General features: G+C 33.8%; 1 protein-coding gene across 1 annotated transcript; it reads left to right on the top strand.

The window, feature by feature from the left end:
• Nucleotides 1-23,770: 23,770 nt before the first annotated feature.
• Nucleotides 23,771-40,978, top strand: LOC127868695 (uncharacterized). Its single transcript, XM_052410661.1, has 6 exons — nucleotides 23,771-24,686; nucleotides 32,874-33,039; nucleotides 35,516-35,661; nucleotides 37,501-37,621; nucleotides 38,302-38,440; nucleotides 39,190-40,978. Exons 1-6 carry the CDS (start codon nucleotides 24,581-24,583, stop codon nucleotides 39,364-39,366), a joined length of 855 nt encoding a protein of 284 aa, XP_052266621.1. The 5' UTR covers nucleotides 23,771-24,580; the 3' UTR covers nucleotides 39,367-40,978.
• The last annotated feature ends 31,111 nt before the right edge of the window (nucleotides 40,979-72,089 follow it).

The raw sequence follows: 72,089 nt of genomic DNA, 5'->3' as shown, positions 1-72,089 counted from the left end.
ATATCATTTTGCGGACACGAAACATTCTGTTTCTCTAACGCCTATAAAAATAAATGATCAAACTGTATTTTAAACAACCATCTTTTGTTTCTTGGAAAGTTTATGTTCTTTTGCCAGTGATGACCTAGTTATTTTTTATTATGGATTGCATATCAGCATCTAAGCACTGTGTTCTGAATAATGAAAATTCGAACTTTTCATCAAAATCATATAATCATTCAAGGTAACTTTTTAAAGAACGCAGTAACATGAAATCTATCACATAAGCTGCTGTTTTACCGTTTTTTTTTCATGCACCTTTTGAAACCCAAGTAACGTCGACAGGAGTGAATCACGTAAGGCAAAAATTGACAAATGAGGGGGTTGTCTTAACCCATTTATGCCTAGTGGACTCTCCCATCATTCTAAGTTGGATCAATTTATTTCCAAAATTAGGGATTTCTAGTATATTTATTTCTTTATTTAGAACAATTCTTACAGAAATTCATTTAAGCAAACAACGTTGACCCAGATGAGACGCCGCATCATGCGGCGTCTCATCTGGGTTTACGCTGTTTGCAATGTCCTCTTTTCAGGACGCTAGACATGAATGGGTTAAACAGTTCTAATCAAATTTTGAATATATGATTATAAAATATTATAAAGGTATTTTGATTTACTAAGCATATTATCTGAAACATTATATGAACAAATTAATGTAAACAAAATTTATGTTTCATCATTTAATTTTCGTGTAATGGATCCAAAAAGGCAAGATCTTTCCAAACCTACCCAAAGAAAGGCAAAATCTAAAGCAAAGAAATTGTAACGTAACAGCATATAATAGATGTATCTTATATAATTATAATGAGGGTTCTATAAAGAAAATATTTGAATGTTAGGATGAAGTTTGGAAATTTAATAATACATTTTTGTGATATATTGGTCATTTACAAATAATCTAAGAGTATACATAAACTAGAACTTGAATTAAGATCTCTTGCAAGTAAGAACATGAAATACATTTACATTCATGGTGGAGTAGACTTAGTCAACAAATTGAAAAGTCGAAGACAATATATTTAGAAAGGAAAATCGAGAGACCATATATGTATCAAAGCATTCAATTAACGAAATGGTCAACATATTGACATATGATTGTTATTACCCCATATGGTCATTGAAATAGGCCAGATGAAAGGGTCATCGAAAAGCATTATTTGTATAGGTCATACAAAGTATTGCACCGGGAAACGTAACATTTAAACTTTATATCATCATCAAGTAATGAAATTTTGGAGTATTCGACAAGCGTGTAAATACATGAATAAATTGGTTTCTCTAGTACATTAAGCAATTCAACCAATCAACAATAAGCACGTGAAGAAACGGACACTAATGACCAATCAAAGTTATAAGGGAATTTTATGCAAATTAACCTGTAGACAAAATGTAGATGTTTGGCCAAAATTGGGTATCTTGCGGGCAGATTTGAAGGCGCATTGTTGCTTGCTTTCGTGGGCTGGGACCGTTGTGGGCGCCGCGCTGTAAAATTGTATTTCACGAACATTAACAAGCGTTCTATTAGAAAATATTCATCAGAAATAAATTGCAAGAAAATCAGAAATGGACTTTGTTTGTTACTGTGTGTTTTCAACGAACAATACGTAATTACGTTATAAAATATGTGAAAAGAATAAAACACAATGCAACATATTGTCAAGTTATTTAATTAATGTTCAACTTTTATTTCATTTACATAATGCAATAAAAGCACAAACATTAACTTGGAGAATAGAATACGATAAAACAATCAAAAATGGAACATGTTATTATAAAATGTTTTAATAAAGCAATTTAAGTTCTATTTGGATTTCACCCAAGGGTGGTACTTTGAACGATGCGGCTACGATCAGTAGTTTTTCTTATGAGAAGACAACTCCTTCATCTTAACTTCTGCTGAAAACTCTGTAATCCAATGCAATCATGTTTTCCAATTTTAACCGCTAAACATTCCCTCCTACGCAGATTGACGATTGATCGTGAATTCACGAATAAGCATGATGCGGATCTTGTCACATGTGGATCCCATTATTAGAATCACTTGATAGGGATCTTTATAATCTGTTTACTGATAAAAATAACGCAACTTAAGCTATAGTGATGTAGCAGGTGTACCTGCTTACCATGTACCAACATGTATAAGTGACATCGTTTTGTAGTGCAATGAGATATTTGTAGTCGTAACTGGAGACCAAGTTACCACTTTTACCCATGGGCAGCTGAAGATCAGGAAGGTGGCTGTATTGTCTTGTCATATGATAATGTTTTCACAGATAATGTGTTCTTTTGTTAACTACATACAATTTTGAGTGTTATCGTAGCTGGAAAATACATTTAAGTTAAGATGATCCTTTAAAACATGGCACTAGTCTATTATACATTACGACTCATTTATCTGTGCAATTTAATGTATGTTTTCACAAAAACAGCGTGTAATTTTTTTTATATTTATATTTATATAGCTTTCTTAGATAACTAAACTCCTATACTTTTATAAAGGCTGTGTTTAATTTACAAATTCCTGTAAATTGTCAATTGCTGAAACACATTAGCTTGTCATTGTTTAAATGGTAATTTTATTTTTTTTCGACCTGCAAACATGTGATACTTTTGCCGTAGAAAAGCATGCTTAGTTTTGTCATTCCCATGCCTATGTTAATATATCAGCTGGTCCCTGTCATATCTATTTGTTTTGACATGCTCCCCGCATTCCAATGAAAACGTGATTCTAGGTCACATGACCCCAAACCGGAACTCCTGTTTGCAGGGTTACATGACAGCCAACTTTATACTTAGCACACATTGTTCAGCGCATGCTCCTTAGGATTTGTAAAATACATTGCAAATGGTATGTTATCAAATTGAAGGTATATTTGTAAGCAATACGAAAAAAAGCCATGTTTATGCTCTACTTTTTCTGTTGATGGTTCCCGGCTTTGAAAGTAGGTCATACTATTTGAGCCCAAAATGGCCGCCTGCACAGCTGTCAAAACCGGTGTTCCTATTCTAAGGTGAATATTTTGAGTAATAAAGTATATAATTAAATTATATGCATTTTGCTCAAAAGATTATGCATTTATCTTCCCAATGATGTATGATGATATAGTGGCTATTCCCTTGATCATGATAAAAATTGATATCGAACTTTAATTATTTTATATGTAATATAGAAGTATATTAATTGCGCATGCGTAACCTCTATACTGGAGAAAATTGCCTGCTAATTGGGAAATCCTCGCCGATGTTCATCATGTTGAAACTTAACTTAACGTATTTTGTAATTTACATCGTGAATAATATGTCCATTTGGAATAGCATTATTTTGTTAATAACTATCTGTAAATTAATTTTTAGTCATTGTAATTTTTTTCTTCGTACCGGAATTGATCCGTTATTAGACTGTACTTAAAAATGCATGTTGTGGTTATTCACGGGAAATGATTTTAGAATATTTAACCTAGGAACGCGTGTTTTTTTTTACTTCAGTCAGTAAATAGATAACTTTGTAATATGTTAATCTTACACAAATCTGTTCACTACTATCCCATTGTCTGCCAACATCACTAGTAATAGGTATAACTGCACAGACTGCAGTATGCTGCCTACTTATGAATCCATAACACAACACTTTTGTTTTTTAAATAACTGTTAATAAACAGGTCTTGATAGTTGATTCCTATTTATGTATATGATTGTTTAAGTTATTAAATTCAACTCAGAGTGTTTAATATAAAAAGAAAAGCTGAATGTGTAATATCATTCAGCTGACAGTGTATACTAGACTGTGTAGAGCACACAGCATAATCCTTGTTTCGATACTTGACTGCTTTCATGTTTTATGCACGTTGTACCGCTGTTACATTTTATTTAGTTTAGACTCGAATGAAAAAGGATTTGGGACAGTATCAGATAGATTAATTTTAAAAGGACGTTAACAACGATACATATATATTTTTTTAGACGTACGCACATTTTGACACACATGCTCCTTGTCAAATTGTGTTGCTTCACATATACGACTTATAAGTTAAGAATATGTTGATGCCGTTATTATATCGGGAGTGATGCGCAGTATGAGATGTGAATAAGATATTGGACATGATTTGAAATGGCTGGCAAATAAACCACCTTCAAAGACAGTAATGTGATACAAAACTGAATATTTATACATTTTTCCACACAAAATTCCAAGCATCATATAGAAAACCTTAGAATGTTTGAATTTTTAATAATTGTTTTGATGTTTTCATTTCTGATTGCATCACAACATTGTGTTAATGTTTTAATATTATATATATTTTTAATATAACGTGTTGAACACTTTCTCTATCAAATCTGTATTTTGTGAAATCTGCATTATCAGAGAACTATACATAATGCTATTCAGCAGTCTAGTTATCTTTCATATATATGTGCAATATTATATGGAAAGAATATTCACGTACTTTCATGTAAAATTATAATTAGTAAGTATGTAAAAATAGCTTCTGTTAAGTGTTTTATTTTTCAATATGTGTTGTATATGAAGGTTTTGCATACATCTATGTTTATATACTCTGTTCATGGACATGTACATGAACTGCTAAATATAAACATGTATGTATGAACTACTATATATTGAAAAAAAAATTTACAGATGGTAAAAAAAAATTAATAATTTATACTTGTGCACACCCAACACATATAACCCGAAAATGTGTTATGGGCTTATAATCAGATGCAAGCAAGTGCGTCCTGCGGGACATTAATATAGTAAGTGATTCTAAGTGGCTGGTGCAGTTAACGTAAACATTTTTTGTCTTCATAATAGTCTCAGTATGTGTCCTTAGCAAAAAAACGTCAATTAACCTCAGAAATATTGCTAATGATAGATGGTAAACAGCAAAAATGAGATTGTAATAATTGGCCAATAGTAGCATTTTACTTACTTTTGATCATGAATATATCAAAATACCGTTACGACGAATATATTTGATTCCTTACTGGAAGCCAAATATTTCCAATTAAGCGTTCCTCACAAAGAATAATCTTAAGGACTGCGAGCTTTCACAAACTTATGCAACATTATACGATCAAATACAACTATCTCGTTGTAATTGATGACATGCATACGCCCATGTCTACTCGCGATAAAAATTCAAAGAATTTCCAGCTTCCCTCTCGTTCATAGTTCAGAAGTTTATTAAAGCACAATGAATATCTTTGAATTGGTACATGAAAGTAATTGCACATGACATCTTGAAACAACACACATAAGTTGTATTTTGCGACGAACACCACATCAACGAATCCGGTTGTATAAAAATGTGGGCATTTCTTGTTCAATTTAAATCGAAATCCTGCACAAACCAAAATACGAACCAACGGAGTGACGCTCATGTTCGCAAAACGAGACTTGATACCGATATAGACTAAGTGCCAAGTATACCTTCTTCATTTCAAAGCCTATAAATAATCAAATCAACGAATAATTCGTACAATATTTCGATAACATAAAGTTAACACATACAAAAATATATTTTCCTTACAGCAATAGCCACAATTTCAACGCTAGATGTGGTCTGGTAACATAGATTTAACAAGATACAAAATGTTATAAGTTAGCAATACCGCACATAATTTTCAGCAAAAAGTATACGACCATTATTAACAGATAATTGAAATATTATCTGACAAACTATTAATAAATGTTTTTCATTTTAATTCATGAAATGCACATGCTTGCGCATACGCACAATACCCATGCAAAATAGTATTGGCTTACAAACCATTCATATGTGAGAGGGATAATAAAACGACATGGTATTTTGAAATGGGAACTTGAAAGTGATTGAACAAGACATGTCGTAAAGATGCATTCAAATTATGAAGCTCACTTACGCAGGTTATTGCTTCCAGACACACCATCATCCTTGTTAAATGGGCAGACGAAAATAAGATGTTAACTAAAATTAGTTGTTGATTTAAGGTTATTATCGAGTCTTGCATTCGATTATTATGTCTGACATTTGTTTGTAGATAATAAGTATGGCAAGAGGAAGTGCTTGCATTCCAGAAATTCTGATATTATGATGATATTAAAAGCCCAGAAACCCTCAAAATCAGCGAATATTTCGTGTAATATTTCGGAAAATTAAAATAGCACATAAAAAATTAATGTTCCTGATAGCAATAGCCAAAATTTTAACGCTAGATGTGGTCTGCTAGCATAGATTAAACATGATACGAAATGAATGTTAATTTAAAGGGAGGATTGTGTTTTAATAATGTTCGTAGTTTATAATATCCATTTGAAATGTTCTTTAATTTAGAAGGGCTGACACTACGGGGTTTGCGAGTTCAAGTTTAAGTATGGCTGTCGAACATGCCAACTCAATTCGTAGAATAAAACTCGTTTCTCGAGATCAAACCATTATTGGCAGATTCAGATCGAAATCTTATAAGGTACCGCGCGAAAGAGATATACAAAGTGCATCAAAGTGCAATACCAAACTAAAAAGTCATTAAAGTTGATCGACCTACTGGCGTGCGTCCTGCCATTTAAAGTTGCAGCGTGTACAACTTTTTTTTTATCGCGGACACGTGCATTGCCTTCGATAATTAAATATGTGTAATAAAAGGCGAATTATCCTTTGCCTTTGTAGGCAATTTGAACGGTACGCCTTGCAAACATGCGCTTACATATCCTTCAAGTATTTATCATGATGCATCAACTTGAAGGGTCATTAATTTATAAGATCTCAAGATGAAATGACCGGACGAACCAAAGAACAAACTTACGTCAAGTATTTTGGATAACATCTTCATGGAAATCCGTTTCAAACCCGAAACAAGTATTTGCGGAATAATGAGAATTCAGACGAGTTGGCAAAGCGGCTATTATACCTCTTCTCCTTAATTTGAGCATTCTATTGCCGAAAATCCACAAATAGTGCATTCATCCCAAATATTCTTCCATTCATTACCAAATGTAATAGTTAGAAGCAAAACGTATTAATAATGTCGTTGGTTTGTTCTCAAATGTGTTCATGTTATATTTACAATAAATATATTTAATCATGTTAACGAATATTTTTAAATAGTGTGATACTGGTTGTTGAATGTCTATATATATGTTGTTACTACTTAAGTTACCTTGTGTTGGAAGAATATGTTGGCATTGAGTTATACGAATATAAACAAAGTAAAAGTTAAGCTGCATCAGCCGTCTCAGAGGTCTTTTATTTCTGGGAACAGTCTGACACAGAAAAACACTCAAAAACAAACAAACCTCACATATGTATAGACATATAACTGGGGTCACCACTGTGAGAACGCTAAGCATATGTGGGTTAAACTGGTTGAATGAGGCTTCAACCCCACTACTTACACATTGTAACTAGACCACAATTAAGTGTTAATAAAATGAATCTCAGACAATCATATTATAAGGCAATGATAATGAATGTTACTACATTTTATTTTATTGCCTTCGAAATACTCAAGTTATTCGAAAATGACTGAGTCAAGTGGAAATAAAACCAAATTCCACGCTTTATCTGCATCTCGTCTTTAATTAACATGGTTTAGAAATATACACACATGGATACACAATTCACGGAGGTATTAAGGGAGTCACAACAGGCTCAACTAGAACATGGAAATAATAACACCTAACAATGCTTGGCGCTAACTTGGGAACGTGTATGATTACAATATTTTTGTAATGTTTGATGATTTAAATAGGTAAACAAATGTAAACATATTAGCAGAAATAAGCTGAAATATGAATGCATCTCTTTCGTTATATATGAATGACTTTAAAACACCATATTAATGCGTTATTTAATACAACATTTAAGCGATAACTATTTGGTCACCGTATCATTTGGCAAATTAGTTTTCTCATTGTTGAAGTTGAATACCAAGCTGGGTGGTTTGTGTTCAAAAGATCTATATTCCCAAAAAAATAAAATGCTCAGGTGCGTTCATGGTATATTAAGTTTGTCAAATCTCGAGCCAGGTACAAACACCAAGCTTGATATTGGGTATTATAGAACACCCATGTAGGAATAACGTTTTCAAAGTAAAGTGAAAATCGAACCAACATTGAATACCTTGTTTGAAAAAAGTTTTTTAAAGTAAGAATACTGTATTATCGAGTCGAGTAAGTATGCCCTTCCCGGGACAGTGTATTCGAATTATTTCGAATATTTAACAACTGCCGGTAGTGTGGCATATACTAGTCGGACTGTCCGTCTGCCTGTCCGTCCAGCATTTCATTTTCGGGACTTTTTCAAAATGCCTCATGGTATTGACCTGATATTTGGTGTGTGAGTCAATCTTCATGCCTAACAGATGAAGTATGTTTTTCGTTCCGGTCCGTTGATTGTTGGCGAAGTTATGGGCCTTGAACTAGTACAAAAAAGTTACCGGTTCAAATTAATGACGCTCATCCCTATCACCTTTCTACTTGCTTTTATAATTATTTGTTTTTTGAAAATTATTAACGTCAACAATATTCAGGCCTACGACATCCTGTATCACTTGCTTTCAATTGATGCTTCTATTAATTCGCCAATTAAAAGAAGTGTTGCGTCAACCATTGATATGATAAGCATTTAGGAATTAACTAACCGGAGATGTGTGTAAAAGACGATAAGAAAACATTACCTTGGGTCTTATGTCCACTGACGAGTACATTAACGAAAATCCCATTGTTTATCAGGGATAATAAAACACATCTGCTTTTTTGTATTGATAGGAAATTGTACTGTGGACCATTTCATATTTCATGAGAGGAAACTTTACAGTAGGCCAATAATTTAAAAATATAAGTAATATAATGCAAGTGAACAAACAGTGCTATTAGTGTACACTTTCTTAAAAAATGATGTCGGCTATGATAACATTATGTATAATACATTTTAGTAACCAGTTGCATTAGTCATAAATATCCTCTCGTGCCTTGCATCCCACTTTTATAATTGGAAAATAAACATCGTTACAAAATCAAACTAACTTACTTTGCGTATGTTTGTAACCAATTTGTAAATACACATCTTAATTTATTCTTTTCACTCTAAAAGTAATAACTCTTTGACTACTTACTAAATAATAATGACAATTTGCTGGGTTAACAATTCCGTCGAAACGAGGAACACTTCATTGTCGTACTTATAACTTTCATTTTACTTTTGAACGCGCTTTGGTTTAAGAATTGTCAATGATATCAGCGAAGATGATGTTAAAGATATTTTGATTACGTTCTGCAAGATACGTTCTGATTCATGTTCTAATCAAGTCTTCAGCGACCTGCATAAATATGTCAGATGTAAGTACCATCAAGAACATTGCATCATAACATTAAATCAGCAACAAATTATCTCCTGCCTTGATAAACAGTTCACATATTTACACATGTACATAAAAAGACTGCATGAGCCGCCTGGAAGCAATCAGGTTGTTTACTCGTGTGCTTTGTGCTATTTGCAAGCGGCATTTAAACTGCCATGCTCTAAGTTACCAATTAGGCTAATAAACGGCACTTTTTTGTTTGGTGTTCTCTACAATTGCTTACATTATTCAATCAAAGCACTAAAGGCACTGAAGTTGTTCGCTATTGCATAATCTTAGACGCACTTCAGTTTTCAAAATTATGTTATAGCTTTTTATATCGCAAGTTTGAAATGAACACAACCCATTCAAAGTTATAAAGAGTAATGTCTTAAAGCACAGGTCGAGATATGTGTGCACTATTTATCCTCATATTTATTTCATAGTGATAATTTAGACAAAATAACAACAATATGTCTCTTTTTTCAAAATTGGATGCTGCACTGGCAACCATCTTTAGAATTTTGTGTCCTTGCTAAAAAATAACAAGCCTTTAATTTAAAAAAATTAAACGAGACTTACCTTGGTTAAGTCGCTGTTTGATTTAAATTCTATGAGAAATAAAAGTTGAGGAGGCATTAAATGAGATCTGTGCTCGCGCATGCGCAATCAGTCTTTAAAGATACACAATTTGTTTGGATGCTACATAAATGTAACATAAATTAAGTTTTATAATCATCTCATCATTACTATTCATTAAAGATATTATATTGTAACTGAAGTTGGGAGGGAGGGCGGCATTTAATGCCTCCTCAACTTTTATTTCTCATAGAATTTAAATCAAACAGCGACTTAACCAAGGTTAGTCCTCGTTTAATTTTAAATTCTATATCGAAACATGTTTCGTCTTCCTTAAATGAGATTGTGAAGCCTGCAGCCAAACAATTTTGAGAAATATTACAGGAAACAGCACAATGCAAATACCTTTATGTTAGATTTGTTGTCACGTCTTTAACACTGTTTCAGCAAAGGTGTTCTGTCCATGGATAGCTTTGTTGTAATATTGTGTGAATGTACTTTCCTGAGACCAGCCCGCTGTCATCAGAATTTCAGTTATTGGAACCCCCATAGTTTTGGCCTTAGATGACGCTGCTGCTCGAACACTGTGAGCAGTAAATTTCTTGGTGTCGATTACTGATCTTGCCATCACAATGGTTTAATATAACTTATAAGTAGACTATCACCAGATGAGTATTATTTGTACATGGTTTAGTTCTAACTAAATACTTCTTCAACACAGTTATAACACACAATCTCCTATTTGGAGGATAAGCTTTTAAAACTAAAGAAGAACAATCAAAGCTTTGCCGACTCTGTTTTAACAAACTATTAAACTGAATTATGTAACCTGAACTGAACTTTTTAACAGTTTATAACTCAAAACATGTTAAGTTTGTGCCCTAGCTGCGTTCGTAAGTCCCACTAGCATGGTTAATTTCAATGTTAATCCTTAAGCTTGAGAGTCCTCACAGGCGAAAGTTTTTGCAAATTATTCAGTACCAAGTTTACATCCCATGTTTCAGTAAGTTTCGGTGTAGGAGTTCTAATATTATTCACCCTTCATAAATCTCACAACAGTAGGGTGAGAACCTGCAGCAAAAGTATCCAATCGAATTCCCATTGATGAAAGAGCACCAGTATTCAAGGCACTATCACCTAGCCCTTTGTTATATTTTTCAGTTAAAAATTCAACTACATCTGTTATTGAAATTGAAACTTTAGAAATTTGTTTTCTATTGCAATATTGAATCATCTCGAAATATAACATTGATATTGGCATTTTGTTGAGTTTCGCTAAGAGGACATAATAAATCTGGTAGCCGTTCTAGAAAAAAACCTGTTTTCTGTAAGAATTCCTGACACTTTGCATGCGATTAAAACAAGTTTTTCATCGAGAGGATGTGGTATCTCTTGATGTGGAAGGTAAAGCTTCTTTCCTTTCGGTACAATCAACGGGTTCTGCACCAGAGGGTTCATTAATAGTGGAAACCATGTCTGTGTCGGCCACAAAGGAGATATAACTAAGGCTTTTACTTGGCCTTGTTATATATTTCGAACGAACCTGGACAACAAATTGAAAGGTGGGAAATATAGCAAAATTCAAAATCTACCCAGTTGAGTGTAAAAGCATCAATAAATTTAGCCCCAGGATCTGGCTTCCATGCACAGTACAATTGAAGCTTCATATTAAGTCGGGATGCAAATAGATCAATATCTGGGGTTTCAAATTTATCACACATAATTTTGAATATATCATTACACAATGACCATTATGTACGTTCATTGAACACTCTTGATCGCTTATCAACCTCATTTTCTTTATTGCAATGTGTGTACATGGAATCCAGATATCATGTGCAATGCAAAGATACCAAATTTCCTGACTAACTTTGTCACAAACCAATGATTGGGTTCCCCCCATGTTGGTGATGTAGCACACTGCAGTAGTGCTGTCTGTTAAAATGCTTACATGTTTCGTTTGCAGATCTGCAATGAATGATTTCAATGAAAACAATATGGAAAGAAGTTCTAGTTCGTTAATGTGTTTTTGTTTTTCTTGATCGGTCCAACGACCACCAATTTTCAAATTTTCACAGACAGCCCCCCCCCCCCAGCCTAACATACTGGCATCAGTTGTAATGCAAATTTCAGGATTTCCTTTATATATATGTCTAATCTGCGAGTGAACATTTTCACACCACCATTGTAACTCATATTTTCATGCTATCCGAAATCAACATTTGACCATCATAATTCCCATGGTGTTTTCTCAGAGCTACAGATTTTGCTTTTTCAAGAACCCTATAATGGAGTTTTGACATGAGAAACCTGTCTGATTGTTGCAATATTTTAACAGGATAGATTGTTACATTCTCCATCTATTCTGACTTTTTTGTCATCTGGCAAAACTACTATCATTTTCTCAGAGTCTATTATGTTGCCAAGATAGCACAGTTGGCGATTTTGAATAAGCTCCAATTTCTCATAATTTATTATAAACCTAAATTTTGGAATAAAGCACATGCTTTCTTGAAAGATTTTGAGCATTCTAGCTTTGAGTTTGCACCAATCAGACTATCATCTATGAAACCAGTTCATATTTCACCTTCAGTTCTTAGTTTTGCATATACTGGTTTAAAAAGTTTTGTAAATGTCAATGGCAAACATGATAAGCCATTTGGGCAACATGCAAATTCAAATATTTGGCTACTCCAAACAAATCTTAGATATTTTCTGTACTCCTTAGAAACTGGCACTGAATAGTAAGCATGACGAAGATCAATGCTGGGCATATACATATCTTTTGTGATCATTGTCAATGCTATCTCAAAGGTATCCATTTTAAAGTTCCTATATTGTATATGTGTGCTTAGATCATTTGAATTTAGAATCAATCTAAATTTTCCATTTTTTCTTTTCTCTAAGAAAAATTGGTGATACGAATTGATCTTCATCAAACTTGGCTTTGCCAATAACATTTTGAGACAACAGCTCATCGACAATTGTATCTATAATATGTGTTTCCTTTGTATGGAAAAATGGCTTATCAAGTTTGGCTGTCTTGGTGGTGAGTTGTCAATAAACTCTATATTTAAACCTTCTACCATCTGCAAAATTGAAGGATCAGATGTTTATTTTTGCCATTCTACAACACAAAATCTTAATCTACCAGCAGAAAACCCACATATACCTGAGTTTTTTCTAGTTCCTGGAGGGGTTTTTCAGGCCTCCCTTCATCGCAGAGTTTTTTGGATCAACTCCAGCATGACCAGCTGATCCTGGGTAGAAACCTCGGCCTCGACCGACACCTCGTGCTCGGATTCTGAAACGACCCCTGAAACCAGCTCGGCTTCCTCTGAAGTTACCACCATGACCTCTATAACGTCCATACTGTTGCATATTGTTTCCAATTTTGGCTGCATCCTCTACTTTCTTTGGCAGCCTTAGAGACATCATCTCCAAACAGTTGGTTTGTGTATGGCAACTGCTGATTGCACAAATGCGCATACTCGTACTTTAAGTTCAGGTTGTAACAAGTCATTTCTTGTTAAATTATTTTGTCTATTGTCATGTTCAAGAAAAGCCAACGAGTCATTCACATTGTCAGCTATGAACGAAATGTCTTCGCCCTTCTCACACAATTTCTTTTCAAGTTTCGCGACTTGATCAACCATCTTAGTCAAAACAACTGCTGCATTCACAACTGAAGTGTCTATGTTCTGTAACTTTGTGTCTGTTAAACGAGCGTTTGGCGATAGCAAATCCTAAACAAGCTGATTGCATTCGACAACTGATAGTCCATCACAATTAGCTTGCCTCGCCAGCTTTTCAGTCTTTAAGAAGTAATGCATACTGGTCTTCTTCCATCCCTTTCCTAAATAAATCAGTTAAATTTATGGCCAATACAGAGCCTATGTCTTTATCTGTAACTTCTTGTCCCCTTAAACTTCTTTGCCAATGAAGAGAACCTGCTGTCAGCGACAGTCTCATTATTGTTCGAATCTTGGCAAGATTCGTCATGGGATCTCTTACTTGAACATGGATCCGGTTTGTGATCCACATATTCTTCATCATAACCCTGCAAATCGTAACAGTGTTCACTGTTTTCTAGGTCCACGACCCGTTTGCAAACATCGGATAGGGTTTGCTCCGATTGATCAATTTTTTGTTTCATTTCCATTAATAATTCGAGAATGTTCAAGTAATCTTTGTCCCTTCCTCGAAGGAACATTATTTATTGGATCTCTAGCTTCCTTAGCTTTGTCTTTTTCTTTGCTTTCGGCCTTCGATTTATCCAAATTCTCAGCCATGCTTCAACGACGTAGTTGACACGAACACTGCGTTCAGAAAAAATCTCGATTTTCGGCCGAAATAAACACTAGTATTGATAAATAATAATAAATACAAATGACGTTAAAAGTATCCGATTCTAACACAAAACAATAATCGTCACAGGCTTAAAACGTATTTATTTGTGAAAAACGACTGATAAAATTAGCTGCGAAAAGCGTCCGCAATATTGCGTAAGCACACTGATTGCGCATGCGCGAGCACAGATCTCATTTAAGGACGACGAAACATGTTTCGATATAGAATCATGTACATGTTATGTTATGTGTACCTAATACTGTACCTATTTTCTTTAAATTATTGAGCAACAATTATGCCAACATGACAGACTTTTAATGCAGCATTAAGGCCCGTTTTCCCTGAAAGCAGCCAATATGTACAGATTTCAATGATAAACTGGGAAATGTCGCACAAGCTGTTATAAACACTAGACTGGCAAATATCGTTGATCAAGCTATTAAACCTTATACATGCTGTCTGCTACAGTGTACCAGTGGTTAAGTGTAAACAGGCAGTGAATATCGTTACTAGCTGCAGTTGTCGTCCCTAGCGTAGTAAAAGCATACTGATTTGCACAACTTCCTCTCTACTGTACTGTGAGCTAACGCTACACTAAAATCGGGATGAACTTTCGCAAAACCGCTATCAATTGTCATGAAAAAAATATCACCGTAAACTTTGATCAGCATAACGAATATGGCCTCCTAAGATTGAAATATGACAACCGTAAATAGAATTGACCAGTCGCCAAATACGCGACCGCTCCGCCCTCTCAGTTGTGTTTTCATAAAACGCTTATTCAATTACTCCGACAGTCCTTGTTTGTCGGACCATGTGGCCGTAATAAACGAAATCCGATTGATTATTACGTGGGTTTGATTGACAGCTGGCGAGTGGTCAATTTAATTGAATGATGCCTTTTCTAAAGCACTCAACTTTTTTAACTAAGTGCACCAATATCATTGCCAGAAAACATGTATGTTTGTTATGTCTTTTAAATATGAATAAAATATATAGTATATCCGCTTTTTGTAGCTGAAATCAATATAAGATAGATTTAAATTGAAATGTACTTTGAATACAGACTATTTCACCATTATCATTTCTATCAAATCAATTAACATAGTTTACATTAAAAATATAATCAATTTGTCGCATTTTGTGTAAGTATATCGAATATGACCATTGTATCGAATCAAACATTTTCAATGAACATTTATAAGCGATTTTGATTTTGTTGCGCATGTGTTTGTGTGTTTGACGAAATGAATAAACCGGATAAGAAGTGTGCGTGCATCATAACTTTATTTATCACATGCCATACCCTGTTTCCCATGTTATATAACCATTACGAATATGTTTTTATCCCATCTTCACCGCGACATTGATTGTATAACACCCAATGGAATAAACTAGCCTGTATCCCACCTTGTTGAATATACCCGTCGCGTGCACGGACTACTTTTTATGCTTCCACTGAATGATTTTTCATAAGAAATCTCTAGAGTCGAGAAAACTTTAGCTTTAAATTATACGACCTTCAACCTTTAGATCTAGTCAAGGGACATAACTTTTCGCCATCCGTATAATGAATAGGCATATTGACTGCGTCATTAAATGACATACTGATTGCGTCATTTTGCAATAATATGTGATGTCATATTTTGGTGTACACGAAACTAGTATGCGATGTCTGGGAATAAAACATTGAAGACGCGCATTGTTTTCGTGTTAATGTTTCCTGGATGTTATTATAAAAAAGTGCATATTCTTTGGACTACTTACCTCGGATGGAACCGGTGAGACGAAGGATTGAGATCTACATGTAGATCTAGCTTACTTGTGTTATTGATTTTCAGAATGTGCGCGCCTATTTGGATGTGAAATTGTGTGTGTAGAACATTCTGATGGGTGTCCATTTAAAATCAGTAGTCTATTCGATTTGTTTTGCTTTTGGATGTAAGTAAACGTAAGGGTATTTCCTTTGATGAATAAACTTTGTCTCTGTTATTTTATTAAAGAAAGTATATTCAGTAAGAATAACCCGTTTGCAACAAGTGTTTCAAAGCTTAATAGAATCATTACGGATTATATTGTGTTTGGGTAACTAACTACATGATGTGAAGGCTAGATTTAGACGCCATCAAAATCTGCAGCGTCCATGAAAAAAGTAGGCGAGCATAATGTGTTTGATAATTTATGTTTAGAACGAATCTGTGTGTAAATGTACATGTATGTTGACATCGACATTATTTTGTCAGGAGCAATCGCCGCCATATTGGATTTTGATCATTTTCTTTCGACAATCAAATGAATTATATTAAAGTAAAATCTTCTTTTCGCGGTCGTAATGTGTTACAATTTTCATGCTGCGTGAAATTAAATCGAGGCAAATGGTGATATTTTTTCTCGTTTTACAGTTTTTGTGTGAAATTTTTAAGACTATTTTGCGTACCAGAACAAATACATTCTATTTCACTACGCATGGTTACATTCGTTAGATATAGATTTGACGCGCTTTTAAGAATGAATTAAAATTATTGTCAATGTTATAAGATCTATTTATGTTAATGTCACGTTGAAAAAAATGAAATGGGATAAATAGAATACTAGGATTAGTGTTGAATAGAGAGATATTTATGTTGCTCGGCTCAAACACCGAAAGCGCTCGCCAAGTCTCGCGCTCCCGGTGTTCTAAGCCTCGCAATATAAACTTCTCTCTATTCAACGCTAACCTAGTATTCTCTATATCTTACACATGTGTAATATACTTTTTAAGCGTTTTCATTGGCTTAGTTTTCATTCGATTGACCAATCGCATTTTGTTATTTTGCTGAAATGACGCTTGGAACGTCAAATGACGTCACGAAATGTAAACAACATTCGGGATTTATCATTATATTTGCGTAAATATGTATTCAATTTTCTCATTTAAAAGCATGTGATAAAAAGGAATCTGACACTCGTTGTCATTTCATGCCATATTTTATTAAACTCGTACAGGAAATGCGTTAGTAAGCTTGCCAAAGGCTCGCTTACTAACAAAATTCATGAACTCGTTTAACAAAATATGGTATAATATATCAACTCGTGCCAGATCCTATATATAATATTGGCAGCCCAACGTGCAAATATGAAAACAAATATGATAAAGGTTACAAGCAAATATCTTGCAAGCATGGTGATTACATATGATAATCATGTTCGTTATTAAATCATATCGAAGTAAGAAAATAATATTGAAACCTATTAGACATAACATCGGGGACAACTCTCGTTACCATTAAACAGTCCATCAATAAAGAAAAATGTCTCACATATGAACACTGCTGCGTACAGACTCTGAAGAGAGAAAGATTACATAATAGAAGTTAAACAGATTGAATAATTGCGTTCATAAGTAATTATTAAATATATATTTTCCGAGAAATTAACAATATTAACATTTTGTCAATAAGTATCGCTGCAAAAAATGATGTATTTATGTTAATTATGAATCCATTACTTGTATACAGAGGCAAGGTAAATGAAGCCACAGTAAAATGTGCGTTGTGTGTAAAACATAAAAAAACAGTCTTTAGTACTAAGTTTGTCATGCACTTAATTATAGAGTTTTCGCGACAATCGTCCTAATGACATACGTTTTCTGCTTAACAGCCTCTCTACCAGCATTTTCAAAATGTATCGTGATACCAACAATGTTCTCAAACACCGTAGCTCTTGCCTTAATTTGAAAGATTGCCTACGCAACTAGTTAAGTGTCGCATAAATAGAATCGAGAATGTCATGTGTAAGAAGCAGAGACCATGTTCTGTACTGAACAAAAACATGTTTTGTTCATTTTTGTGATAGAAACATATTACTCAGAAAACGATGCAATTCTTCTTTGTTTAAAATTAAGAATGTAATGATATAAAAACCAAATAATACATACCTTACTATATATAGTAACACATTTGTACAGTTTTTCATGCCATTATCACCGTTGCGGGGCCATTATAAAATAATCGGCCCTCAGAATGTGTGCGCGTGACGTTCAACTGGAAATTGTTCTACTCACCGAAGTTGTGTAATAACCATGTTTATTTTCGTAAAGTTTAATTTGCTTCCATGACGAGTTAAAATTCTGGACACATTTCTTCATTGCCATCCATATTTTCCATTTTAAAGCACTGGATGTAAGCAGGCAATTCTTTGTGTTTAGACATTCTTTGATCGACTGACAAAGGAACGACTTATTCATCAAGGAAATTACACTTTTAATTCAACATCGATTTACTTCGAACAGTTAAAGAACACTTCACTGACACTTTTCTTACATGTAATTCATCAATTGTTCAACACAACATCGCGTTGTTCGAGTACATTCGACATTTTAACGAAATCGAAAATGCAGTCTCAACAGTTTCATTCCAGTTTTATATCCCAACACTGTTATTAACATTCATAATATTATAATAATCCATCGTTAACACACAAACTTATCGTTCGATGCTTAAAAAAATATTAAAATGTTAAATAAAAACACTCCAAGTCCAAATTGTTGTTGTCCTTAAATCCAAAGCGTCTAGCTAGTTTCGTCATTTAAATTACGTCACATGAGATACGTCATAAATTGCGTAATCATTTCAATGAAATATATAAGTACGGAAAGCTGGTTCTTCATAAAATTTAGTGAAGGACCAAAATAGTATGAATTTATGACTCAAAACCCGTGCCCATCTATAATTTAGTATAAAAGTAATATATATATTGTAGCGTTAATACACGGCTGAGCCGGGTCGGGCAGTAATACTCGGCCCAGGTCGCAAACGGCCCTCGGGCCAGTTATGCTCCCTGCGGGCCGATTATCACAGCCCTGCCCAGCTCAGCCGTGTATTATCCTCTAATTATTAAGCAGTTATACAGTTTGCGTTATGCCGAGACGTGAGAGCAACAATAACCAGAGACTGTATGACAGCGTTTTATGTTTAAGTCAGCTCTTGTATGTCAGGACAGATTTATATCTGCCAACGTTGAACGTCGTAAAGGACATTTAGTGACAATATATGCCGATGTTTTATCAGTGCACAATGTTTAACTTGACAGTTCGCGTGGATCTGACATAAATTGAAATCACAACTATATATAATGATCAACATTTGTCATACATGAAAACAAATAATCTGTATACCGCAGTCATTACTGTTACTACATAATTAATGATGGTTATTTCTTTTATACCTAATGATAAAATATGACATTTCTACAACGAAATAACAGCACCGGTGAAAATAACAAATTTTCGGAACTACTTTTTCTATTTTTTGATTATCATATCAAGATATTCCATCGAATCCAACAAATGTTCTTTTTATGTTATGCTTTTGTCACCGTATATTTACACCGTAAAAGAGTTAAACTGGATAATTTCGCTGGATTTTTGACGCCATTTTGTGTATTGAAATGTACGTCAGGGGAGAAAGGGTAACTTTTCAGCGAAAAGGAAACAGCTGTTAATTATTAACTTGAAAAAGGGGCATACAAGAAACAGAAAATCTGTTCATGTCAGTGTAAGATCGTTTGTTATTTCACTCGTGATCATAGAAAATATATTTTCAAACGATCTTGCACTGACATGAACAAATATCCTCTTTATAATTATATATATAATTAATAAATTATCTATATTCAAAACATAAAATACTATGAAAATCTGTTCATTTATAAATTCCGAAAACGATCTTGACACGGTAATGCTGACATTGTATATACAAATTTGTTCGGACGAATGTAAGTTATTAGATGCTTAATATGCTTAAATAACGCAATGTCAAATTCATTGATAAAGATGTATTTTCTTCACTCATTTCTTTTACTTTTCATTAGGGGTCAATCAAGAGGAACTTTTTTTCCTCTCGGCTATTCATTCTGTTTATAAACCATACAAACAGATTAGTGTTTGTCAACACATGGCAATCAGGACTGTTCTTACATATTTTGTGCTGATGATATAGCGCTATTTACAAGCGTATAGCATATTATGGCAGTTGAATTGTATAAATTCTTATTTTGTATATGTGTGTATTCATGATGCTGTTAAAATAGCACGAGCATGCATTAAAGAAATATAATCACCCTCCGTCTAGATTAACTAGAGTAAAGCTCAATGTGAAAACACAATTATAAACATATGACACTTAAGTTGCACCTATCATACCATGTGAATGCAGAGTGTTAGAGATTTATAAGAGCAAGACAGGCTGACAAGATACATCACAAATTGTATAAATATACATACACTGTGTCCGTCTAAAGAATCAAATGAAACCGATTAAAGCGAACAATAACAGTTTTCCATTTTTTGTTATCTGCTTAAGGCAAACAACGACTTCGTGGTAAAGACACCCACGTATTGTTGGTAATTCAAAATTCGCAGTGTTAATTAGATATTTACTTTAATTTAAAAAACAAAACAAAATAAACATTTGAAAAATAGTTTGAATGTATTGATAATGATTTCCATAGAAAAGCTCTGAGAAGATTTAAGATGAGAGCTCATTCATAAGAAATGTAAACCTGATATAATAACATTTCCAGAGAAAAATGACTTTTGAATTGTGTAGCATTAACATGGTTGAATAAGAGTATCACTTTTCATCTATAATTATGTTCGCGATCGCGAGATTTAAGAGTTAAGTATAACCTTAACAAATCTTGTAACACTATCATGTTTACATGATGAGCCCCTTGCACTAAGACTTAACAGCTGCGGAATGTTTGTAAAATAAAGTACAAGTATATTTTAAACGATTCGATGAATCTTTCTAGTTACGTTTCTGTTTTTCTTCGTGATAAAATTATCAATTAAAACCGTTTATATATTGAAGTATGTACTCGTTTATATGTGTATGTGAATGCTTTTGTTAAGTATTTCATTTAATCCGTTTGCTTATGTTTTGAATATTTCATCGCATGAATACATTTGTTGCCACTGTAAATAAATTGAAATTGAAACCGACGACTTTAAGTCAAGCGAATATGACAATATTGTTTGGTCAAATTTATGATGTCTACCCGTGGCTAATACTTTACGTAAATTATGAAGTCAGTCTGTTATCATGAATGACGTATGCAGTTAAGTTTAAATATAGTAAAATAAATTATCTGATCGTATTCAACTACTTATTTTAATAATTTAATTTCCACCATTGAATTTGAAACTGTGTAAGATAATTTAGCACAATTTAATCTGCTAGTCGCCAGGGTAAGTTTTGTAACTTTGAAATCTGAAACTTAAGCTGACATTAGAAACTATTGTAATGGAGGTAATAAATGTGTTATATATAGTCTACCGTCTCAGATTAAGGCATTTTAACAAAATCGACAATGACCCATGCTGGGCGGAATATATTTGTCATTGCAGTAGAGCCGAAATTCATTGGGTCGTAGATATTTAAGAACTGCTTCGCGTGCACATTGTATAGCGAACCCCAAATGTTAATCTTGGTATTGGCATTGATTCATTACTATATTCAACCGTTTACCGAGAGACATTATACGTGCGGTATTATTGGTTGTGAAGCTTACAACAAACTGATTTGACATTTGTTTTTCACCTATAGTTGATGATAAACAGTACGCTCCGCTGACATATTAACAAATATGTCAACATCAATTAGAAATCATTACACATATATAATAATTATGTCGTCACATTTTTCTCACGTTAATTTAAGAAATTATTGTATTTGTTTCTTATATATGCAGCGTAAAGCACTTTGTAAATAAACCCATCGCCCAAAGTCTCTAAATGTTTACAGACCACTCAAAAGTCATTGCTCTATCTCAAGCATGGATATTTTCTTTCATTTCCGATTATGTAGTTGGTATTTTGAACAACACTTGGATAACTAACTTTACGTTTTGAAATGTAGATACACTTAAGGAAGTATGTCTTTAAATTTCAGTTATTGACAATTTAAGCAATTAAACTATTTAGATAATTAATATGCTTTATTATACAATAAATGAAAATGCCGATACAAAGCATACGGTTTAGTCTTTATCATCAAAATTGAGTGTGGTGTTCTCTGGATTATTATCACCGAATATTAAATGACTGATTTATTTAAACTTAAAAAACATCAACACCTAAACCAATTTCAACGGATTCTGTATCGATCCAAAATGCACAGTTCTTTAACGGAAATATATGAAACATCATCATATTGTAATTTATTTATAAAATACACCAAATAATGATAACATTTTTACATCAGTTTAAAGGTAACCAATTTGGAACATTAGATTGAAATGTACCTGTAACTATGCTACTTTTACCCCAGACAAACAATCCCAGGTATGCCAGTCTTAACCTGTCCACTTGTAATCCATTAAAAAGCACATTTACAAAAAAACACACAAGACATGCCATTATTTATCAGCTCAACACAACGTATAAACACGCCCATTAGAGAATATCATGCGATGTGAATTCGGACTCTTAAATGTAAACACATGAGAAGGCACACATTTCTTGGTAATTAACGAATGTAAAACACAGTAAACTAAAAACTACAGCTGAGCATATTCAGGTCTTCTTTTCTCCAAACTCATTTATCCCTTTTGAAGTAAAGAATCTTTCGAAATGTTACATTCGTCTTGTTAAATATGCTATTATACTTCAATTTATCAATCCAATTTATCATTTCCCCGAATTCGAAAATCGTGTTTTCGTACTAAATGTAATTGTGCAAATCATAAGTATGATTTATATATCCCTCTCGCAAAAAGACATGCCTGGCATTCTAGCAAGAACAGCACTGATAATGACGATGTGGTTGATTACAATAAGAGATGGTAGTATCCAGGTTGCTGTTGTTGTTGAAGATGATATTGCTGCAGATGGGAATGGTGGTAATGTGTGTTGTTCTGACGATGTATGATGATGATGAGTGGTAGCATGATGATGATGATAATGAAAGTCATGAAAATTTTAATGACTGTGATCATTACAGTCATGAAGATCATGATAATTATGATGTTAATAATGATGCATATTATTATGAATCATCGTTGATGATTGTGATTTTGATTTGGTAGAAATGATACTTATTTATGAAGCAGAAAGTATGAATTTTAAATTAAATAATATAGGACAGATATTAATTGGTAATTGTTGGATATTTTAATCGTTTCAAATAATATAAGAATAGTTCATTCACGACCAATAATACGACTTAACCGTGTTGTGTTAACCGGCGTTGCAGAATCAAATTGCAAAGGCGTCCTTCACGGTCCAAATTCATTTGATGAATCAGTGTACACAATGATAAAGACATGGTCGACCAATGTATTTGCTTTAAAGTTTAGGGAACGAGGTCCCTGTTTGCGTTAGACTTGATTTTTCTTAATCCCTCAGTTTAGACGCAAACATGAAGATTATGTGTCTTTACCCACGACGAGACACTTGTCTATTATTTAACTATCTATGAGAACATCGGTGAATTCTTCTCCGCTAGGCCCGCCCACCATATCGGCGATAGCATCGAATTATATCTCACAGTTGAATGTTTATATATCATACCAAACAGCGCCGATGACAGATTGTGGTATGCAGTGCAGTTCATGTCGTGTGCGAATATCGCTAGATTGGTTTAAATGGTATTGAAACAAATTAATCCTACGAAATTATATTTTAAATGAAACTCTTTGATTTGAAAACTTGGGATAATTATAAAGTCGTTCAAGTGCTAAATGCAGTTGTTTTATCAGCGGAATCAGTCATGAATGTTAATTAATAAATGTCGAGCCCTAGGGCGGTTTTACGTATGGATTGTTTCAACGCGTGTCAGATGTTGTTAAACAAGGCGGAGCGTGCTTGCGAACATTTATGCGCTTTCAAAAGCACAACGGTATCGCGGGCGACTAGGGCGAATACAGAATAGATCTAAACAAAGTTGAGAAAGACTTAGTGTACAACAACACAATACTACCGGACTACCTGGATTGCTGCATTTAATGCACTCTGTATACGTTTTCATTCTCAAAACGGGTTTGCGATTGGATATGACGAGTCGGATACAGCTCATTTGTGAAAGAAATCATCACTTCTTCTGTTAACCGATGTTGGCCTCACTTGTTGAGAAAACACACAATCAAAGTATCCGATGAACCTTTGTTCACGGGTCAATATCAATCAATACGGAGAATAAAATAAACAAACATGCTGTGTATATATAAATAACACAATTAGGTGACAGATTATTGCAGTGTAATATTCTAAAAATGTGAAGATGGAAACAAAATGGATAAATAAAATATATTAAATATGTGTGATAAAAGACAAAGTGTAAATTCTCTTTTAAACGGTGGAAATAAAGTTTCATTTAAATCGTTATTAACGTTTTGTCGACTAAATGTGATTTTAAGCGCCGGTAAGTACGTGCTAGTTACGTAATGAAATCGCTTATTATCTCTGATAACATTATTTTCGCATTTAAGTCATGCGTTTTAAACGGAATAACTAAATTGCTTAGATGCACCAAAGATCTTATCACCCGCAATCGTACCTGGGAAGACGCGAAATGAACTACTTTCTTAGTTAACAGCTTTCATTTTGTATTATAGGTTATTCTTTGCTAGGGCATGCTCCAAATATCTATGTATAAGTGACCCAATACATTCTAATTCAAAACATTTTATTTTTGAAAAAAGCGAACGAAACAGCAAAATAAACAATTTCGTTTCGGAATGCATCTCAGCGTTATTGCGATGGGCGACAATTTAATGAAATTGAACGTAAGCGATTGTATCACTAATGTCCTAACTTAGCTAACTGCGTTATTTTGACTAATTTTACTCCATTCATAAACACATAAACCATTGAGGCGGTATACGCTGAGTGTAACTGTCAACGAATCGGAAAATATCTTTAGAAACATTGTATCATACTCCAACGTTAATGCGTCACATCACGACGTTCATCAATCATGCATTCAAATGTACAAAAAATGTCGATCATTTAAAGGGATCTTTTCACGATTTGGTAAATTGACAAAATTGAAAAAAGATGTTTCAGATTCGCAAATTTTCGTTTTATTTATGATATTTGTGAGGAAACAGTATTACTGAACATTTACCATAGTCTAATATAGCAATTATATGTATCTTTTGACGATTTGAAAACCTAAAAATTATAAAGCGTTGCAACGCGAAACGATTGAATAATTTGAAGAGTTCTGTTGTTGTCGTTTAAATTTACGAAACTACGAAGATTGCGTATATAAGGTATAAAATACTTACACCTGTGTATACCCGGCGGAACAGCCGAGAAGGCTAATGCGTTTTTACTTCAGACTAATTCCAGGACTCCGGGGGTCACTGGTTCGAGTCATGGTACCGGCTACTTTTTTTTCCTTTTTTAAATTTTATTGTTGAGTTTTTACTGGACCTTTTAAGATCCAATGTTTACATTTATCAATATAAAGCATTTAATGACAAACTTCAAAATATGCCAAAATCTGTGAAAAGGCCCTTTAATATCAGTATAGTTGAGTACTTTTAGTATCGTTCTTAAAAAGACATCGAAACCAACTGATCTACTGAATTGCAACACTGATTTAAACTGAACCGATTAGCAATACTTCGTCTAATAAAGGTCAACGCGTGGTGGACATAAATTTGTATAAATATGTTTAACCAAACACACACGTGAGCTTTTGTGAGATATATCCAATACGTAAATTGATCATGATACGCTGATAACGATGTTCCCCCGTTATAACTATCAAACGCTAATATTCTTAAATAAAAAAAAATGAGAAGTGCTCTGTGAAAAAAGGGGCTTTAATGCATGTGTAAACTGGACTTTTGCTAAGAATAATTTTTCTGTAAACGAAAAATACCATAAAAGCGGACTGCACAAGCTCATCTGTGACGACACTTTTCGGACATGCATTAAACCGCCTTTTCACAGAGCACGTTCCACTTCTAAATATGCAGTTATCTTAATGTATAACATGTTTCGACTTTCGTGGAGAATAACACAAAAAAAGACCGACTTGGTTGTGTGTTGCCTTCAGATAATTTTCTTACATTTTAGCAGGTATGTATTACGAGCAAAGTGGTCTTCTAACTGTTATGCGTTTGCGAACACCGATTTTTCACAAAAACAATATATCAACCGCCCAACCAGGTTAAATATTCGGGTCGCTATTAATTAATGACACTGACCTAGCTCTCTTGTGCTAGACATATATCAAGTAATGATAGAATGGCTATGTTTCGTTTAGTGTGTTTTGTATAGCGTGCAGATGTATCGACTTCCTTAATTTAGAGCAAACCAAAATTCCACACGATGATTTTGCGAATGCTTGTGGAACAGATACTGCTATGTCTATGGATGCAAGTTTTGCAGTAGTAGTAGTATTTGGTTTATTTGCATCACTTTTTAATATATTTTTTATATATTTGTCTATGCCATGCGACGAGTTCATATTACTATAAACAAACCAAAGAACCGATATGTGCATTATTTACCATATGCATACAAATTAGTCACATGCTCAGGTATTTGCTTGTATTTTTCAAGTTTGTCTTAAGTAGTCGCGGATAATCAATACTTAAATATTTTGTTAATACATTTATGCTTTATTGTTAAGAAATTGGTCCGTAAGATCGTTATCCTGTTCGTTATTGTCCGTTAGGGGACTTACAATCTTTACTTTTAAACTTCATTCTATACTTTTAACTAAGTGATCAGCCCTCCAGACATTTCAATGTCAGATGGGAGGGTTTAGTCTCTTGTCAAATATATTGTATATTCACGATAAACGTTACTGACAACACGTAGTACTGTACACCTGACATATCTCTTTGTTGTATAGAATTAGGCGCAACGTTATAAATAATATTGAATATCTCCTTTTTATATCAACAGATAAGGCAATTACATAGAAAGTTTACTGACATGCGTATCGGTATTTTGTACACACATTAAAAGGCGCTAGCAAGTGTCAATTCTCTGCTATTTCCTGTTAACATTTCAAATTTGTGTGTGTATTCAAAAGTTGATGAGGTCCTTCCGTCCCGGAAGAGCGCTATGTGAGGACACGGAGTGTGTCCCGGCTCTCCTATCAAAATGTCTTACTAGTAATACGAAAGATGGGAGGAATTTCGAAGTATAGCTGAAATTTCAAGCTATTTTGTGTTTACTGAAAAATATGCAATTTTGGTGTGGTCCTGTTCTGTGGGGGAAACCGGAGTACACGGAGGAAATCAAACTGTCCGGTACGGTAACCACAAAACAAACGCATATGCACCGGAATCGGGGATTGATCCCGGGTCGCCTAAATGAGAGGCGAGTGGACCAAGAACTACGGTTACCGGAAAACCATTGTTAAAGATGCTGTGTTGTTTTCCAAATATTTCTCGTTTAAAAATTAAGATAACATTTCTTTCAAGTCTACATTATCCGATCTTAATAAACTGCATACACGAGATGATAAAATAAGATATGAATATCAAGTTGCCACTTTGCTTGCATTCATGATTTCTAAAACTTTATGAAATTAATTAATGCTACGGGTTTCTCTCCAATATTTTAAACGTCATCTGTTTTGTTTCATTTACAAATGCTATGTCAAAGCTATCCGAAGATACGTTTTCCAATTCCTTCATCGGAATGAGATGTGTAGAGCAATTGATTTACCATATTTTACCATAATTATATATAATCATATCAAAATAATATCTCAAGTGTTAATACAATGTTTATATATTGTTTAAGCTTTAACCGCAGTTAAGAATATGCATATGATGGTATTTGTGGTTTATACTGAAGACACACTCGTGTTTACGCTTGATAAGATGGCCACATGATGCGTATGACAACATAACAAATAGCCAATGTCACCTTAAATGTACCAACATAACATCAAACATGCATCTTCAGGTAAAACGTGTTCAGTAGTCAAAATGAAACATTTATACAAGCGTACGTTGCCCGATATGACTTACTACACATTGTACTACATGGTGTGCGTGTTACATTATATTGTACACAGGAGTTTAAAAGTGGAGCACCTCATATAGCGTATGTAAAACATTAACCCGTTTATGCCTAGCGTCTAGTAAAAAGGCCTCGGCAAACAGCGTAGATCCATATGAGACGCCGCATGATGCGGCGTCTCATCTGGGTCTGCGCTGTTTGCTTAAAGGAATTTCTGTAAGAAATATTTTAAATATAGAAATAAATGTACTAGACATTCCTTATTTTGGAAAAACATTGATCAAATTTAAAAGGATGAGAGAGTCCACTAGGCATACATGGGTTAATAATCGAGCCCAGGACTTGCTTATCGCTCGATGGACATAAAACATAAACTACGATACCTCGACCTTAATTAATAGTTTGTATGCAACAAGACAATAACGTATCAAAACAGCATACGACTCGTTTGGACGGTCTTGTGATTTTAATCCTTTAAATAGTAAACTTGTTTTCAAACCACAAGCTATGAGAAAGTCCTTTTAGTAAATGTGTTCGCACAGCTTCCAACCAGAACATGGGGTTCTAGGACGATTAATGCACGAGTTACTCGATTAAAATGTCACGAGGTCACCACCAGGTCTATGCGTCCAAATATGAAATATGTGATGTCCGCACTGTAATAAATGACAATGACAATTTAATAGGTGTTGATGGTGTATTTATGATAATGCTTTTTCAGCTCTTTCATCTTCAATCAGATAATCTAGCGTCAATCAGTAGTACTAAGACACGACCGAAAAGCGAGCGAAAGCGTTAAATTGTCATTAATTATTAATTAAAATAGTACGTGCATTCAATTTTGTTATATGATTACCAAATACTCGAATTATGTAGTTTTTATTTGTAAGATCTTGTTTTGTAACGGAATGTTCAACTTACATATTTTGTTTTAAAGACAAATATAATTACTGTTAGTAATAATAATATACATGTTAACAATGTATATACAAATATTCGGTAATTAAATCTTACCTTTGGTAATATTTCAATCCGTGTTGTGATTATCTTGATAATGTTTGATACATATATCGATAACTCCTTTATGAAGAGTTTAAAGGCTGGTATTATTTATTATCTATCGGGTTTTGAATTTAAATGCATATTACATATTTAATTTTATGTGTACCATATGAATACAATCTTTATGATCGATAAATTTGTTTTGATGTTCAATCAGCGCTATTAATCTCCTAGCTTTTGTTCGTGTAAATCTCTTTGAAGTTGTCAGTTTTTTGCCTGTTTATTTTGTTTATTTTCAAGAACAATGTAGCTGCGTGAAAGAATCTTCTGGGACATTGTAATATGACTGATATAAGTTTGAAATAAAAAGAATAGCGTGATTGTGTAAAAGCACCATTCTAACATTTTAATTGCAACGCTAAAAAACAATGAGAAACATCTTCGGTTATGCAGTTTTTCTTAATGATCACAATATCTCAAGCAAACATAAACGAGAAACGCAATTTGACCGGATAAACACTTGTGTTCGTGCATCCAAAAGTGCCTCTAGCGTGTTTTTCATAATCAAAGCATTTAAAGCTGTGTTTTTTTAAGGGGCCTTTTCACAGATTTTGGCATATTTTGAAGTTAGTCATTAAATGCTTTATTTTGATAAATGTAAACATTGAATCTTAAAAGCTCCAGTGAAAAATCAAGAATAAAATTTAAAAAAAGGAAAAAAATGTAGCTCGCACCGGGGCTCGAACCAGTGACCCCCGGAGTCCTGGAGTAAAAACGCATTAGCCCTCTCGGCTAATCTGCCGAGTGTTCATGCAGAACGTATTTTATACCTTATATAAGCCATCTTCGTAGTTTCGTAAATTTAAACGACAAGAACAGAACTCTCCAAATTATTCAATCGTTTCGCGTTGCAACGCTTTATAATTTTTAGGTTTTTAAATCGTCAAAAGATGCATATCATGACTATATTAGACTATGGTAAATGTTCAGTAATTCTATTTCCTCACAAATATCATAACTAAAACGAAAATTTGCGAATCGGAAACAACTTTTGTCAATTTTGTCAATTTACCAAACCGTGAAAAGATCCCTTTAAATGTTTGTTACATACTTATAAAACTTGTGTTCGTGCATATAAAACAAAGTGCCTGTAGCGTGTTTGTATAATCAAAGAAATTAAAGCTGTTTTTAATTTTTTATATCAGTTTTTTTCGTTCGCTTCATATATAAATGTATTTTGTAGCACTTATGGACTCGTCGTTTTATGTCGATTTTTGTCAGACCATGACATACAAGGTTTACTAATTTGCAAAATTAATATCACATTAAGAATGGAAGTCTAGTTAATCTATTTATTGTACTCGTATAATTAAATTGAAATAGTTTAATGCGTACTATGGAGCGAATTCGAAAATACAGAACAGGAATAACGTATAATAGTGTTTTGTGCAAACAAAAGTGTGTTTTTTCGAGGGCGAGGAGATTGAGGTATGTAGTCGTACCGCTAATAAGGAATAGCGACTGTACAGTTGCGTTAACGATATCCAAAGATATAAATATTTTGTCTTATCTTTACTTTCGGTAAGTTCAAGTTGTTTCGCTGCTGATCCTGACGATGTTATTACCATTGTCAAACCAAAAATGAACAATGTATAGAATATGTTCGTCTTAACCAAAAGCGAATAGTGTACAATATTTCTTAGAGATAACCAAGTGTGAATATTGTATTGTACTTTTTTTATTAATCAAACATTGCTTCGGCAATAACATGGTTCCTTACACACCAAGTTTAACATGATCAGTGTTGTTTTTTATCTTTGACATGCAGAAATACCCGAACAACCATCTGTACACTGAAACATACGTTGACTGATAGCAGGACAACGTGCAGTGTATGTGTTCGTGAACTGTCTTTGATAATTTTATTGGTGTTGATACGGCTTCATTTGCTTTACAAATTATCCCCGAATTAACAGAGTTAAAAAATCATGCAAGTTTTGCGGACAAATTATTCACAATCCGCCGAACATATCGGGAATTCATCTTCGTCATAAAAGGCAATGCTTTTTCCGTTTTTGCCAATAAACGAAACGATAAAAATAAGGCTGTTCATATATAAGCTTCAGTATGGAAATCCAAGATTACAAGGTCAATGACTAAAATTTTGTTATGCGATACAAACAATAGTTTATACAAATTTATTTTCATGTCATGTGATATATCTATCTATTAATGTAACACATTATTGATTTGTTATTTTAGCCCTTCACACAGTAGACTATAAGTAATCACAATCATAGTGGCATAATGTGAAGGCTTTCGATATTTATTCGGTTGAGTAACCAAAGCACACGTATAGTCATTTTGTATAATAATGTATTTGTAGGATAAATGATATAAAGTTGACTCTTATACATTAGCCCAGTTATATGCAAAGCATTATTATATAGTCACATGCTGTGATAAATTCGAATCCACTGTAACTTGTCGAAATGTTTGATAAATTTAGACTGTTGATGCCATCTAACTATGGAACCTGTCTCCGAAACAATGTACGAGGGTCGGTATGGATAGAGTAAAGGTATTCACAACAACAAAAAGAAATCCGCGTGTTAAAATAACATGTGAAATATGCTATTTCCTTCATTAAATTATTTTGAGGACATATATTTTGTTTTTAATGCAGCAGTAACTGTTATATGAACGTTCGTTGTCACTGGCTCATACAATCTCCCAACTCTGACAAGCAAAATAACAGCCAACGTCAGATCATAAACTTTTCCTCGAATGGATGTAATAAAAGTTTGTTCCATGAGCCATTAATTCTGACATGCCGCCCGTTTCCATTTCACGGCGTATTACTAACTCCCTCGGAAATATTAGAAGCCGTCGCAACTCTGCATTATACTTTAAACACCGACTCCGGAATGGCGAACCCATATGGGCAATGAAATTGTTACAAACATCGCAATAAATTAGCGTGTTTTATGAGTTATTTTACGAATGTATAATAACACGAGATTCCGCGGGTGCACTGATACAAAGTGGATAAAAGTGTGTGTTTTAAATAAGAAACTCTGTTAGCAGCGCTTTTATTATGGTTATAACAATGTTTTGGTTTAGACTTTGGTTTCTCTCGCGGGATTGTTCAAAGAATAAGATGACATACAATAACTTGAATAATATTGGTATAACACGTTTAAATGTTGTTCTGCTGAGGTTTACTGTTTGGTAGTATTTTATATAATATACAAACCATGAGACTTCAGACATTCTATCGGAACCACAAAGTGATGATACAAATAGTTTTACATTAAACTATTTGGACCTAGCAGCATGGTATATCGTAGTGTCAAAGTACGACATGGTTGTGCGAGGAATGTCTGTAAAGTTTAAAGCTCTGTACGATAAAACATATGTACTGGCACTCACAAAGAAAAATCAATATGAAATATAAAACATCATTTTGTAAATAGTTGTTGAAACCAATCTGATTGTATACTCTTATTAATGTTATCACTTAATATGTGTATGTGCAATTAATGGCTAAACATATAATCACTCCGTAGTCATATGATCAACGGTTACTATTTGGCTTATCTCTTTCTAGTATGCCTTCTCCCGCTTTGCGCCGCACAGTGTCCAACGAGCGACCGGGTGCAAGTGACGACACAAGAGTGCTTCCGGCAGTACAGCATCCAGAAGGTATATGTGGACAGAAGCGAGCGGCGATTATACTCTGGCGTCGATATAGAAATACTCAGAGCATACTGCAGGTTAGGGTTATGTATTCTTAATCAGTAGTTTATTAAAAAATCTCCTGTTCAGGATACACATATTTTACTTGGTTTACTCTAATATAAACAGGTAGCTGTCGCTAACAGTGAATCCCCCGGCACAGGCGAATTGTTGTCGACGATTTACAGTAAGAATAATCGATTTCATTTTTTGCTTACACAACTTTAAATATGACATTGTAATAAAAGTTTAATAACTAATTAAAATAGCATAATAAAATTGTAGAACCCTTAGCACTAGCATGTAGTTATTTTGTGTTCAGTTTGGCGAAAAAATATCGCGCAAAATGTCGGAGGAGTCCATCACAGAAGTTGTAATATGTTAATTTTATACAAAGGGATATAACATATTGAAAACTAGAAGTGGCGCGGCAGAGGCCAACGCGTATCCCCACCATAAATGTTATATTAAAAGGCAATTTTGGGTGAGCGCTATGTTGGTGGGGCCCCGAGGTGGGTTATGTGGATATGGATGGTCGAGATATACCGTGTTGTCATAAGGGATGTTCAGTATTACTTTTAACCCATTTATGCATAGTGGACTCTCCTATCCTTTTAAATTGGATCAAATCATTTTCAAAATTAGGGATGTCTAGTATATTTATTTCTATATTTAGAATATTTCTTACAGAAATTCCTTTAAGCAAACAGCGCAGACCCTGATGAGACGCCGCATCATGCGGCGTCTCATCTGGGTCTACGCTGTTTGCCAAGGCCTTTTTCTAGACGCTAGGCAAAAATGGGTTAAGTCAATTGGTGAATAAATGAATAAGTTATGTTAAAACAAAATTTTGGGTACGAAAAAACATTTGCTTACGAAAATTTTGTTTACGAAAAAAGTATTCCGAAAATTTGGTACGAAAAAAAAATTGGGCAAGAAAAACAATTTGGTTACGAAAAAAATATGGGTACCAAATAAATTTGGAAAAGAAAAAATGAGGGTAAGAACAAAAATAAGGGTACCAAACAAAAATGGGTACAAAACAATTAGGGTACGAACAAATTTGGGTACGAACAAAAGTGGGTACGAAAAAAATGTGGGTTCGAAAAAATTTTGAGTACGAACACAAATTTGGGTACGAAAAAAATTTGGGTACGAAAAAAATGTTGGTTCGAAAAATCATTTGGGTACGAAAAGATTTGGGTACAAAAAAAATGTACGAAAAACAATTTGTACGAAAAAATTTGGGTACGAAAAAATTTGGGTGTGAACCAAACATTGGGTACGAAAAAAATGTTTGGTACGAAAAAAAATTGGGTACGAAAAACATTAAACACGAAACAAATTGGGTACAAAAAGTGTTGGGTACGAAAAAATATTTGGGTACGAACAAAATTGGGTACGAAACATTTTGGGTACGAAACAAAATTTGGGGGTGCGGGGGAGCAGTACCCGTGGACCTCTCGATAAATTGAGAAGAGAACGGGAACCAAGCTGCCTTCACCTTTTTCAATAATCCTGGAGTGGGTAATGTGGACATGGATGGTCGAGATGGTAGCTATGAGCATATGTGCGACGGTGCACTATTTGGAATTTCGATCTGACCCATGGGTCAAAAGTTATTATCATGTGCGTCGCATCTTGTTAGTTAAATGAGTTTTTTTACCCATTTTAAAGTTTTGGGTTAGGCGTGGTTCTCCACTATCTCCTCCTACACTATTAGCACTAGAGCCTTGAAACTTAATGGTAGCTATGAGAATATGTGCGACGGTGCATTGATTGGAATTTTGATCTGATCCCCTGGGTTAAAAAGTTATTATCATGTGCGTCGCATGTTATTAGTAAAATGAGTTTTGTTTACACATTTTTTCCCATTTATTTACCCGTAACATTTGACCCAGGAGTCAGATCAAAATTCCGTCGCCGTCACCGTCGCACATATGCTCATAGCTACCATGTGTGTAAGTTTCAAGGTTCTAGTGCTAATAGTGTAGTAGGAGATAGTGGCCGAACTGACGGACAGAAAAACATGGGGATAATGACGCAGTCGCGCTACGTGTATTGTATGCACTGAAATCGATGCGACTGAAGAAAAACACTATTTTAATACTCTTCGATGAAAATCGCACGGATAATGTTCAAGGAGATGCATTCCTCAGCGTTAAGATGTTCAACATTACACACATTTGATTAAATATAACATAGATGATAATCATTAAGTACATGCGGTTTTTGAAATATCATATACTCGGGAAGGGCTCAAACCTGACTGCGCTACGTGAGATTTTAAGCTTAAGTTTAAATACTATAATGAAAGCCAGGTATTTAGTGAGTTAAAAGCTCTCTACGTTAAGAATTATAATGATGATATCATAATAAAATATGATAAACATACATAAACTACTGGAGGTAACGTATCACTACAATGGTCTGTCAAATTTCAATTGGCATTCATGTTCAGTAATGTTTGTTGTGTATCATTGAAACGTCATATCTTACCTCTATGCTTTCTAGTTCGTACTTGGAGGCGTACACTTGTGTTCGTCAGCTTCTCCAGTCTTGTCCGACCTCTTATCATAAGGACATCAAGACCGCACTTACACCCTACGCAGACGAGCCTGAGTTGACGGAGCTGTGTAAAACACATCGCCTCTATGAATGTAAGTAGACGGAGCAATGCACGACCTCTTTTATGAACCTAGATTGATGGAGGGTTGAAAAACTCATCGCCTCTACGAACGTAAGGAGACGGAGCTTTGTCAAATTTCCCGAATGAATCAAGTTGACGGAAATTTGCATAAAGGATTAGCGTTCATGAACGTAGGTTAACTGAGCTTAAAACCATCTTGCGCGCGTTTATGAACGTAAGTAGACGGAGATGTGCAAATCCCATCGCCTCCGTGTACGTAAGTAGACGGAGCTGAGGAAAATAAAACGCCTTTTAGGAATTTAGATTACTGCGCAAGTATGCAAATTCCAATCTTTCATATGACCTTATCTTGATGGAGCTATTCATAACCATTCACGTTAATAACCTTAAAACACGGAGCAATTACTTACCTATCGTTTTTGCATTCGCAAGTTTCCGGACCTATTCGTAAAATTCATAGGCGTTATGAACACATTTCGTTGTAAATATATATATCGGATAGATATTTACCATGTACACTTCTAATGGTATTATTGTTATAAGTTGTATAAAAAATAAAAATAGTTTAACAATCACCCCAGCTGTTTTATAAACCGACTGAGCAGTGTATATTTTGGTTTGTCTTATTGATGACTCCTTATACTTGTTTCTATAATAATGAAATTGAACACACAGCTACCTTAGTGTTTGACTGCAACATTATTTTACATAATGGTGTACTTCCCGTTTATATATACAACAGTAACTGAAACATTTACTGACTCACGCAAAATGTCAAGCCTTGTTATTTGCCTTACCTCCATTAATCAAGAAGATTTATTGCATACACTATAGCTCTAGATATTGTCATTACTTATGGATAATTTTTGTGACAAGAGGGTTTTAATTTGCAATTAATTTCGTTGTTGATTATGATGTTTTGATAATGGCATACACTGGTATAGACCGTTAAACGACTCATGGGAATTTATACGTTGATAGTTGACTATTTATGCGCCTTAAAATTATGTATGACAGACAGAGCGTAAGAAAGTTTGTGCCAACATTTGTTCACGGTGTTTATATGACTAGATGAATTTGTAAATATGTTCCTCTTTTAATATGGAGCGTGCGTCTGCTGCAAGGGTCGGATAGGTTAAAATCCGAATGGCGGATATGTAATACACGACCTACTAGGTAAGACAAAAAAATTCTCTGGGAACCTCAGAAGTTTTGCTCATTCCTGTTACGTTACCGGCCAATGGTTACAATTTGGCCAGTTAAATGAAACTTGAAAAACTGCCAAAAAAGGACAAATCAACAATTGTATTACACGTACATATTGCCATATATCCTGTTAAGTAAAAGAAAGCGAACAAATGAATGCAAGTGCACAAGTCAGTTTAACGTGGTGGTGATTATGTATGCCAGTGTTAACACTGTTGCCTCCACACTAGGAACGTTATCGTAGTACTCGTGTGACAAAACTTGTTTAAATAAACATTATACGGACAGACAAACGGACAAGGGTACAATGAATGACCCTCTAACCTTTATTGGGCATTCACAGTGGACAAAAATGTTTTAAAGTGTCTCAGTGCTCGAATATCGAAAAAGTTTAAAGACCGTGTCCTCGCGATAAAACAAAGAGAAAGCATTTATTTGCATCATCAGTATTTCGTTTTAACTGCAAACACTTACGATAATTTAACATTAACGTAGTTATAAATCTAATGTTTAAAATAAAACCTTTTTAATATATATATGATTTAAAAATAAGATGAACTGCCATCTCTTCAGAGTCCAAATCCAAAAGAAACCCTTTACAACATCAATTTGACCAACTTGATGACCCCTCCTGTTATTGCAGTGTACGCCCAGTATATGATGTGTTTTTCGGATCGAGGCAAGAAGTCGGACTGGTGCTTTGATAAGGAGATAAACAGCTCAGTGATGCACGTACACCAAGTGGATGTACAGGAACTGTGCAAGTAAGCAGGCCATAAGGGTATGTGGTTTTAAAGTAAATATATGCTCTCTGTCAATAATTCCAAAAACAATTTAATATTTTCTTAAATCACCGCCATTTTACGAAAGAGGAAGGTTAATGCATATCAACAAAAGTACGTCTGACGTTTGGATGTACAGAACAAGCGATTTAAATGGAAAGAGCTCATAATTTCATGTTATAGTCTACATATTATGCATAAGCTAAAGACATTACAACACACAAGTTATAAACTTAATAGGTGTTTTAATTTCTTGAACCTCTAGACGAGACTTCAAGAATTATGAAATCAGAACTTGAGGTGATTTTGACGACTTGGGTGTTGAGTTCGTAGTGTATGTGCTATTTAAAACGCCAATCGTTGGTTTAAATGAACACAGCTGTCACAAAGTAACCAAACAAAGGTTATTGTGTCATTTATCATGTTTATTTGTTTGTCAAATTGTCTTTATATCTTTACATTAATATCATCCCATTAGTGATTATCTACTTGGTTTAATTCCTTCGTTCAGATTTAAGAGGGTGTGATCTTATTTTGTGTATTTGCTGGTGTGGGGATTTCCGAGCAGTGTTTTTACATGTTTTATCACTTTGATTTCGTATTTAATACTTAAGAACGTCATTTGCTATTTCAAATTAAAACAGCGTCTTGCTCGCTTTCAGTCGAATGGTTTCCGTGACACGATGTATCGAAAGCAACATCCGGCTCGGCTGCGGTGAGCAGGCGGCGGAGCTCGTGCACCTCCTTGTCAAGCCCACGGTTCCCGGAAGTGGTCAGTGCGTGTACCCGCTGAATCCGGAGGTAAACAGAAACACTGACTCACTTATTCATATAACATACCTGCACTTTCAGTCCGTAAAGCTAGCTTGATTTATTGGATCTAATCAATTTAGTGGACGGTAGTTTTGAGTATTTATTTTAATTACTCATATATTCGATTGCCATGCAACATATTAATGCTTTCAATTATAGTTCTAGACGATTGATCGCCTTGTTTAATTGTAAAATCATGTGTTCCTAGTGTACATATTCACATGAAACGGTTTTATTAATAACTGAATAGAATCATGTGTTCATGTTGATCCAAATTTGGCGGAGTGTTGAAAATCAAAATTCCTACAATTAAGAATATACCAAACTTAGAGGACTGGGTCCCAAAATTGCTTTCAAACAGAAGATTGTCACTAAACTAAGAGATTACCTGCTGGAGAGTTTTTGTGAAGTTTTATTTTTCATAGAGTAATATTTTTAATTAAATAGAATGATAGCCACTTTTGTTGTCACTATGTTGAACTTATTCTATGATGTATGTACACACATATTTCGTGCCGAACGATTGATTTTGTCACAACTGATTTTTTTAAAGAGTTATTAAGAGTAATTTCACTATGGATATATGATTGCATTTTAGATAAAAATATCAATGTCATGCCAAAAATAAAAGTTTTGTTTCCTATCATATCTAAAACAAGGAGTAATAAAGGTCTAACAAATGCGTTTACACCTCATATTACCGTACACTCGTTTGTTATGCCAGTCCCTTTTTGCAGACGACATCTACCGTCAGGCGCACCCAAGTTCAACAACCAACCAATAAACCTTCCGGTTCTGTATCGTCGTCAAAGAAATCAAACAGCACTGAAGCCTTCCATCCGAACCCAGTTTTATCGATATTGACGTTGATTTTATCAATTCGTTTTCAACTGTTTAAGGCCCTGCCGTCCTGACATCTTATTTAGTTTATATTTAATAGATGTGTAAGGTATTTTTATTTTCTAAGCAGCCATTTGCTTATATTGCATTGGATGAGGTTCTACAATTGCTCTTTCAGAATAAACCAAACAAATGTTCTATGTAAACTTTGTTGGTTTCGGTTCCTTTCACTAAAAATTATAAATAGAACGTTGCACGGTGCCTTACGCATTTTTAACACCGTTGTGCTTTTCAGTATGAATATAACCGGGTGTTGCGAAAATGGTTCCTGTAAAAAGACGTTTTTATTGTTTACGATCCAATATGGCTATTTTGTGCGCAAGTACCAGAGGGCATAGGCAATACATTGTTTACACGATTAGGTCGTCATACGCCTCATACAGATTGGTTTACTAGTTATATAATAGTATTTATTGAAGTTTGATCAAATCAAAGCTTAACACTTTAAAAATGAGTTTCAAACGTTTTCACAAATAATTTGTATCGATTTCAAAGGTTGTACTATTTGTTATTTCTTTTAATATATTGATCGATAATCAGCTATCTTCCCGATGGAATAAAACGTACTTTTAATGTGAATATACTAAATAAGATGGTGTAAACATCGGGTCTTCTACCTATATCAAATACGATATGCATGTATATGTTATAAGAAAAACAACTGCTCGACGATGGCAATTTCGTGGGTTAAGACTAACATTATCAATTTGGAGATCGTTGATAAGAGTATGTTCATACGCAAAACATGTTTTACCATGTAAAGTGCAAACATTTGTAATGTTTTTGTGTCTACATTCAAATAACATTGGATTGTATAACGATAGTGCCTGAATGTTGCTCTTTAGGCAATGTTTTACATATAACTAGTCGCAATTGCTCTGTCACGGCAAGTGCAAGTATAATTGTGTTTTGCCTCATTTTCCAGAAACATGTTTTCAACAAGAATACGACCTTTGCATCTTATGTTAGACATATTGATTGAAATTCTCTTAAGGTCAGAACATCCTTATTGGCTGTTATTGTGGTTGTGCAATAAATGCATTCAAAAAAATGCGAAATACATAAAAATGTATTGCCACAAAACAAAAACAGATTATCGCCAAACATATAGTTTAATACACATATTTGACAAAATGTAAGAAAAATGTCAAACTTGTAATTCTAAATTAAGTTGACTGTCTGGCAATATTCTTTAATATGGTTTATTTACATAACTTTGATAATAAAATATTTAATTTCTATATTAAATTGTGAAATAAATGCGTTCTCATATATAAACCGCTTATATATTCCGTACATACATGTGTGGTATTTTAGCAACTGTGTACTTGTTACCGACATTTTTAATTATAACGTGCTTTTTTACAAGATATGTACGAGATGATTATTTAACTAAATGTATCATGGTCTATGTCTTTACAAAAGATCATATATAATCATGTTACCTATGCAAAAAGTACTGGAATCTTGCTAGTATTAACAACGTGTGTTCAAAATTATTGTTTCACTTCGCTTTCCCATATTTATGACTGACATGGTCAGTACTTAGTCATTGTATTGCATATACATTCTACATGATGTACATAGTCGATTTTATTGCAATCTATTGCTAATTTATAAATGCAATAAAAATATGAAACACATGTGTATGTTTGTTCGATGAGTCCTAATTACAGAGTCAACCTGACCTATCGTGTGTTCTCAATAGTTACCAACGTGAAGTCACAATGACTCACATGTTGGTGTAACTTACTTGCCAAGCATATTATTGGAAATGTGTTGCTAAGAAGCATTATCATCAATACTGTTGCAAGTTTCAAAAGTTTTTTACGAAATAACAGAGAAGCAATTTAAACAGCGTATGTTATCCTTCGAGAAAATGATGCTTGTAACTGATAACACTGCGTTTCAAATCATCATAAACGAAGGCATGAGTTTTATTAGTATTATGGAATGCAACCGTTAATTGTGTACCTTTGAGTTTTCATAAGAAATCACGACTTGTATTATACGTGTAAATTTTCTAAGATATCAGTATAAACTAATATTGAGAAATTGTTTAAGAGTAAAACATGCTGCTTATATGGGTTTTAAAAAGTTATGAGAGTTTGCGAAAGTCTAAAAACAATTCATCAATTCTTCCTTCAAATTTATTTGTATTTATAATGTCATGCTACTGCTACGTTATCAACATGTTACAACACTTTGTATTTGCATTAGTTTAACTCGTACTAGTAACATAATACACACGTTGTATGTTGTCTGATATAAATTCATTTATTTTATCGTAAGAAATAATGCATGCGTGCATGTTTTTCCTTAAGGTACAATATGATTCATGTTTACCGGAACAGAAAACAATAGCTTAAGTTAACTTTAGAATAAAAAGCTCATCGTCATTAACACATACGATATTATATAATAACAAGCAGTTTAAGAGTTAGCACACAATATCCATAATTTCAAAGATAAGTCAATGCTTTTTAAAAACAGGAAATCAACACGTTTTCATGAGAATTTTACATTAATAAGGTAAATATATACGCAGCGACTGTTAGCAGTGGGCTGGAGAGGGTAGGAGATAAAAATGCACATGTGGTATACATTTTTAAAATATAGTTGCGAGGTTTGGGGACTTATCATAGCGACGTACATTTAGCGCGTAACGTTTGTGAAAGATCATTAAATGTAAAAATATCAGCAAATTCATTAATGCTATATGCCGAAGATGGTCGATTCCCCTTCCTTATCTAACGATTTATCTGAAACGTTTTGTTTTGATAATATAGGCTGTATTTTCCATATAACTGAGACAATTAATTATTAAAATCATAGCATTATTTCAAAGATAAGATGTTAATTGCAAAACTTAATCAAGCAATTAGTCATTTAGCGCACTGATTCTGTCAAAGGAACTTAAACACGTTTAAGTAAATCATCGTATATTGATATCTTTAAAACTTAACAGAAATTGGCTATTATCGCGTAATTGTAGAAATTAAATACTTATAGAAACTTGAAAACACCAGCATAGTGTTCCAAATCAAAGCATACGTATGTTATCTTACTCTGTGAAGTCAAATATGAATATTACTTTTTTCTAAAATATCATTTTTGGGATGTTGTAACAAATACATTGATGTCCATGTATTATACATGTAGATCTGGTCCAACTTTATACAAGTTTACCAAAGTACTCAATAGTCAAAGACAATTGTGTTTAAAAACAAGTATGTCGTGTTGCAATTCTTTAAAAAAGAAAAACTAATAAACTGCCAAGAATGACAACAATTGTTCAAATGCCACCATTATGACTATTCTCATCATTGTCGTGCATGTGGATACATTTGTCGTTCCGGTGTGTTGTTTGCGACTTGCAAATACAAAACGACGCCTGACGGATATAGCGAAATCAGCAACCATATAGCTGACCTGTTGCATTCGCATTTATTTAAAAAGAAAGGTTCCAATAACCTCACTAAGCAACCGTTCTATATTCTTAACATATTTTTTTCCATAAGTTTACATTAAAGACATCTGATTTATGTACAGTAAATGGAATATTTGACATATAAATAATTCTTTCTCTTAAGTTGTAGATCCAATACACAAAAAAACTATTTATTGATTACAAACATAGAAATTATGGAATCTACGTCAAACCTTTACCACATAGCAGCAGTAAAGCGCGATTTTATTACACGTTTCATGTCTAAGTCGGCTATCACGCGTCCCGGATAAGTTGTTGTTGGGATAATTGAACGTCGTGTTAGGCTTTAAATCGCAATATATGTCTTACTATGTCAGTGTACTAGGTTTAGCTGGAGTACTTGCGTGGCCATGACGTTAATTGAAAACAATAATTGTGAAAGGATTGGCATGTTTTACATGTGTAAACCAATATTGATAATATGAGGATTGCTCATAAGCATTTCTTCTTCCCGATACCATGGTAATTACAATTTTTATCAGAATGTTGATAATACGCAGGTACCTATACATGTGGATCTTTAAGGCATCCCATAACGGTAAATTTTTAACGCATCCCATTTAATCAAGCACACAGATAATAGATGTCATAATTGCAAGTGTAAGATATTAATCACCAATGATAAATAGTTTGCTTTTAATTTCAATATCCATCATTCGTCCCGCAAATTTACAAGGCCTGATCAATTCTAAAACACAATAACAAAAGCTAAGATAGCGAATGAATGATATATAAACTTATTATTTACCTGATCAGTAATCTCTATGAAAACTTTTTAAGTTGAAGAGATAAAAAAAAACATTATGGGTACTTATCTACCAATCCATATTTATCTGTTTGTTCGCAACAATGAACATCGAACACGTGCATCGAAACTATCATGTAATTATGTTCTGGCAGAAAATTAGAATAAAAGGGGGATTATACGATTTTTAAATGTGCTAAATTGTAATAAGTTGATACAAATATGTTACGATAACTCAAAAAAGGCAACAAGTATACATTGAAGACGAATTAATAAAATGCAGCAAAGATAAATTAGCGCCCCGAGCCGATTGTGACGAAGATATTTCGTACATATTTTCCTACAATAACCGAAGCAGAGGACGTTGTTTTTATAGGATCGGAGTAAGTGTTCGTGTGTCGTATGAATTGATATAGATGCAGGAAATTAAATGAACCGTAAAACTAAATTTAGATCGTACATGCAGGATATACATGCTGGCAAATTCGATTATACAAACATTTTCGATTTCTGAATTAAATATCTGGCTTATTTCGCATTGTTCAACACATGTTCTTCTTAACTTTTATTTTAATTTATATTGACATGTATGTATAATAAGATTTTTTTACACATTTTATATAAATTCATTAATATTTGACAAAATCGTATAATCTCCCTTTAATATCGCGAGTTATTATCTAATAATTTTCTGTGTTTTAAGACGATAACGTGTATTGGATCGTTTTGTTGTGATTCGTTAGATATGAATGTCGGTTTGATTCAGTGTTTCCTAATTTTGTCATAATGATATTCAAATACTAATGATTAAAATACACATTTTTTAAACTATTAGTTTATCGATGTTATGGTTTCAATAATTGTTTTGTTCATAATGTCCGAATTGAATAAAAGATGCGTTTTATGTTGTTGTTTTTTTTTGCATTATGTTAATTTTCAAAACGAATTTGACCATGCATCATATATATTATTGTCTAAAAGAATACTAAATGTTTATGATTAAGTAGTAGTTGTCTCTTAAATTAGATGTTTCCGGATGTATTTAAAGCAACTTGACAACGGTCTAGTGCCACGAGTCTTCATACGTCACCATGCCATTAAAATAAACAAGAAAGAAAAAGAAAATTACAAGTAGGGCTGCGTATGCCGCTCGAAGTGAAACCTAAATCGTTCATAACTGCAACATATTCTTTGGTGGTAATATATATATATATATATATATATATATATATATATATATATATATTACAAATATTGCAGATGCTTCAAACAATGCTTCACTTTGCAAACTTGTGTGATTTTAACGTTGGGCTTTCCGTCTGATGTGTATACATAATATTACAATATTCGCATGCCACACACGTACATGTTAATATTTAAAAATAACGACATGTCCTACACAAATTATTTAGTATCGAATCAGTTCTTATGGTATATTCAAAGGATATCGCAAAGTAAATTTACGTATCGAGACTTTTCAATTGAGCGTTTTTTTTTACAAATGGAAGACACAGGGTTGTAAGAAGAACTGTTTGGAATGTATGTGAAGAAAGCTCTATTAAATACAAACACCACTCCTGATTTGTCCTTGTGCTATTTTATATAGTGGGAAAGAATTTTTACAGTTTAATGAGGTTAATAATAATGCTTTGATTTATGGTGATGATCTTGATGAAGAATGATGACAAGTTTGTTGATAATGATGACGGATGGTATAGTATGATTTTGAGAATAGAGAATAATAAATTTACTCATGGCTATGCGTTAATAGTATTAACTAGTATGTGGTTATTTCTTGTTTTCAAGCCTTATGTTTGTACTATATTTTGTTCAAATGATTTTCCTGCAATGCTATTTCTATTTCTCTAACACTGCAATACAATTTGGCACATCTAGTTAGTTTGATTTGCATCACTCCGAATGAAAACAGAGAGTACAGGGATAAGTCGTACACTTATTCTTTTATCTCAAAGGCATGGAATAAATATGTGTGTTTACCAACATAAAAAGCCTATCTTTATATTCGTTCTGATCGTATTATCGTAAAATGTTCTGATAGCAAAGACATGAAAATTTGTCGTTGATAACTTTTGAGAAACAAAACCCATTAAACGCATATTTACCATTTTGACAACATACTTACTTGCATAACTCTTGCAGCTGTCATATTAAAACATATCTTATGTTGTTAAGGAAACTTATATTAAACTTGTACAGCTACCGTTAAACGCCTACAGAAGATGAAGTTCTACTGGTAATACAATTAGAAACACGACTTTAACAGCATGTTAAACAATTATTCACAATGAAAGTTCAAGCAGTCTAAGTATATTTATTTCGATCTTAAAACGTAAGTATTTCACATATAATTTTATTTTAAAAAATAAACTTGGAAACATAAAGAAACAGGAAAAAGTGTTTGTTATATAATATCAAACGTGAACATGCAATGGGTTTTAGATAGTTATGTTTAAGTAAAACACAATCCTATAAGCATATTGCAACAGTTACGACAAGAATAAATCTAATTTATACATTTCTCAACTGCATTCCTTAGGGACCCAGTATTATATAGAACACATGCGAAACATCGTTATTTATCCCAAGAAGATAAAGATATACAACGTGAAACATTCCCGAGTACGTTATTGTGATAAACACATTACATACATGTTCAAGCCAGATAAACGTATACGAGATGTGGTCCTAAACCGTTATGGTCATTTTTACATCAAACTATCGTAAATCTAAATTGCTAATGTCAAATTTATTTCCATGGTTACGCTAAGCACCAGCGACTTGTGTGTTTTGTTATATTTTGAAGAAAAATGTGGTGTGAAGTGCAAATATAAGATAGTTGCAAATATAAATATCAGAGTACACGTAGTTGGATTATACGTGTACTTACCCATAACTTACCGAAACAGACAGAAATACAAATGGCGGTTCAGCACAAATAAACGATAAAAATAACATATTGTGTCAAATCCATTCAAACAAAAGTTGGTGGACTTACTGTGCCGTAAATAATATTCATGAATGTTGTCATATTTCCAGTCTTTAGAGGCTGAAAGCGGTACAGTAACGGTGTATGGTGTCATCGGAACATGTTTTAAACCTTGTTTGTCTTTTTAAACATGTTTTCTCTATATTTTTAACTATGAGTTCACCACATGGTGAGTTCTGCATAAATCTCCGACTATTTACAGATTAAGTATAACATGAAGCCAACTAACATATATTCAAATAGGGGCAATGCTTATATGTGACAACCTTACTGCAAACTACAAGATTTGTAGTTTCAACTTTTTGTTAAAGCATGGGGACAATTATAATCATATAGTAAAAATTTCGCGTGTAAGATGTCCGTTTGAAAGAAGTATTCACTTACCTAATCATTTGAACATAAATTGTGTTCTTAACATACTGTTAGAAACAATTTGCTCCGTATGTAATTGATTTATATTTCTAAAGATAAACTATTCGAGTAGTTTCATCGGATTCAACTTTCGTTCGGTATCTTACAATAAAAAAGTAAACTAAAATCAGCGTTGATGCTATTCAAAATTAAATCCTCGCTGAACTCATCGGTTAACATTTGCAAACTTCCTTTGATAATACAAAGACATGTATTTGGAGATTCAAGCAATGCTGTTTACGTACTGATTTGAAATGCTTCATAAGGTGTTTAGCACTGCGATTGATTTATGTGAGTTAAGATAGGCAATTCTCCTGTCAGATGTTAGTAACAGATACAACTGTAAAAGCAAAGAAAACACATATTATTGTGCAACTAAGTAATTGTGTAGTTGTTTAAATGCGTGTCCATATTGTAACACTTTTAAATCATATTATTCATTTGCTTCGACGTGTTACGAAAAGGTACATTGTAAACGTCTGAATGAATGTCGTGGATTTAATAAGGCGCAGCAGCACTATCCTAGTAATTAACATTAAGACAACAAAATGTTTCCTTGGAATTGGCGCTACTTTGAAACAACAATAAAAACCATGGCATAGATATTTTTCTGCGGGTGTATATGTAATTGGTGAACTCATTTTACGGTATGACTTCGTCATTAGCAGCGTGAAATTCTCTTCTCTTTCAATCTTAAACATTTTATTTTCAGGATTCATTTTTGATGATGATCTTTCTTCTGAATCAGCATTAACCTAATATAATAGTGCGTGTTGTGAACAAAACAGACGTATTTGTCAATTAAATTGAGATTATAATATTACGACCTTAAATAACCATACATATTCTTATAAAATTCAGTAGTGAGTGTGTATTGTCTAATATGCAAAGAAAACCAAACAATTTCCGAAATTTTGAAAAGTTATTTTTATCTATTACGCATTCTCACAGCTATTCTATGCACCATTTATATTTTCATGCAGATCATTTTAATTATAACATTTAAACACGTATACATGCTTATGCTTATGATTTCTTAGAAAACTGAAAAATATATTATTACCTCCAAATGGTGTCTGTAGATTTTATAATTTCAGTAATGTATTAACTGATTCGTATAAAGGCTACACTAAGTACTACATACTGTAAGAAAACTATGTAACTCTGTCCATCGGTAAGTACTTAATCTGATCCTTATAGCAACCATTGCAAGCTTGCATGTTTGTCTTGTTGAACAATAAAACAAAATGCAAATCTGTTTAACAAGGGCAATGACGATTAACGCCAGTTTATATTTTGCCTCACATGTTTTACTTAGTTATTTCACTACTTGTCCTTTTGTTTCTTCAAAAGAATGTTTAAATACAATTCAAATGACTTTCAACAAATCCATATAACTGTCACCGAATACTTAAGTTTATTTCGTCATGCATTTATAATGTTGGGCGTCTAACCAAAATAAAGACATGTTTATGCCGTTCACTGCAGTTAATTTAAACAAATGATTTTAATAAGCCACATAATAAGCAGTTAAACTGAAACGGTAATTATGATTTCAAAACTCTACCTTTTTCGAAATTGATTTACTGTGAGTGTCGCAATTCCCTAATTAATTGCATAATTATGGGTAAACTTGAATAACACGCCTATTTATTGTAATTGAACATAATGAAATCGTCCAATACATCTATATATAGCTACAAATATTAAATACATCGTTTACGCGTTGCAATACAAAACAACTGACGTTCAATAGTGGAACATAATAAACTATTATAGCGTACATACAATACATATATTGCGTAAACATATAAACACACGATGTTACAAGAAAAGAACGATACGGTATTTACATGTCATAATCATCTTTTAAAATCCGGAGAAATCTTAAAATGCCTTCCAAGCCCCAAAATATGGAATTGTTCTTTAAGTCTTCCTTTGTGCGATGCACTGACCACCAGAGAAGAGGGTTATGTGGCAATCAATGGATATGTTATATCGATCAACTCGTAGTGAAAATTGTTAGGGGTCATATTTCTAAATATGAAATATTGGATGTTCCCACTATCCATTAATGAGAATGACAATTCAATAGTTGTTGTAAGAGTTGTATTTATGGTTGCCCTGAAAATCTATTTCGATCTGCCTTCAACTCTTGTTAAGCTGTTCGTGGGGGCCTACATTTGTGTACGTCAGCTACTTCAGTCCTGTATGACCTTCTATCAGAACGACATCAAGGCCGCACTTGCATCCTTTGTAGACGACCATGAGTTGGCCGAGCTGTTCACAACTGATTGCATTTATGAATATAGGTAAACGCGGAACTATCTAAGTGTTATCGTCGTTATGAAAGTATACTAACGAATCAATGAAAAAACAAGCATCTTAATGAATGTAAGTGAACAGAGCTTTTCGTGGCTAATCACTTATGTAAACACACGTACACGGAGATATAAGTAAATATCTTGGATACATGAACCTAAGTTGGCGAAGCTATGCCACGCCCATCGACTTTGCTACCTGCACCTGGCAGGACTATGGTAAATTGCCATTATTCATTTTTAGTAAAAAACATGTTATCAAGGTGCACGCGTAGGGATAACATGCTGATTATTATGTTTAATAAGTTGCTTTACTCTAGCCGCAGTTCTTGTAACCTTGATTTGAATTGTTAAAAAAACTATTTCTAGACCTCTATACGTTGCTCAAGATATGTACGAGGTGGTCTTGTCGAGCTTTGTAATGTTTTGATTGATTTTAAATTAAAAATTATTGTATATATGTTTTAAAAGGTTCATACAGTAGCCTTAACGATGCGAAATGTTGTAACGTAGTGGTGTGTTGATGACGAGCGTTAAAGCTTGCGTTTTGCATCCTGATATTTATGACTGTTTATTTATGGGATTGCAAATCCTAAGTCAATGTATCACGTATCGAGTCTATATTATGTACATTTTACTTCAAGATGTGCATGCTTAACTTATGCAATTACGTATATGATAAATATCAAGTACAGTTTATTTTGGTGTTTTTTATTTATGTTAGCTGAATTATTTCATTATACCTGACTATGCAAAGTTTAATTTAGTCTCGCAAGATAAATTGTACATAACGTAGTATAATAACTCGATAATAACAATAACATGGACGAACAAAGTAATAACATCTTCGTTATTCATCTTTGCATATTTGTATAAAGTAAGCGTGCGGGAATATTAAAATACTGAAGTAATTCTCACCATTGTTATTTATATCCTTAGTCTTGATATAATAACATGCCTAAAATATTGTTTTAGAAACAATGACGACGATGGATCCAGCATGTTATGTTAGGTCACTAGAATAGTTTTGGTATCATATTCTCTCAGTCAATGGATTAAAAGTTCAGTAATAGTTTCAAACGGTTCCCTTTTTATATCTTACAACTATATCGCATCTAGTTTATAGTTTACACATAGGGTAAAATAAGTCTCTACCTAAAGTGTGTCAGCTCTTTTGCTGAGAAAAACGTTTAATGTTAATTAATTGCTTGAAATAGATGAACTTCAAATATGATAAATTTGCAAATCACGTATGTGTATATTCTAGACTAATCTTCTTCGTCCACATAAAAAGAAATTAAATAATTGATATCAATTATAAATTCCGTCAATAAATTTCAGTGATCTGTCTATTTAAAGTCGTACAAAACGCCGTAATTAATGGTGTTCTAATGACTTCATTGTTTAAGATTCTTTGCAAAGCAGCTTTATTGAAACGTTTATGAAACCGCCCTTGGATCAGTAACAATTAAACTATTAGGAATGCAACAATTTTGTAATTAATAGAAGTCGATATGAATGTATAACTTTTGGATTTTCGCAATTCATAGGGAAAAGGAAAATTCCGTCTGAATTCTCGTTCTCTGCAGAAGCTATATATCTGCGTTGAAACGCATTCGCACGTTTCTACACACCTGCGCTATGATGGTTGAACCACAAAATCACGTGTTCGTATAACAAACAAAAATCAAGTTTCAATAGTAGTCCAGAATGATAAAACATGATAACATTATGCACAATATAATGTTTACGATGGCATATAGTGTCGATGCTGTGATAACTTTTGACCTTTGTGTACGGTGTAGATGAGATATGTTTTTTCGAAGCATGCTGAATGGTTTAAAATAATAGTATAACTCTTAATGGTGCACCAAATCATTACAACAAAAATTCTATAAAACGTATTTTTTTTCGCAGACACAATGGTTTCTTGAAAAACACCAAAACGATAATTATTATCCAAGTATTTTCCGGTTATATTGTTTATAGAAATAATTTAATAACTAATCACACATCGTGTTTTTTAGATTTTACTCGCAAAATCCTCAATGTAAGCCCTTCAAAATCAACTAGCAAGGACCGTTAATACAAAAAAAATCAATCTGAATTATTCATATGACATGTATTATTACAAGCAAAGCTCTCTTTAAAATTATCATTCCATCTGATGTCATGGAATGCATACGCTTCCGTTCGCCATACTATCGTCATACAAAAGCCATACATAATAATGGAATGAAAGACTCGCAACTATCCTTAAATCAACAACTAATTAGTTACCGTCTTATTTTTGTCAACCCATTTACAAGGATGTTTGTAAGCAATAACATGTGTATGAAGCGAGTTTCATAATTTGCATCCTACTCAACAACATAGCCTGTGTAATAACGTTCAAGTTCCCATTAGAAAAAACACGTTATATAATTAATAATCTTAAAGATGAACGGTGTGGGAGCCAGGAATAGTTTGCATGTTTATCGTGCGCGCGCATCATCATGTGCATTCAATCAATTACAATGCGAACATGTATTTATGTTTGATCATATATTGTTGCGTTATTCCATGTATAATCGTACAATTTTGCTGAAACTGTGCTATTTTTACCTAATTACAGTTGGAAAAAAAAACATTCAGTCATCATCTTTGAAAAGCCATATCATTAAGTTGTACCTCATTGTAATAATATCCTGTACTGATTTCTATTTATTTATAAAAGGAATGCATTAGTTCATTTGAAATACGTAGATATAACGCTTGCAAGTGTTGTTTTAAATTTATCTTTTAATACTTTATTTAATCTTCTTATGATACAACAGTACACATTTGTATTCAACTCCAGAATAATAACAGTTAAAACTATCGAGTTTAACCGTAATATAGACCGACACATGAGTCAACGCACATTTGTGAAGTTCATTACATGTGAGATGTACGCATTCATAATATGGGACTATATGTGTTTCAAGAAATTACGTCGTTACGTATCTGGACCGTAAACAATAGAATATATTTCAAATACTTCAAATCGTTTAAAGTTTTGTAATATCAGTAATATGATATTATACCCAAAGATTTTCTATTGTTAATTCTCTATATTGTAATCAAATAGTGTGTATTGAAGTATCAAACATACAGTTATAACCCTTGTGAAGGTATTTACTGCAAACAATTTGCGCTGACAAGCTTAATTTAAGTTTGATATAATTAGTACATATTTTATCATTGTTCATGTTGGTATATACGTATTAAGCTCTTATTGTTCTAACTAGTACCACCGATTATCATAAAGAAAAATTATGTCCCCCCCTCTCTCTCTCTCTCTCTCTCTGTGATTTGTATTATAAGTTTTACCTTTGTTTTCCTATCATGATCGAACACACGACTTTCTATCAGTGGCGCCACCTCCCATTATAAAAAGCGAAGTGGTATAAATGTATAAATGTATTAAGGTATGATGAGAATAATGTTAACCAAACAATGTCCAAATGTGGTTAACGCATGTCTATTATTAGATGTACGGACCACAATAATGTAATTGGCTTCACGAGTATTTCAATATATAATACTTTTACAATTCAACATGACATGTTTGAACGTATAATTTCACGCCTTTAGAATGTGAATTGTATACATGTGACGCGTCGGAAATTGCCCCGTAGTCACTTTGATTAATTAGTATTTTTAAGAAATGTAAAACAAACTCGTGGATAAATATCACGTCTTCACACAACTAAGCTCAAAACACAACTCGTTTTGCATTGTGCAAGACTTGCGATCAGTTTATTGACAACCTACATCAACGTATATTACATATTCGTACTATTTAACAATCAAGTACTATCGTAAAATAACATGACAGTACACATTTTGATCTATAAATTTTATAATACAATATAACTATGATTTGTAAACATCACTTCTATTCTTATATCCTTTATTGGTGTTTTCAAGGCCAGGGTAAAAACCAGAGATTACAATTCATTAGAAGCCCAATGTAAAATAACTCTGGAAAACTGTACCCGAAAACAACCAATATTAACGTGTAACTGTGAACATTATGTAACACAAACATAACGTGTCATCTTAGCCAACTTATAAATTCGGTTCGAATTTAAAAAGTAAAAGTTGACTGATCGAAGTCTAGTGTAGAACTGACCAAACAATGGACACCCATGCACATTCCTGCCTATGTCCACCTGAGTGACCATCACTCACGTGACAACCACACGCATGAAAAAAGCACATATACCTGTTTTGTGCGGTGCGTTATGTTTAGACATACGTTCTGTTCTATACTCCGTAACGCACAGAACTGAAAAGTTTTCACACAACTAAGCTCAAAACACAACTCGTTTTGCATTGTGCAAGACTTGCGATAGAACAAAAACAAAGCATAGTAAGGTTTTAATTTCGAACCGCAAATCAATAATACTATTAATGTGTCTAGTGATAAAAGGCCATTTTCTAGAGAACCATCAATGTACCCAGCTTTAGCCCTATCAGACTTTCATCGATCATGTCGCTTCAAACATCTCTCAAACAAGCCCTCTGCGTTAGCTGGTCTAAATAATTACATATATATAACCAATTACTGGTTTGAACAAAAAATCATTTGATTCATTCGACCAATTTGCTTATTAAATATTTGTTAATAAAACGCCAAATGGGAAGTTGTAGTTGTACATTTTCCAATAATAATATCCGAACCATTCGTATACATGCCAGTATTGTAATAGCGTACATTAATAACAGAGTGATCAGATTTCAATTGTAGGTCATTACAACGAAACTTACTTAATTTGTTAATATGCATGATACATGTACCTGCATACACCAAACATGATCAATCAACGAAAACAGTGGAACCCCTTTATATCAAACACAATGTTTGTATCATCTCTCATGATAAATCTTTCTTGTGAGATGGTTTGAAACACACACGCTTTGAAGCTTCTTATAATAGTTTGTTAAATCTTCCTTTGGATCATGTACATTATTAATAGAATGGATCCATTTCATACTGTAAAACACAGATGTAAAAACGTTATTAGATTTTCCTCGATCCATCAATTGAGCCATGTACATTACTACTGATATATGTAAGGCTGGCATGGCGACTACATTTTCTTCGCAATATTTGAAATGTGCACATGAAGAATTATTTTCTTCATCGTATTGTCTGCTCTTGATTGTTCTAAGTATTTACTTAGCCATTCTGTCCGCCATCTAATCTCTACGAAGCCCATGCAAGCCCGGGCCCTCTAATCGCTCCTTCAGAGTACCTCTCAAAACATTTCCTGTCAAACATGTGTACTATACATTAATAACTGTATTGTGATATGCATCTTAACGCTATCTTATTTAATGATAATCTAGTGTTACCAAAACAACATGGAATCATACAGTCTCTACCAAACGTTTGCAATATTTCACAATATCTCTAAAATGTCCGTATGACAAATCAACATTAGCCAATAAGGCGAACTGCCCCTTTTTGGGACAACAAGGGTGCATTTTGCTTTCTCTGATATCATCTTATTAATACAGATTGATACCAACCTCGGTTCTGAACTAACCAGTTTACCTTGTTTCCCCATATTGAACTAAAGCACCCACTGCCTGTTTTCATTACATGCGATGCGAATCATCATATTTGCATATGAGTATCTAATGCTATACCATAGCATTATTTTATCTGCCAATCGTTGCGGAATCTATTCTGAATATAATGCTATATTATTTTTGAATCACAACATATTTAAATCTAAAGCTATTTCTTTTGACTACCATTCAGTAATATAGATTTTACATTTTATTGTCTGAATACACTTTTATGTACGAATTTCGCAAAGCATTTAAAACATTTCATATAACATATAACATCCGGGGACCATATCATACTCTCTGCTCTCTTCATTGAGCATTTCTGCTCACTTCAGGGAGCAATCTACTGGGCTCTATGTCCACTTCCGGAGACCATAGCATACAATTTCTGCTCACTTCCGGGAGCCATCTACCGGGCTCTTTGTCCACTTCCGGGGACCATAGCAAACTCTTTCTGCTCACTTCTGTGAGCAATAATATACCTTTTCTAGCCGTATGCAAGGCATTTTCTTGATCATAAGTGATCTTACTTACGTCATGTTGAACGACGGAATACTTATTCGGTTTATCTTGAAAACCAACATCCGGTGGCTTAATGTATTGACTTAATATTAAATCACTATTTGCATTACCTGTTTCGTTTATAGAAACACTGGCAGTGTACCTCCTTGATTTTAACAGTGTAATATAATAATCACTTCCGGGAATAATTTTTCTTTTTTTTCGTCAATAATCTGTTCACTTCCGGGAACAGGTTGCTCTTTTCATTAAGATCATGTACATTCCAATTTTCTCATTTCCGGATCTCAAAGACCACGAGTACATACCTTTACTCTCTTCGCCAATGGAAAAAAATCAAATTGAAAATAAATTTGTTTTTTTATTTTTATGAAAATCGTTAGCTTGACAGTCATTTCGCCTATATCTACATTAAAGCTACAACTTTCTATAAAACCTCCATAACTTGTGGTACTTGCATCAGCAAATATATTAAACAAAAACAACTGATTGTGTTTGAAATCTTTTTTTTTTCTTGATTAACTGCCTAGTGCTTTCTTTCCATTATGTAAGTTTGGAAATAGCTTGCAACGTTACAATAACGGGAGCTTTCCAACTAGCTCTGGTATTTATGCAATAGTATATATGCATTGTGATCACCAACCTTTATTTACAATCACACGCTGAAAGGAAATTATCTGCGCTACAAGACTAGCTATTAATTTATGTTTTGGTACTACTGTTTCTTTCGTTGGATGAATTAGATAGATCGTCGAATCAATACTTTTTTCTTGCCTACCTTCTCAATTTTTAATTATGAAAAACTGCATTTTATGCATATCGATCACATGCCCGGGCCATTCTACTGTCTGAGAAGGAATCAAAATACTTTTTCTTCGGCCAGTTAACATCCAAACTCGTCGAGTCACTAGCATATAATGCTTTTTCATATTATACACTGTGATGTATGCCATATTACAAAAGCATTTAACTATTTTAAGTCAATTTGTCGTAAGAATGTAGTACACCTCTTTTTAGTTTTAACGAGTTTTAGTAAATATATGATCGGCCGTTATAGTGCCAAATATAAGCATATAACAACCTAACACTGCCTGCTATTCTCTTGATTACTAAAACCAAATTTTTCGTGAATTTATCAATATCATGATACGCTCCTTTAATATCGAAAGTAGAACAAATAAATAAATAATAATATTAAATGGATCTTTTCACGGTTTGGTAAATTGACAAAATTGAAAAAAGTTGTTTCAGAATCGCAAACTTTCGTTTTAAGTATGATGTTTGTGAGGAAACAGTATAACTGAACATTTTCCATGGTCTAATACAGCCAATATATGCATCTTGTGACGATTTAAAAACCTAAAAATTATAAAGCGTTGCAACGCGATACGATTGAATAATTTGCAGAGTTCTGTTTTTGTCGTTAAATTTTGTGAAACTACGAAGATTGCTCATATAATGCATAAAATACTTCAACCAAGTATACTTGGCAGAATAGCCGAGAGGGCTAAAGCATTTTTACTCCAGGTTACTCCAGGACTCCGGGGGTCACTGGTTTGAGTCCAGCAGCGGCTTTTTTTCCTTCTTTAAAAATTTACATTTATCAATATAAAGCATTTAATGACTTATGTCAAAACATGCCAAAAACTGTGAAAAGGCCCCTTTAAATATATCAAGGTTTCCCATTCTTATTAATAACGACTATAAACGTATTAACGGGCGTATTAACAACATGATAAATGTCACGTGGGTTTTCAGTCTACTTACCGACAAATTCCGGTAACAACTTTTATACTATAAATTTTATCTTTTTGATAAATTTCTATACCAGGATCCTTTTGATCAATTGCTCCTTTTAGCTTTTTATGTACGTTACCGTCTTCCGACGGAAAAAAACCTTATAACCGCAATTTACTGCATCTAAAATATACAACTATCAGTAGCCTGCTACAGCTTGGCTACATGGGCTTTAGTTCTTTTTAGAAGCGAACTTCCGGCATCAATTTCTATACTATGATCATTTTGATCCAGTTTTATACTAAGATCCTTTTGATACGTTGAGACAGATCTTTTTGTACTTTACCGTTTTCCGACAGAAAAAATAAACTTAAAACTGCCATTCACTACATCGAAAATGTACTTACTATCAGTAGTCTCCTGCTACTAAACCGCGTGGGCCTTTCTTCAACTTACCGGCGAACTATACTTGGATTCTTTTGATCAAGTTCGACACTTTGAACTCTCTGTACGTTACGTTTTCCGACGAACACGAAACTACTCATTTTCTGATAACGATGTTCTATACATAATCACCTTATCTTATTGTTCGAGCTGTTTGCTGAACATCCAGCTGCTCCTTTCCGATGACCCGGTCCGTCACATGCGAAACATAGTCCTGTGCGTCTCAATGGTAATTGAGTTTCAGCACCTTGTGTTGCGAGGTTACATGAAGCTGCCGGCTATTGATATGGCTGTCAAGAGCACCGCGTGACGTTATGTTTCCGCCTTTTTATTTGCCATCGCCTCTACCTTGTATTTTTGCTGCAAATATATTTACATCATCAGACTCGTAAAACATTTACACATATACATAATGTATGTATACAACACTACAAAAAGTATTAAATTTTGACAAGAATTTGAATTTTAAGATTTGATTTTTACTTGCCTGACAGAAATATACATAAGGATATTATTCCCGAGTAAACATCAACAATCCGCTAAAAATAACCATCACGTGATCTATTCTCATCATCACGTGATCGAAACCTCCTTTATATACCATGCGTAAACCTCGTTATACAGTTTTATTTCGGCGACAAATCATCACCGAAAATACATACATGAGAGGTGGGTGGTAATATGTCAGGCAAGTATAAATCCATTCTTAAAATGCAAATTCTTGTCAAATTTAATAATTTTACTTCATGATTTACACTTGCCTGACAGAAATATACCTATGGATAGATTACCAAGCAGTACTAACCTCGGTTGTGGTTGTATTTTCGGTTCTGTCACGTCTTCTAAATTATTCTTAGAAGACTAAAAAGGCCAAATGAAGTATTTACACCAAATGAATTTATGTACTTGATAACAATACAAATTTATGAATTTCAGTAAAATTCAATGTCTCTCCAACACAATCCGTCGGAAATAAACTGTTTATTTATTTATTTCTTGGAACTCTTATTCCATCATTGTTCGTTTTTTAAAAAAGGATTTCTTTATCCCAATATAACATAACAATCGTTGCAACACTGATGTATTACCATCTCTGAGATAAAAATTCATAAATGTACTTTCTCTGGACCAATCTGCTGCCTCCAGAATAGAATTCATTGAAGCACCATTAAAAAGTGCCCAAGAAGGGCAAATTGCTCTAGTTGAATGGGCTTTAACTTTCATACTTTTATCTTCATAAGCCAGGCGTATGACCTTGACAATCCAGGAACTTTAAGTTTGTTTCGACACCTTCCTATGAGGACTGTTGATACTAAAAAACAATGTTGTTTCATCCTTATTGTCTTTAATTCGAAAAGGGTCTGTTTTCTTTAAATACCACGTTATTGCCCGCTTTGGATCAAGTAACTTATTATCTTTAAAACATGGCACAAAAATCTTTGGAGCTAGATGAGAAGGTCGATCTTGTTTAGCCAAACCTTGGCGTAAGAAAGTTATGCCCTGCTTCTGAACTGTAACTGCACCTTCTCCCAATTTTAACGCTTGTAGGTCTCCGACCCTGCGAAACGTTGTGATAGCTACAAGAAGCATTGTCTTGTAAGTAAGATATTTTAGTGTTGTTTTAGCCATAGGTTCAAAGGGATATTTTTGTAAAGCTTTAAGAACAACATGGAGGTTCCATTCTGGAGCTAGTCTACATACAGGAGGACGCTCATTAAATACACCCTTTAATATTCTTATTATATGTGGAATTTGCCCTACGGGTCTGTCTCCCACAGGTGATAAAATTGCAGACAACTTTGACCTATAGCCAGAAATTGTACGATATTGCAATCCATAATGAAATAAATCTGCTAAAAAGGCAGCACACTGGATTATAGTTGCTTAAAATGGATTAATTTTCTTTTGTGCACACCGGCTACAGAATCGTTTATACTTGGCATTATAATCAGCTTGTGTGCCTGACCGCCAACTGGATCTAAGCAATTTTCTAGCTTTTTCTGAAAACCCTGTTGTTGCAAGGTGTATGTCGATAACAACCATGCCACTAATTGGAACACCCCTGGATTCGGATGAAGAATTTGAGATTGAGGTTGGCACAACAGGTTAGGATTTTCTGGTAATTTTATTGGATAAGCTATGGGTAGTTGTAATAATTTTGGATACCAATGGCCTCTGGGCAAAAATGGGACTATTAGAATCATTGTGCATTTGAATTGTTGTATGTACTGTAGCACTCTCGGACTAAGACAAATCGGGGGAAATGCATAGGCGAACATCCTTTTCCATGAAATTGTCAACGCATCCAATGCCAAAGCTGTTGGATGAGGATTCCATGAACAAAATATATGTGTCTGTTTGTTCAGATGTGATGCAAACAGGTCTGTTAACGGAAACCCCAAAATTTGAACAAGTTGATGTACTACATATTTGTTCAAAGTCCATTCTGTTGGTAAAATTTAAATTCTTGATAACTGATCGGGTAGAACATTCAGTTTCCCTGCAATGTGAGCTGCTTTGATTTGAATATTCTCTTTAATTGCTAACTGCCAAATTTTGTATGTTATCGTGCATAGATATGTTGATCGTGTTCCCCCTTGTTTGTTCAGATATTGAACTACTGTTGTATTGTCTGTTCGAATTAGAACAACTTGATTTCTCAATTGTGGAAGAAAATGAGACATTGCTCGAAAAACAGCTTCCATTTATAGGCAATTGATATGTCTCTGTTTCTCTAATGGGGACCAACGACCTTGTGTTATCAAATTTCCCAAACAAGCATCCCAAGCATATTTGCTTGCATCTGTTTGCAATGCCTTTGTTACTACTGGGGATTGAAAAGACCTGCCCCTTGAAATGTTGCCTGGGAGTAACCAACAATTCAGATCTGGAACTAAATGACATCGTAAAGGGATCTGATATGTTAGATCTTTGGAGCTTGGTTTCCAAAAGAACAATGGATACAGTTGGATTGGCCTCATCTAAATGCGTGCAAACTGAATTATTTCTACACATGACGCCAACAGGCCTAGGAGATGTAGATACTCTTTGACAGTTGACAATTCTTTGGAAAGGATGTTCTTTCCTGCTATCATTATTTTGTTTTTCCTTTCCTGTGTAGGGTACACCATGCCTTGTTTGAGATCTAACACACTGTCTATATATGAAATTTTTTGTTTTGGATCGAATTGAGATTTTTTATGTTTATTATAAAACCCAATTTTACAAGGAGATTTATCAATTTCTCTCGATCCTGGAGAATGCCTAATCTGGTTGCATTTAGATCTAGCCAATCGTCCAGATACACTGCCAACCTTGGACTTTGTTGCCGTACACACGCTGCAATTACTGGCACACATTTTGTAAATGTTCTTGGTGCAACTTTGGGTCCAAAAGCCATAGCTCGAAATTGATAGACTTGATTCTGTACACAAAATCTGAGAAAGATTCTGTGCTTTGGAAATATAGGCAAACGTAGAAAGGCATCCATCAGATCGAGAGATATTGCTTTATCGCCTTTTTGAACCAAATTGAGTACTGACTTTAGTGTTTCCATTTTGAAGTGTAGATTGTCCGTAGATACCGGTCGAGGGGTTTTGAATTGACAACTGGTCTCATTCCCCCCGTTTTCTTGGGAACAAGGAAAAATGTGCTGTAAAAACTTGATTCAGGTTTTGATATACTGGTTCTATTGCTTCTTTTTTAATAAAGAGTCTATCTCCTGTTGCAGAATAGACATATTGTTTTAAGATAATTTTGTTTGGATAATGCCGTTCAATTTTGGAATTTTTGAAACTCCATCTTGTAACCATCTCGAATGATTGACAAAACCCATTGATCTGTTGTTATCTGTTTCCAGTTGTTTACAAAATTCTTTAGCCTGCCCTCTACCGGTATCTTGGGATTAATCAAAAGCATATCATTTTTGTATATTTACCTCGAAAATTGCTACCTACCGTAGAGGTGGGTTTCATCGAGGTCTTTGGAAACCGCGGATAAGACGCAGTTGCTGTAGCCGGCTTGTACTGCTGCTTAACAGCACTACCGTAGTTGTTGAAGGAACGGTAGTTCTGGTTCATTTGTTCATCTCCAAACCGTGCACGTTTCCACGTCTGTTCAGGTATAGATAATGACCTACGCTTTCCCCTCCTATCAACCTCGGGCAAAAGGTCTGCAATTTGTTTGTTGATTTCAACTATATCATTTTATGTTTGTTCTAAACCCGGACCAAAAACGCCTTCATGGGACAAGGACAAGTTCCATAATTGATTCCTTATGTCCTTTGATTCATTTAGGCCAGTATCTGCCATAGCACATTTCCTCCTTATGAGATGATGAATAGCTCCTGTTCGACCCAATTGGTCTAATGATTTAGTGTTCATGGTAAAAATATCACGTACACATTGTACAGCACTGTCAAGATTTCCTTCTTTGCTAGATAATGATTGCAACAAATTTCCTAGGGCTTGTTGCATGTACAAATTCACAATAATATCCATCCTAGCTGCATGCTTCCCTTGGAGTGCCAACTTCTCAATATCACGCAAAGATTGTGGCACTAAATGTTGTGACTTCATTGTGGCTTTAGAACCAAATCTCTTAAGCAACAGACTGCTAACAATTGTATCTAGGCTAGGTACACTCAATATTTCCTCTGCTGACTCTGGGACCACAGGGAATGAAGTGCGATAAGCATCTTTGAAAGCCGAAATACGCACTGGTTTTTCAGCTCGCAACGACTCTTTCAAGCCGTCACACTGAGCTTTGTCTAGAAAAATACCTTCCTTACATTTATCTGATTTTGTCGTTGCGTCTTCTCCAAACAAATCCCGCAACAAACTTTGTGTCTTGCTAGAGTACTTTGTAAACCGTGCATTGTTCTCTTCATCGCTATCATCACTGCCATTCAACAACGTATTGCTAGAATCATCGTCATCGCCCAGCAAGTCCGATCTCTCATGTCTACTAGGCTGAATAGACAAAGTGTCTTCTTCCTGCCCCAAAATATCTGGCGGAATGCTATTTGTAGGTATGCGAACCACTGTATCAGCTCAGGACACCCCAGTAACAGTGTTCGAGTTACTTGGTCTCTGCCTGGCTTAACCAGCAGTATTAAATACAACTGACATCATTTTATCAAGTTTCGAGTCAAGAGAGCAAAACCGCTTGTCCATTTTGCTGACATTTCTGCGTAAATTCTCGTAATAAACCTGACTGGCTGTAGGGGTACGAGATTTCCCTTTCTTACTCGAGTCGCTATGTACTGACCGCACTGACCTGTTATCGTCGTGTTCTCCACTTAATAATTCATCTTCTACCCGCATCAAAGCTGCGTTAGCCATAATGCAAATTATTCCCGAAAGAATAATATTGTAAAATTCCAGAATTTAAATCCGTAAATCACTATAAACGGTTACAATAAATCCAATATCCACATAAACTGTTTTCTAAAAGAGCATGTTGATCTTAACACGGCGCCGGAAATAAAACTGACTAACGGGGTTAACGCATGGTATATAAAGGAGGTTTCGATCACGTGATGATGAGGATAGATCACGTGATGTTTATTGTTAGCGGATTGTTGATGTTTAATCGGGAATAATATCCTTATGTATATTTCTGTCAGGCAAGTATAAATCATGAAGCAAAAATAGCAATTTATTCTCCAGTAAGTTCGAATTTATTTTTTTTACCATTCATGACCTGTGAACTTTCGGTAACGTGCCATAAATAGTTCTATTTGTAAATTGATCGGCTTTTTCTAGTGCTGAAGGTTCATGGAAGGGGTAAAATTCATTAAAACTTTGCTTTGGTTTTTCTTCATTCAATGTGGTACAATATGGTCAAACTATATATCATTTTAAAGATAAAGACGGATAGAATAACATAAACACAGTTTTGACATTCCATATTTGTTTGCTTTATTCATATTTTTGTTTTAAACCAATACATTTTTACACTAATTTACAAAATCTCAATCTAAAGTTAGGAAGGATATGCACGACCGTAAGTTGAATAAATACATAGCTATATACATACACAAGGTCAAGTTAGCAACATTTCACAGAAAATTATTGTCGGAAAACAACAAATGAGTTATTATTCAACTGCATATTTTGGATAATTTTCCTAAACAAAGTTCTAAAAATAACTAAACTGAACTACTTTTTAAAAATCCAGGTATGGTGGATAATATGAGTCACCATTCTATTTCAAGGGCTTAATAATTTTGCTATAAGCAAATGGAAAATTTTAAACCATCTCAAATTGAAAGAAATTGCAGACGACATATAAAATTGTAAATAAATATAAAGAAATAGGTTCGGCTGGGTAAAAATCAGTGTAATAAAAGGAGATATTGCTCATCAATAACAAGATTTTATGAGTTTTGTGCAGACGACTCTAGAAAGCATAGTTTTACATAGAAATACACAGCTAGGTATCATGTTTTTTTCTTGCTTCCTTCCTGAACAACTACTGTCCTTGTGCCGTTTTGAATAATGTGTTCCTTTTGGCAAATCTACTCTTTTTATACATTTGTATATCGATTCCTTCTAGCCATTTTGAAAGCGTGGCACTCGCTGTGCTCCGTAGAAAAACGTGCATTACAAATCGGTCGAAATCACATGAAGTAGTAAGAAAACGTGGTATGTGTATACACACACCTGAGAAAACACATCATTTTTTGACAGTTGGGTCGCGACTAGTAAAACAACTGTTAACATTAATCAGGAAGAGATCGCGCTTAAAAACAGATATTATCACACAGAGATATAATCACTTACCCCATTTCAAATATTTTCCAGCTGAAAATTTCCCCCCACACGTCTTTTTTTAGTGTTTTTGTATTGTTGTTCTGGAGCCGAAGTGCATCTCTCAGAATATCCGTCCGACTTCCGTTGTTTTCACTTTCGTTATTAAAAACTCCGTTTAAAAGAATCATTTTTTACATTTAGGTTGTTGAAGCGAATTATTATTATGATATATTATCAATAAAATAGTATACCGTGATGAACTGAACGGAGTTTCGTATCGATTTTTCTGTCAGTCTGTAAGCGTACTATTTTGTGCGCAATAACACAAGTGCATGTGATTCGACAGCAATTGTAGACATTGGTGAAATGCTTCTTACAAAGTTATTTTTTGGTGTGTTTATGAGGTCTGATCATGCAGTTTGCACACATCAACGGAAAGATTACAATTCAATGCATTTGCCATCGTCAACCGTTTGGAATGTCAATTAGGCGATGAGTGAGTTTTTGGCATGTTTCTTTCGATTTTATAAATTTAAAAATGGCTGCCCCCATCGTCATGAAATGGCATGTGTTCGAGTTTTGATATTTCTAGATATGTTTTTTTAACTATTTAAGCGTAACTTACCCTCATCAATGTCGATATTATTAACTAGTTATATAATTTTCCGCCGAAATACGTTGAATAAACATCATTCAGATTTTTGAAAATAATGTCTATTTTTGTGTTAAATTCGCTTTGTATTTTGATTGATTATGTCGATGTTATGAGACGTTGCTGCACAAAATTGGTAGCAGTTTGAAGGAAAACCATCCTTTAAAGCAAATATATATACATTTTCAATGTGGCACTCTTCGTTAAGTCAAATTTGAGTTCAATGCTAGGGGTCCCACATTTTTCAAACGGAAGCCTCTACATGAACCTTAAATAATTGTTATTTGAAATATACATCGTTTCAACTTCGTTACTACTTCGTAACACTCGATACTATGCTCGAGAATCAATTTAACGGATTTAGCATATTTACGTTTCTTTAGCACTTATCTTTTCTATGATGCGTTCCAAATTTTTCAGCATAGACACTATGTATTCTGCTAAAGTTGACAACACGATGTAGGAGTTGTACACGAACACAAGTTTACTGATCGAAGTGTAGCGTAGAACTGACCGAACAATGGACACCTCATTGGTAGAATAGCCTCATACATATGTTAATAACCTTACACTAAAATAATAATTCATGGAACAATGTATGCACAATGTTTGGAACGAGAATGAGTAGTAATTGATACATATTCAGGGTACTTAACACGGTTTTCACAACTTAAAACGTTTCTTTTGTCGTATAGTTGAACCAACAAACGGTATAGGACGGTTTGTAGTACACAAGCATTGTCATGTTGTATATTCAAATAAATCTTTACTGACCAATTTTTATGGATTAAGTTTCTTGTCGCGTTTTTTTAAAATGTGATTCGAAAGAAAGTTTAACCCCTTTACCAATACATAACTGGCAGTCGACCCAGCATTATTAAGAAAGAGGAGAGTCATGCACTTGTAGATCATATTTAATATATAAATTCGTTTAATTAAGTAATGAAACATATGATGCGCACGTGCAATACAAATTGTTGCTCTCTAGCTCAACTTTCACTATATTAATATTCACAGCATTCAACATAATTTAAAATTTGCTGCTTCGAAAATAAGTTAAACAAGTAAGACAGGTAAGCATAAATGAACTGAACCAACATTATATATATATATATCCTTTTGAATACGATTCCGGCTATTTGATCGTAAAGTAAAAAAGTAAAATAAAATAAAAAATAAATATTAATAAACCATTGAAGATACCATACCTTAATGAACTTAACAATTAGTGCGAAGTATAACGAATTGATATAGCCCAGTATACATAATCATGAACTGATTAGGAAAGATTTAAAGTATACTGTGAATAAGACATCTAAAGAACGGTATGACATGTTTAATAATTTAATGTTAAACGTTGATGTTCTGTTATAAAAGTGGTAAATAAGTGTTAGCTATACTTTGAGTTAACATGTGTTATATAACTGTTGAAATTCCGTTATGAAATTGCACTTTTTTCACGTTTTTATTTTCCAACCTCAACCATGCATTTCAGAATCAATATCTGACATGTTTAATGCATATGTTAAAATTATCAAAAATATTCAATATTCAAAATATCCCGTTTCATTACATGTTCTATCACATTGCACATAAATACACCAACCCTATGCTATTTACGTTTATCCGCACGTTTAACATATATATCAGTGTCACGATCTTAATTAAATGATACTTGCTTTACAAATGTAGACTTTCATGACCTCTTTGTTTAGTACATTTCAAAACATACTGAGAACATGAGGAAAGGTAAATTTATAAGCTATATATCATCTAACAAATCTTGACTTTGCAAACTATTCATCTGATTTATCTTGCATTTAACATGTTGTAACGTACACATGGCGCACTGTTTTCCCATGTTGAACTACAAACACGGTTATACAATTTATAACTTTCCACTCAAACAGTTAATGAACGTTCCGTCTCTGGTTTTTGTTTATATTTTTGTTATCAGACTTGTATAATCGCTTTCATCAAGGTACGAAGCGTTTTCTTTATATTGTTCGTATTATTATATACCAAATATCAGTTTAGTTTTGTTCAACTCTGCAACAACTTTTTTGCACATAAATTCCCCATTAACCACGACTTTGTAGTAAACTGCTGGTTAGTGGGTTGTTTTAAACTCCTATGATATATTTTAAGTTTGTTTAAGATCTTATGATTCTCGAAAGGGGAGGGCATATACTTGTGCTTTTCCCATCGCTCCAAATTCTTTTTTCTCTGCAAATACCTGTTTCGGGTCTTTGAAACGAATTTGCCCTTTGACTTTATCCAACATACTTTCTTATCCGTCCGTTTATCAATTACTAATTGATAAATTTACTTTGTATGGCCGAACTCACTATATGCCTTAACATGTCAGACATAATCATACATTGCAAGACTCGATTATAACCGTAAACCAACAACTAATTTTCTCGTATCTTGAACAATTGTGTTTTCAATTTGTCTGCCCATTTACAAGAAATATGGCGTGTCTAGAAGGAATACTCTGTGTAAATGAGATTCATAATTTTCATGCATTCTTACAGCATTTCATGTTCAATTACTTTCAAGTTTCCGAACAAAAAAACATGTTTGTCTAACATTCTTTGAAAGTATGACAGATGGGAATGTCAGGAAGTTTTTGCATGTTTATCGCGCGTATGCACGAGCATGTGCATATCATCAATAACATGAGAAATATTCATTCATACTTGATAGTATAATATTTGTCTTTGCGAGTAAAATCCGCTGAAAATAAAATGCTGTATAAATGATTAAATGTGGACCAAACAAATAGTCATCATAAGCATAAACATAGACGTGGACATATTTATTGATATTCATATTTATGTACAATATGTAGTGCTGAATATCTATTGTTCGAGGCCTGTATTATCGTTCGCTATTCTTTCCGATAAATGCGCAGAAGTTTCTTGACCTCGATTAAATAGAAAATAATATTGGGTTCGATAACCATACATGATCAACAAAAAGTATTAGATGATGGCTGAAGAAATGTCGTTCTTAAGTGTCAGCGGATTTGAAGATCGCTAACACCACAACACACAAGGACGATCGATATACCTCTAAGAACGACGAAACAGCACAAAATAAGCGTCGCATCGACAATCGTCTATTCGTTCTCGCCTATGTGCGTATCGTGTTGTGTGTGTTCGTGCGTTAATTGCGCATTTTGTCGTATTTGTAGGAGGTAAGTTACAAGACACTATTCAAAGACGACACATATATCTGCAGTTACAACAAAGTAACAAGGGTCATATTTGTCGTATCGGTGCAACATGTGTTGAGTGTTGCTTTTCATCTAAGTTTACTTCATATCTGAATGTGTTATGCGTTTGAGAACACGAACATGTTAATGTTAAAAGAACAATGTTTAAGTTAAACCGAATTTGATAGTTGTTTCGCTTTAGGCTAACGTGCTGAGTAAATGTGTTTTGAAAACATTTACGTTTGTTAAACGCGTAATTGTATTGTGTATGTAAGTATCTTTATTGTTATGTGATTAATTAAAATTAGGACTCAATGTGTTTTGCAAAAATTTACGTTTGTTAAACGTGTAATTGTATTGTATATATAAGTGTTTTTATTGTTATGTGATTAATAAAAATTAGGAGTAAATGTGTTTAGCACACATTTACGTTTTTTAACGCGTAATTGTATTGAATATGTAAATGTCTTTCTAGTTATGTTTTTAGTTATAATAAGGAGTTATTGTATAGTGTTGGTAATTCCTGAACATTTCATTTGATAAATTATTTGATTTTAAATCAATTTAAAACCCTCACATGTTTAAAGCGTTTCTGATTGTTGTTATTAATGGTTGTCTTTTTTGTTAAATGATCATACGAAGAATGATTGAAAACAGTCTGTTCGAACGAACCTCGAGTTTGACCTCGAGATCAAATCCTACGCATAAAATTGTGTTTTCAGTTTGTTATAGATTTAGGTATGCATTCTAGATATCGGCAGGAATATGTCAGAAGTTAACACGGTCAATAACGCTCGATGCAAACCGCCGATAAGCCGCTGTTAAGTCATAGATATAAAAAGTCGTTTTTCTATTTTCTGTTGCTTGTTCAATATTAATACAAAAAAGGGATATACCATGAATCATCCATGAATCATCTATTTGAAATCTATTTGAAATGAGCTTGCATGCGGGTGAACAGCTTGCAGTCTATGCAATGACTTATTGTCCCCATTTTAAAAACTCTTCCTTTTTAACCAGGTTTTCCGAAGGAAAAAACTGGTTATTAGATTGGCGAATGCGGGCGGGCTGGCTGGCTGGCTGGCTGGCGGGCTGGCTGGCTGGCTGGCGGGCTGGCGGGCTGGCGGAATAAGCTTGTCCGGGCCATAACTATGTCGTTCATTGTCAGATTTTAAAATCATTTGGCACATTTGTTCACCATCATTGGACGGTGTGTCGCGCGAAATAATTACGTCGATATCTCCAAGGTCAAGGTCACACTTTGAGTTCAAAGGTCAAAAATGGCCATAAATAAGCTTGTCCGAGCCATAACTATGTCGTTCATCGTCAGATTTTAAAATCATTTGGCACATTTGTTCACCATCATTGGACGGTGTGTCGCGCGAAATAATTACGTCGATATCTCCAAGGTCAAGGTCACACTTTGAGTTCAAAGGTCAAAAATGGCCATAAATGAGCTTGTCCTGGCCATAACTATGTCATTCATTGTGAGATTTTAAAATCATTTGGCACATTTGTTCACCATCATGGGACGGTGTGTCCCACGAAAGAATCACGTCAATATCTCCAATGTCAAGGTCGCCACGACTAAAAATAGATTTAAAAAAAAAAAACTTACAAAGGGGGTTAATTTTTTTTGGTCATTACAAAAGTTCAGTTTGAGTTTTCTCCCTTTATCAGATTTTTTTTTCACAATGAAAACCTGGTTTTGTGACAATTTTGTCCCTTGTCTTAATCTTCTTTTGAAGATATTGCTGTTTACGCTGATGCAGAGAAGATGAAAGCATTAAGGCAAGTTTGTGTTTAGTGTCACAATACATAATATCATTTAGAAACGTGTTAGTTGTTGAATATTGTTTTTCGTTGTGCAAACAAATGTGAACCCAAAAAATCTAAACCAAATGATAATGCAGCAAATTGAAAATAAACACTTAAAGTGTTATAAATGGTATATCGATCAAATAACGAAAATAAAGTGGTAATTATATCGAGTAAAACATTTATAGTGTGCTGCTATACCTTCGATATAGTGCGCGGTCGTTAACCTTCACTACAAACGGGATCAAGAAAATATTATATAAGGGTGATTGTGTACTTGAATTTATACGATTACTTTAAGAAAGGATTACATAGCGAGGCTTGCCTTATACGGTATATTGATTTGAAAATTAAACATTAAATTCATTTTTAAAACCAAATTTAAAAACATATGAACGAGAGTTAAAAGGCAAACAAAAGTAGACCAATAGCAGATGTTGAATAAAGCAAACTGTTGAATAAACCTAATTTTTATTCAACGGGTCTTAATTTGTTATATAAAATCATTCAGTTGTAGGATCAACGCATTTCATTGACATCTGGAGTCGTAACTACAACAATTTAGGACAACTTCGATCAATGCAGTTGGGATCTACATGCAATTAACTGAAACAAATATGCTATTTTCTAAATGTTAATGCTCTACAGTATACAAGCCATAATCGCACATCATTAAACGACGACATTCGTCGCTAATGAAATCATAAGGTTTTTATTTATACAACAATCGATAAAACACACTTTTGTTGATAGGCGACATACGTGCACCAAAATTAAAGTGTATCGAATGCATAAATGATAATTGCTGAAAGCTTTTAAACAGCATCAGTCTATCTCCATGGAAAGCACATCTGGTACTTTATCATAATGTACATTTTCCAGTCTAAAGTTAAAGTCAGTCTCCAACCGATGCATTATAAAACACGATTTCCTGGAACATTTATCAAATGTTTAACACGCTAGTGAATTAAACTTTTCTTAATTAGAACACTCTGTACAGCTTGAAATACTCATAATCGCATATTTGCACATGACGTCATTGATCTATTATGAAATCATATGCACATTATTTCATTCATACAGTAATCCTTATTACAATGTGCAGGTAATATACTACTCGAGCTCTTCAAAAACAAGTGCATCGAATGCATGAATGATTTATCGCTGAAAGCTCTTAGACAGCGTCAGTGTATCTCCATTGACAACCCATCAGGCCCTTTTATCATAATGTACAGTTTCAAGTCTCAGTATAATTGTAACATTCAATAAATGCATTATAGAACATGGAACACTTATACAAGATTTAGCATAGCATTAAAATAGTATAAGATAAATTGATATTTTAGAGAAACAGCGTTCTATATTAAAGATATTCTGATTAAATATGTGAAAACTGTAAATGTTAACTTTTAATTACCACATGTATAGGTACAGTACATGTGCTATTCTTCATTGCAGAACTTCATTACTTATCCTAATTCACAGGTTTGTGTTCAATTAAATAATTTGTGGCATATTTTCAGTACTGTTTGATAATTATCCGTTTTTCAATATCCATAAACATTGTTATAATATTTACGCAGTCACCGATCAGCCATATTGTTTGTCGCGCGTTCATACACATCTTCGGAGGATATGATGACAAGATATAACCAATTGTACATAACGCATAATATCTTGAATTAATAGCCATTGTGTTTAACATGTGTTAACATACGAGTAAATGTCATATTTTAGTAATATTAAATATTTTTTTCAAAAAGGAAGCGAGTAACACATTCGCATTACCCTAAGTTAAATATTGCAATGTAAAACTAAAATCAGGACACATGTGGTTAAAATAACATCTGGTCACGTAATTAACTCATAAACTGCGTTTCAAGATGTGTTCAAATAATAGTTGTACACACTTTACACATATAATAACAGTTTTAAGGAATGTATTGCTAAAAAATGTATCTTTGTTGTGGGTAACATATTTTATAATTAAGAAATAATTCGTGTACGTTATAGT

This window comes from Dreissena polymorpha, chromosome 1, assembly GCF_020536995.1.
Source record: "Dreissena polymorpha isolate Duluth1 chromosome 1, UMN_Dpol_1.0, whole genome shotgun sequence".
NCBI classification, from domain to species: domain Eukaryota; kingdom Metazoa; phylum Mollusca; class Bivalvia; order Myida; family Dreissenidae; genus Dreissena; species Dreissena polymorpha.
This window is presented reverse-complemented; position numbering and strand designations above follow the sequence as displayed.

Coding starts and splice junctions, on each gene's coding strand:
- LOC127868695 (XM_052410661.1), top strand. CDS start 24,581: ATGTGTGATAAAAGACAAAGTGTAAATTCTCTTTTAAACGGTGGAAAT. Junction 24,687..32,873: donor AAATGTGATTTTAAGCGCCG/GTAAGTACGTGC, acceptor ATCTCTTTCTAG/TATGCCTTCTCCCGCTTTGC. Junction 33,040..35,515: donor ATACTCAGAGCATACTGCAG/GTTAGGGTTATG, acceptor TATGCTTTCTAG/TTCGTACTTGGAGGCGTACA.